Consider the following 72,089-nt stretch of genomic DNA (forward strand, 5'->3'; position numbering starts at 1 on the left):
GACTCCAAAATTAATTGATATCTCTAACTTGAGACATGTATATCTGACTATTTAACAACTCAGTCTGGAGTTTCATTAGGCATATCGACTTTTACATGTTTAAAACTGAAATCTTGGTATGTGACCACCTCCCCAAGCCCCTTCCCCTTGAGTCTTTATTATTTTAGTAAATAATCCCACCATTCACCCAAGTCAAGAAACTTGAGAATAGCCTTGAATCTTCTCTTTTATTTTGTACCCCACATCCAAGCCATCACCAAAACCTGGTGGCCCTAACTCCAAAGTACATACAGATTTGTCCTTGGCTCTGCTCCCTACCACCTTACTCCAAGCCACCATCTCTCTCATGTTCTCTTTTTGCAATAGTCTCCTAACTGGTTTCTCTGCTTCCAATCTTACTCTATTACAGTCTATTCTCTAAAAATACCAGATATCTTTAAAAAATGTAAATCCAATCACCTCACACCTCTGCTTGAGACCTTCCAATATCTTCCCTGAGCAAGTGGTCAGAATAAAAGCCAAGCCCCCGACCCAGGCCCACCAGGCCTGCATGATCTGAACCCTGCCTGCCTCTCCAACCTCCTCTCTCATGACTCTTCCCATTATTCCTGACACTCTTGTTATACCAGCCTTCTCTGCATTTTTTCCAACATGCCAAGCTCCTTCCTGTCTTCAGGCTCAGGTACTAGTTCTTCCCTCTGTCTGGAACGTTTCTCCCCTGGGTCTGCAAATGGCTGGATTTTTATCATCCAGATCTTGGCTCAAATGTCGCCTCATCAGAGAGCCATTCCTTTACCAGCCAACCAAAAGTAGATTGTCCATTTCAATCACATCACCCTGTCTTTATTTTTTCATCAAACTTATCAAAGCGCCTGTCATTATATATTTATGTGTTTATCTATCTTTCTGTACTAGAATGTAGGCTTCATGAAAGCAGGAAGCTTGACTGTCTTGCTCACTGTCATATCCCAGTGCCCAGCACTGTGTGGCATGCAAAAGGTCCTCAATAATTGTTTGCTCAATTAATGAATATTCCCAAATAGTTGTAGCTCTTGGAAAATGGGTATTTCTCCATCTATATGCTCAAACATGCCAGACATACGTTCTACAGGCATGCCTATGTTCACACCTAACTTTAGGCTTTTATTGCTCTGAGCAACTTACAGCATATAGAAGGGTGTTCAATAAATGCTCATGGAATAAATAAATGAAGAAATGGGCTTCTACAACCTCTTTTCTGTTTCTCCTAGCTCATAGACATGAGCAATACTGATGATTCTATTATTCGCTTAGCCAATTTTAGGGCATTTCCTTGAAAGCACTGCCCTTCAAATGAAGAAAGAGAGCTATCTACATGTAATAATGGAAGAAGATAACAGTTAAATCAGTTAGAAAAAGCAGGATGGGGGTAGGTGGTAGGGTGGTGGTGGTTCACAGTGGGGAGTGAAGATGGATTGCTTTGGCCACTGTAGTGATTCTCAAACTTCAGTATTTATACGAAAGCAGTGATTCTGATCCAGCAGTTCTGAGATAGGGTAACCACCCATTCTGGTTTGTTCAAGACTTTCTCAGTTTTATCACTGAGAGTCTGGTGCCCAGGGGAACCCCTCACTCCTGAGAAAACCCAGATGATTGATCACCCTAGTTCTGGAGTGAGTTATTTTAATCCAACACCCTCAGGTGTTTCTGATGCAGGTGGTCCCTAGGCCACACTTTGAGACATACTGCAACTCAGATAAAAGGCTTGGTGGCAGCCCAACTTACTAACTCTGATCTCCACTCTGATCCCAAATAATAGGGTTGGCTCAGCTGCTGCTGTTCTCTTTCCAACCTTAGCTAAAAGGAACACTTTGTAAGGCTTCAATTGATTCAAGAAGATTGAAAATGCAGGGCTAAGTGATTAAACCTCTTACAGATGGAAGAACATTTAAATGCCTAAATTGCTTGAGTACTTTAAAAATTGGGAGACACGGCCAAATTGTATCACCTAAAAAGTTCTAAAATAATCAGCTAAAGGGGACAACGCAGAATGTGACTGGCATAGTGTCATTTCTTCCCAGTCTGCTGACCTCTTCACTCCAATGGCTATAGGAAGAGCTGTTAAGTGATCTATGAAATATTAACCTTTCTATCATGGCTGCATATGCTGTCACCAGAATAAATTTGAGTTCTGTCGATGAAAGGGTGTCAAAGGACACCAAATCTCTTTTTCCTCAATCATCTCCAATTCTTTCAAAGATTTTCTGCTCAGTTGTCACTGTAGCTTGAGATCCATTCTAGGTTCTTCACCTTAGATTTCATAGTTGAAGAGTGTACAATTAAGGATAAAAACCTTTAGTTTTCAATAAGCCAAGGTAAAGAGGACCAACTGCCTAAGCAAAGGTATATTTTCAATACAGATGCTATTTATGGTTTGTGGTATGTGTTGGTGGAGATGTAGAGAAATTGGAACCATCAAACATTGCTAGTGGGAGTGGAAAATGGTGCAGCTGTTGTGGAAAACAGTTTGGCAGTTTCTCAAATAGTTCAACATAAAATTAGCATATGACCCAGCAATTCCACTCCTAGGCATATGCCCCCAAAGAACTGAAAATGGGACGCAAACAGCTACTTATATGCAAATGTTTGTAGCAGCATTATTTACAATAGCCAAAAGATGGAAACAACCCAAATGTCCACTGGTGGATGAATGGATAAACAAATTGTGGCATATACATACAATGAAATAATATTCAACCAAAAAATGAAGGAAATTCTGATACATATTACAACATGGATGAAACTTGAAGACATTATGCTGAGTGAAATAAGCCAGACACAAAAGGACAAATATTGTGTGATTCCACGTATATGAGGTACCTAGAATAGGCAAGTTCATAGAGACAGAAGGTTGATTGGAGGTTACTGGGAGTTGGGGGCAGAGGGAAATGGTGAGTTATTTTTTAATAGGTACAGAATTTCCGTTTGGAATGATGAAAACACTTTAGAAATAGATTGTGGTAATGATTGTACAACAATGTGAATGTAATTAATGCCACAAAATTGTACACTTAAAAATAGTTAAAATGGAAAATTTTATGTTATAAATATATTGCCACAATTTATTTAAAAAAGGATCTGATAGTAAGAACTAGGAAGTTGGGGATGGTAGTGAGGCAGGGGAGAGAATGAACCTGATGCCCCAAAGGCAGTTACCTGGCAAGCCTGGCAGCTTTGAAGAGAAGGATTATCTAGGGCCTAGAGCATTGTATGCAGCAAAGATACAGAAGGTGGTATGTTCTCATCTGCATGTTTAATAAGCCACTTAGGTGGGTCATGCAGGTGGTCCTTGGAGCACACTTCCATGGACCTACAGCTACCTACAGCTACAGAGTCCATGGATGGGTAAGTGGCACAAGTTTTGGTAAGTGGGAATTTGAGTGAGTGACTGAGTATCTAGGAGACTAGCACACCTAGTGGGTGCTCCAAAAATGTGTGTTGCATTATTGATTGATGGGAGAAGGTGGAGGGCTCAATAACTATTTTTGAATAAATGAGTTCATATTGTTGGCCAGGCATGGTGGCTCATGCCCATAATCCTAACACTCTGGGAGGCCGAGGTGGGAGGATCCCTTGAGGTCAGGGGTTAGAGACCACCCTGAGCAAGAGCGAGATCCTGTCTCTACTAAAAATAGAAAAAAAATTAGCCAGGTGTGATGGTGCACCCCTGTAGTCCCAGCTACTCAGGAGGCTGAGGCAGGAGGATTGCTTGAGCCCAGGAGTTTGAGATTGCTGTGAGCTAGGCTGATGCCATGGCACCCTAGCCTGGGTGACAGAGCGAGACTCTGTCTGAAATAAATAAATAAATAAATACCATATTGTTGCCTCTCTTTGAAATTTTTTTTCCCTCCATCTCTTGGAAAATCCATCCCTCAAAATTGGCATAAACATAGCCTCCTCTGTGAAACCTTTCCAGATTTCATGTCCTCTACCCCAAGTAGATGTGACCCGTCCTATGACTATGAGGGGTTATGGAGAGGCATAAGTGCTGGGGTTCAGGGGCATATTAGGGGCACTGGGAAAGGACAGCTGGGCTGGAAATGTCAGGAAGGATCACAAATTTGCACTTGGAGTTTGTCACTGGAGTTGGGGTTGCTACAAGGGCAGGAAGCTTACAGTCAACCAACAGCAAAGTAAGCGACGCCAAGCTCTCTGATTGGTCAGAAAAATGAAAACTGCAAGTTGGAGAGAAACTGGTAAACCAATGACAAGTAACCCAGGCCCAGGCCCCTGATTGGTCCCAGTGGCAAATTCAAACCATGTATCAACCACCCTCTTTAGCTTTATATTAATGTCCTTGCCTTCTTTTAGAACATTCATTTTTTTCCCATCTCTGCATGTGAAAATCCTGCCTTGTTCTTCAAGGTTCAGTTCAGATTGAAGCCTCCTCTATGAAACTTTCTCTGATTTCATATCTCCCATCCCCAGTGGGAAGATGAGCGGGGAGCACCAGACCTGGGGTGCAGGGCATTGTTGGAGGTGCTGAGATAAGAAAAATGGGATAGTGCTAGAAGGAAGGACTGAGGTTTTGTATTAAGATTTTTTGCACCTGAGTTTGTTGACTTGCATTTTGGTTACTATAATTGACAAAGTAAACAACCCAGGCCTCTGATGGTAAGAGCTAAGCCAGTGAGCTAAGATAACACAGATGAGTGCAGGGAGTTGATGATGACAACTCAGAAGAGAAATTAAAACTGCTAATCAGCAGAGCTGGAATTTGAACCAAGGTTCTTCTATCTCTGAAACTCATACTATTGACCTCAATATAAGTTGTTCTAATGCATTGACTTCAGTATTTATTATTAATAGAATTACCTAGGTAGCTAGTGGGCCTTACACCCAAGAGTTTGATTCACTAAAAGGGGCCCAGGAATTGGGATTTTAATAAACTCCTCAATCAATTCTGAATCCAGTGGTCCAAGGACGACATTCTGAGACTTTTCTTTGTTTCCTTGGTGCCAATAACCCCAAACCTCAACCAATCTTTGTTATGCATGTTTAGCAGTGTGATAGATACCTCATTCTAGAAAAGACTATTTTTCCCATTGATTGGTCTTGCCACCCTTGTTGAAAATCAGTTGAGCACAGATGTATAGACTTGTTACTGGACTCTCAATTTTATCTCAATGTATAATATATCTCAATCATTTGTATGTATATCCTCATACCTATAGCACATATCCTTTTTATATTGAAGTAAAGTTCACATCACATATAATTCACTATTGTAACCATTTTAAGTATACAATTTAGTGGCGTTCAGTACATTCACAATGTCATGCAACCACCACCAATATATAATTCTGGAACACCAAAAAGAAACTTTGTACCCATTAAGCAGTCACTGCTCATTCCATTCTCTCCCCAGCCTCTGACAACCACTAGTCTGCTTTCTGTGGCTATGAATTTGCCTATTCTGGGCATTTCATATAAATGGAATCATACAGTAGGTAGTCTTTCATGTTTTCAAGGTTCATCCATGTTATACATGTATCAATACTTTTATTCCTTTTTATGGCTGAATAATATTCCATTGTACAGTTATACCACATTTTGTTTATCCATTCATCAGTTGATGGACATTTGGATGTTTCCACTTTTCTTGCTATTATGAATAATGCCACAATGAACATTTATGTACAATTTTTTTGTGTGGATGTATGTTTTTATTCTCTAGAAATGAAATTGCTGGGTCATATGATAATTCTCTTTAACTTTTTAAGGAACTGCCAACATATTTTCCGCAATCATTATACCATTTTACATTCCCATCACCAATTTATGAGGATTCCAATTTCTCCTTGTCTTTGCCAACATATTATTTTCTGTTTTTTTTTTAATTATAGCCATCTTAGTGGATAGTAGGTAGTATCTCATCATAGTTTTGATTTTCATATCCCTAATGACTAATGATATTGAATATCTTTTCATGTACTTGTTGGCCATTTGTGTATCTTTGGAGAAATGTCTATTCAAGTCCTTTGCTCATTTTAAAATTTGGTTGTCTTTTTTGTTGTTGAGTTATCCAGGTTCCTTATATAATATGTATATTAGACCCTTATCAGATATATAATTTGGAATATTTTCTTTCATTCTGTGAATTGTCTTTTTCCTTCCTTGATGCATTTTTTGGTGCCCAAAAGTTTTAATTTTGTTGAAATTGAATTTATGTATTTTTTTCTTTTGTTTGTGCTTTTGTCATATCTGTTAAGAATCCATTACCAAATTCAAGGTCATGAAGATTTTACCTCTATGTTTACTTCTAAGAGGCTTACAATTTTACCTCTTGCATTTAGGTCTTTGATTCAATTTGAGTTAATTTTCATACATGATGTGAGGTAAGGGGCCAACTTCATTCTTTTGCATGTGAGTATTCAAGTATTCCAGCACCATTTGTTGAAGAGACTATTCTTTCCACATTGCATGGTCTTGGCACCTCTGAAAATCAATTCGCCTTAAACATATGCCTTTTGATCTGACTGTCAGTTCTATTCCATTTTATATATGTCTATTCTTATGCCAGTACCATACTGTTTTGATTACTGTACTTTGTAGTAAGTTTTGAAGTTGAGAAGTCCTAGTATTCCAACTTTGTTTTTCTTTTCCAAGATCACTTTGGTTATTCAGGGTCCCCTACAATTCTGTATAAATTTTAGGATCATCTTGTTCATTTCTGAAAAAAAAATGCAATTGCATTTTGATAGGGATGACATTGAATCTGTAGGTAGCTAGCTTTGGGTAGTATTGCTATCTTAACATTATTAAGTCTTTCAACCCATGAATACAGGATGTGTTTCCATTTATTTAGGCCTTATTCATTTCTTTTAACAATGTTTTGTGGTTTTCAGTGTATAATTCTTGCACCTCCCTAGTTATATTTATTCCTAAGTACAGTTTTCCCACAGCCTCCTGTGTGCTTTAAATCATCTCTAGATTACCTATAATACCTAATACAATGTAAATGATATACAAATTTTTATACAGTATAGTTTAGGGAATAATGACAAGAAAAAAGTCTGTCCATGTTTAATACCTATGCAATCATCCATTTTTTTCTGAATATTTTCAATCTGCACTTGGTCAAATCCACAGATGTAGAATCCACTGATATGGGGAGCCAACTATATTTTATTATTTTTGATTCTATTGTAAGTATAATTGTTCTCCTAATTTCTTTTTCAAATTGTTCATTGCTGGTGTGTATAAACACAAATGATTTTTGTATGTTAATCTTGTATCCTACAACTTTGCTGAATTCATTTATTAGCTCTAGAAATTTTTTTTTAATTCTCTAAAATTTTCTATATATAACATCATGTCATTTGTGAATGAAGACAGTTTCACTTTTTCTAATTTGAATGACTTTTCTTTATTTCTCTTGACTAATTTCTCTGGTTAGAACCTTTGGCACAATGTTCAATAAAAGTAGTGAGAGCAGATATCCTTGTGTTGTTTCTAATCCCTGTGGAAAAGCTTCCAGTCTTTCAGCATTGAGTATTATGTGATCTGTGAGTTTTTCATACATGCCCCTTGTCAAGTTGAGGAATTTCCCTTCTATTCCTAGTTTTTCGAGGGTTTAAACCAACTTTACATGCCTGGCATGAATCTCAGTCATATTACATAATCCTTTTTGTATGTTGCTGGATTCGATTTGAGAGTACCATAGTTTGTTTAGCATTTTGCTTCAACAATCATAAGGGATATTGATCATTAGTTTTATTTTTATAATGCATATGGGTTTGGTATCAGGGTAATACCTCATGAAACATGTTAGGAAGTGTTCCTTCTTTTCTATTTTTTAGAAAAGTTTGAGAAGAATAGGTGTTAATTTTTAAAAAACATTTGGTAGAATTCACCACTGAAGTTATTTTGTGTTGAGGGTTTTTTTTGTTTTTGTTTTTTTTTGGTGGGAAACTTTCTATTACTATTTCAATATCTTGTTGCAAGTCTATATAGATTTTCTATTCGTGAGTCAGTTTCAGTAGTTTTTGTGTTTCTAGGAATTTGTCCATGTTGTCTAGGTCAGTGGTCCCTAACCTTTTGGGCACCAGGGGCTGTTTTCATGGAAGACAGTTTTTTCCATGGACCAGGTAGGGGGAAGATGGTTTTGGGATGATTCAAGTGCATTCCATTTATTGTGCACTTTATTTCTATTATTATTACATTGTAATATATAGTGAAATAATTATACAACTCACCATGGGTTGGGCATCCCTGGTCTAGGTTATCTAATTTGTTGGTGTACAATTATTGATAGTAGTCCCTTATAATACTTTTTATTTCTGTATAGGTTGGTAGTAATGTCCCTTCTTTTATTTTAATTTTAGTAATTTCAGCCTTCTCTCTTTTTGTATTGGTCAGTTTAGCTAAAGTTTTGTCAGTTTTGTTGATCTTTTCAAATACCAAATTTTGGTTTCATTCATTTTCTCCATTATTTTGCTTTTTTCCCAGCTTTATGAGGTATAATTGACAAATAAAAATTGTATGTATTCAAGGTATACAATATGATAATTTGACACACATACTTGTTATGAAATGATTACCACTAATTATTTAACACATCCATCAGCACACTTAGTTACTTTTGTGTGTGTGTGTGTGTGGGGGGGAAGACACTTAAGATCTAATCTCTTTGTAAATTTCAAGTAGACAATACAATATTATTAACTATAATCACCATGCTGTATATTAGATTCCCAGAACATATTCATCCTTTAACTGAACATTCATACCCATTGGCCAACATCTCCCCATTTCTCCCACCCACCCCCAGCCCCTGGTAACCACTGTTCTACTCTCTGCTTCAATGTGTTTGACTCTTTATGGCCAAATAATGTACAACACATTTCCTTTATCCATTCATCCATTGATAGACACTTAGGTTGCTTCCACATCTTGGCTATTGTGAATAATGCCACAATGAGCATGCAAGTGCAGATATTTCTTCGAGATACTGATTTCCTTTCCTTTAAATATATACCTACAAGTGGGATTGCTGGATCATATGGTAATTCTATTTTTAATTTTTGGAGAAACCTTCATACTGTTTTCCGTAATGGCTGTACATACTCACCAACAGTGTACTACAACTGTTTTCTCCAACCCCTTGCCAACATTTGTTATTGCTTGTCTTTTTTAATTTTTAATTATTATGGGTACATAACAGTTGTATATCTTCATAGGGTACATGTGATACTTTGATACAGCTATACAATGTGAATTAATCAAATCAGGGTAATTGGGGTATCCATCACCTCAGGCATTTATTGCTTGTCTTTTTGATAACAGCCATTCTAATAGGTGTGAACAGATATCTCATTGTGGTTTTGATTTGCATTTCCCTGATAATTAGTGATGTTGAGCACCCTTTCATGTACCTATTGGCCATTTGTATGTCTTCTTTGGAAAAATGTTTATTCAGGTCCTTTGCTCATTTAAAAAATCAGGTTATTTGTTATTTTGCTATTGAGTTGTTTGAATTACTTATAAATTTTGGATATTAACTCCTTATCAGGCATCCAGACCATTGAAACACCTGCCTCTGAATGTTTTTGAAAAACAACCCTGGAGGAGAAGCTGTTAGCACTATGTTATTGATAAAGACATGCCTTTCAAGTCAGTCTTTCAGAGAGCCTCTGAACAGATCAAATAATGACAATTTTGAGAGAATGAGTTCTGTTCTGCTCCCTTCAGTATGTGGAATGTAGGCTGTTATTTTCAAGGCTACCGCTGAGCTTTGGGAGGAGGGAGTAGAATTGGGTGAGTTAAAATGCCACAAATGTCACTGTTCTTACTGAGATTCATCCAATTTTTTTGAATACGTGCTTCCCAGGTTGTTGTAAGCTTTTGGTTAATTTACAGAGTTCTGAAAAAGTTGTATCTGACAGTTTTTGCCAGTTTTTCATTGTTTTAATGGAAGGGTGGAATTTTGGAGTTCCTTACTCTGCCATTTTCACTGATATCATTCTAACAAATATTAATATATTAATATGAATAATGCACTTAGTAACAGTTCAGAATCCCTTGCCCCTTGATCTTCCTAACCCTGAACATCATATTCTACTTCTGCTCCAGGGACACTGCTAGAGAAAGTTGCGAACAGATGAAGGTCAGGGTCTATTATTTATTTATATTCTCCACCTCAGTTAGGGTCTCCACACTGCTGTCTTTCCATTCCCCTTCTACTGACTACAAGTAGCTGTTTCAAATCCCCTCCACTCTCCTCAAGCCTTCCATACCATTCCTGCCTATCTCACTTTGTCTTCACAAATTCTACAATTCAAAAATATATTTGTATCTTATTTGTATTTCTCTAAGTAATTAATAGAGGTCTGAAGTCAAACTTTCATTGTTTAATTCCTGCACTTGTGCTTACTATCTGTGTGACATTGAACAAGTTACCACGTCTCGTTGTCTTAGTTTTTTCATCCTCAAAGGACCAATGTGAGGATGAAATCAAATAATTCGGGTACAGCTCTTAGAACAATTCCTTTCATAAATGTTAGCTATCATCATCATCCCTATAACTCCCATCTCTAAAGGATAAGTGTCCTCAACACCAATGTTAACCCATCACCTGTGCTCTCTTGACCCCATCTCTTCTAGCACATTGTACCGAAATAATTTCCTACTTTAAATCTTTAGTTCTGGCTTCTCTCACTTGGTCTATATCTTATTCAAGTATCCAGATCTTTAAAAATTAAAAAACAAAATCTAAAAGCAAAAATAAAAAGCAGAAACAAAACCAAAAAACTAACACCACTCTCTCCAACAAACTGCTGGTCCATCTTTTCCTGCCAAATTTCCCCAAAGTTCCCCTTTTTTCCTCACTGATCCCTTCAAATCTAGCTTCCATACCCCTCCCCAACATTCTTCTAAATCAATGGCCTAATCCCTTAATTCAAATAACCTTTTCATTTCTCATTCTCCTGATCACCCTATAACATCTAATACTCTTCACCTGGCTTCTCTTAACACTGACTTCTGGGTCTTCACTCATTCCTTCCTGTGTTCTCATTCCAGCTCCTTTGTTGGTACAGGGGTCAGTCTTCAGCTGCTTGTCTGCATTCTAGGAAGTAGGAACACCTTCTTGTCACTAGTAGTTCTCACTAGTTTAGTTATACCTGTGTTCCAGCCCTGTTAGTAGGGGGGCAAATTTAGTGCCTCAGTCCTAAAAAAAACCTGTAAAAGCTATGCCTAGTAAGCCAGCTTCTGTGTGCTAGAATATATACAATCCATAGAGTCTTTTAACGTTATCCTTGGATTCTTCTAACAATATCTCAGTATCTACCCCTTCCATTCATCCTGCAGATGATTGCCAGATTTTTCTGAAATATAAAAATATCCAACAAGGTCATAGTTTGGAGGGGCAGGAAGAGTAGGAAGAGGAGGGGAAGAGGAAGAGGAAGAACAGGAAGAGGAAGGAGAAGTAGAAGAATAGGCAGCAGCAGTAGCTGCTGTAGAATTATACAAAATGCAATTAAAATACATTTTTCTAATTTCACACAGTTATAGTAATATAGTTACTGACATTTTATATTTAATTGTTAACACAGGCTTTCTGGAATGGTTTGTTGCTAGGCTTCCTTTAATAAAGATCTATTTGTATCTAGCTCTAGCTTTTGCACTAAAACAATACACATGCTACAGTCTTCACAAAGCTAATTTCTCATTACTTTGAAGCAACATATCATTTTGTTTATATTATTTCCTAGAAAACCAATGAAAGGTAAATTTTAGCTCAATTCAAGTCAAGCTGTTTCAAAACAATGAAATTTTCTAAATACTTTAAATGTAACTGAGGATTAGGCTGAGAAGCTTTTCTGGAGTTTTGTTTCTCAATCATTCTAGGCTTTAAAAAAAGAATATTTAGAACAAGCAGGAAGTGGGAGAATGCTAGTGCAGTTAATGAGAAAAAGTGATAATGATGCCTTGCCATACCAAGATTCAAAGATCAACTTCAAAGCTGTGAAATAGTAAAGATACAGTAGTCATAATGGAAATAGTCTGAGCCACCATACAGTCCTAGGTCTGTCTTACTCTAAAGCCTACGCTCTTTAATTGCTAGGTTATATATTGCCTCTCCTGTCTCTGCATCAATGTCAATTCTCTGATAAACATCTGGATTTACTGGATGAAGACTAAACTCCTCTTCTGAATTTCAAGCTCCTCCCTAATTTTTCTTCCACCTACCCAGGCAGTCTTATTCTCTGCCAGTCCCTAAAGCAATCATCCAATTTAGTCAGATCAATTTCTATACTATACATCAAATCTGCCGTGTTGATTTCTAATTATGGGCCTTCACTTACCTGGAATCTGCCAATCTTAGCCATCCTTCAAAGCCAAATCAAGACCTATGTCTGTGAAGCTTTTTCGGATTTCCTATTCCTCTGAATACCTACAGAATTTATCATCTGTAGCACACAGTTTTTTTCATCTGGTTTTTAAAAAATAATTTTTAATTGAGTTATAATTCACATACCATAAACTTCATCCTTTTAGAGCATACAATTCAGTGGTTTTTAGTAGATTCACAAAGATGTGCAACCATGTTTTGATTGACTGCTCTTCACCCATTGGTAATGGAGCGAGCCCTACCATAGGTTTATGGGGATGGCCAAACACATGACACCTGACACTGGGAAGATGAGATTGACAGCAGTTTATTCATCACAGATACTCAAAGCCCATGGGAGGACACAGCATGCCATGCAGGACCACCCAGGAGTTGTACTCAGGAACAGAGTGATCAAACAGGAGCTGTGGGAGGTAGCCTTTGTAGTATCAAGAGGGTGAAATGACCCTTGTTTTTCAAGGGAGGATATGATTGGCTTGTTTGAATAATTCTACAGACTGGCAGGGAACTGAAATCTGCTACTCAGGGATAAGCAGGAATTTTGCCTGAGGATGGCTTGCAGTTAGGCCATTAGAGCCACACACTGTCTCCCATTTCAGATGTCAAGGCAACACATAATATTGAACTTTAATTTTAGGTCTTATACCACAAACCATCACCATTTTCTATTTATAGAACCTTTCATCATTCCCATGAGCCGTCACTCCATGCCTTAGTCAGTTGATGCTGCTATAACAAAATATCATGGAGTGGGTGGCTTATAAACAACAGAAATTTATTTCTTAAAGTTCTGGATGCTGGAAGTCCAAGATCAGGGTGTCAGATGGTCAGGTTCTGGCAACGGCCCTTTTCAAGGTTGCAGACTGACAACTTCTCATTGTATCTCACAAGGTGGAAAAGAAAGCTAGCTAGTCCTCTGGCCTTTTGTTATAAGGGCACTAATCCCATTCATGAGGGCTCCACCTTCATGACTTAATTACCTCCCAAAGGCTCCACCTCCCAATACCATTTCACTGGGATAAGGGTTTCAACATATGAATTTTGGGGGAGATCTGAACACTTAGTCCATAGCACTCCATATCCCTCTTCTCCACAGACCTAGGCAACCATGAATCCACTTTCTGTCTCTGTGGATTTGCCTATTTTGAATATTTCTTATAAATGGGATCATATAATACATGGTCTTTGTATCTGGCTTCTTTCATTTAGCATAATGTTTTCAAGATTCATCCGTGTTGTAGCATGTATCAGTACTTCATTCCTTTCTATGACTGAATAATATTTAATTGTAAGAATATACTACATTTGTTTATCCATTCATCAGTTGATAGACAATTGTGTTTTTCCCCCTTTTTGGTTGTTATGAATAATACTTCTATGAATATTCATGGACAAGTTTTTATATGGACATATGTTTTCAACTCTCTTTTGTATATACCTAGGAGTGGAATTGCTAGATCATATAGTAAGTATATGTTTAAACTTTTGAGGAACCTCCAGACTGTTTTCCAAAGCACCATTTTACATTTTACTTTACTACCAGCAAAGATGAAGATTCCAATTTCTCCACATCCTTGCCAACACATTATTGTCTATCTTTTTAATTATAGCCTTCCTATTAGGTGTGAAGTGGTATCTCATTGTTTTCATTTGTGTTTCCCTAGTGGCTATTGATGTTGAGCATCTTTTTATGTGCTTATTTGCCATTTGTGTATATATATTTTTGGAGCAATGTCTATTCAAATTCTGCCCATTTAAAAGAAGTAAGCTTTATTTTTTAGTTTAATGTTTACAGAAAAATTGCAAAGATAGTATAGAGATTTCCAACATACCCCACGCCAAATTTCCCCTATTAATAACATCTTCCATTAGTATGGTACATTTTCTAAAATTAATGAATCAATATTGATACACTATCATTAACTAAAGTTACTTTATTGTTACTAAAATGACTTTACTAATTAAAAAATATTTCAGTTTTTACCTGATGTCCTTATTCTATTCCAGGATTCCATTCAGGATAACATATTACACTTAGCCGTCATGTCTCCTTAGGCTCCTCTTGATGTGACAGTTTCGCAGATTTTCCTTGTTTTTGATGACCATGACAGTTTTGAAGAGTACTGGGCAGGTATTTTCTAGAATGTCCCTCTATTGAGGTTTATCAGATTTCTTACAATTAGACTGGGGTGAGAGTATCTACTATGAACATGACTTATCACTGTTTATGTTGGTCTATATCACCTGGCTGAGGTAGTGCTTATCAAATTTCTCCACCATGAAGTTATTCTTCCCCCCCCCCTTTTCTCTAATGTATTCTTTGAAGGAAGTCTCTATGCGCAACCCACGCTGAAGGAGTGAGGAGTTAAAAATCCACCTCCTTGTGGGAGGAGTATCTACATAAATTGTTTGGAATCCTACTGCATAGCAGATTTGTCTCTTTTTGCCTATTTATTTATTTAGTCATTTGTTTATATCAGTGTAAACTCATGGATATTTATTTTATACTTTGAGTTATATTCCAAAATATTTATCATTTTTGTTGCTCAAATTGCTCCAGCTTTGGCCATTCAGAGCTCTTTCATTTGGCTACTATGTTCCCTTGACATACTTTGTCAATATGTGCTTTTATTTTTTGGCATTTCCTTACATTCTGGCATTAAAAGATGCTCCAGGCTCTTCTTGTACACGTAATGCTCCAGTCCTAAAATCAGCTATTTCTCCTTTTATGGGAAAATGGTATTAGAAACCAACATCTGGAAGCTAAATATGCTCATTACTACTCGGGTGCCATTGCTTCTAGGCCCCCTCAGATGACAGCAAGATGTATATATATGTGTGTATGTGTGTGTGCATACTAATTCATGTATATGCACATATCTATAAATATTTTTATATGTAAACATCTATATCTATTTTAAACTAAACATGAGTTCATACTAATGTCTGCAAATATAATCCATTATCACATGTATCATACTAAGGTCCTTCCCTTGCTTATCTCTAAACTCCCATTCCAATAGTGAGAAACCTGCCCCCTCCATCACCATCCATTTAGTTATCATTCAATTCCAATATACATGTATGGCAGTATGAGAATTATTAACCCATATTCCTGTGGGAGACAACTTAATCAGGTAGAATGCAGTGCTTATGTGTAGTTCCTTTTGCCTTTAGTCTAACAGCCTCATTTCCCAAGTTACTTAGGTCAACATCTTTTCCCCTTATCACTTTTAGTGAGAACGTTTCTTGCATGTGTAATACAGTTAGATTCCTTGTCACAGTTGTATCCCATTTGGGGATCCTCCTATTAGTGAAATGACTTTTAAAATTTGCACATATTAAGGTTTGTGCTGTAAAGTTCTACATTTGGTTTTGACAAATGCATAGTGCCAGGTATTTCCCAGTATAATATCATACAGAATAGTTCCACCACTCTTTAAAAAATCTCCTGGGACTTTTTGATAAAGGTGGGGCAAGGGCAATGTATGTAACCTAAACATTTGTACCCCCGTAATACGCTGAAATAAAAAAAAATTAAAAAGAAAAACAAAAATAAATAAATAAATAAATAATCTCCTGGGCTTCACCTGTTCAACTCTCTTATCCCCTGCTCATCCAGATACTGATGTTTTTATTGTCTCTACAGTTTTACCTTTTTCAGAATGTCATATAATTGGAGTCATATAGCATATAGTCTTTTCAGATTGGCTTCTTTCTTTGTCCACTTTTTAATTGGGTTGTCATTTTATTATTGAGTTGTAACTGTTCTTTATATTTTATATTATAGGTATAGGTGCATAATCAGGTATCAGGTATATGATATACAAATATTTCTCTCATTCTGTGGATTGTCTTTTTCCTTTGTTGATAGTGTCCTTTGAAGTGCAAATATTTTTAATTTTCATGAATCCAGTTTATCTACTTTTTTCTTTGATTTCTTGTGCTTCTGGAGTCATATCTAAGAAAGAGTTGCCTAGTTCAGATCATGAAAATTTACACCAAATCATTGCCTAATCCAAGATCATGAAGATTTATACCTACGTTTTCTTCAGAGTTGTAATTTTAGCTCTTTCATTTAGGTCTTTGATTCATTTAAAAATAATTTTTATATATGGTATGAGGTCAGGGTGAAACTTCATTTGTTAGCCTGTGGATGTCTGGTTGTCCCTGTATCATTTGTTGAAAAGACTATTGCTTCCCCTCATTGAATAATAGTCTTGGCACATTTTTTGAAAATCTATTGACTACAAATATATGGCTTTATTTCTGAGATATCAATGCTACTCCATTAATCTATATAACTATCCTTATGCCAATACCACACATTTTGATTACTATACCTTTGTAGTAAGTTTTGAAACTGGAAAGTGTGAGGTCTCCAACTTTGTTCCTGTTTTTTCAAATCGTTTGGGCTATTCTGGGTCCCTTGTATTTATATATAAATTTTAGAATCAGCTTGCCATTTTTTTCAAAGATGCCAATTGGGTTTTTGTTAGGGCTTGTGTTGAATCTATAGATTGACTTGAAGAGTATTGCCATCTTAACAATATTAAGTCTTCTAATCCACGACCATGGAATGTCTTTCCATTTATTTATGTGTTCTTTAATGCCTTTCAATAATATTTTGTAGTTTTCCATGTACAAGTCATACTGTTCTTTTAAAAAATTTTATTCCTATTTTATTTTTTATGCTATTGTAAATAGAATTGTTTTCTTAATTCATTTTCATATTTTTCATTGCTAGTGTATATAAATACAAATGATTTTTGTATATTAATCTTGTTTCCCACAGCTTTGCCAAACTCATTTATTATATCTGAGAGTTCTTTTGAACATTCTTTATGTTTTTCTATACACGAGATCATATTATCTGCAAATAGAGTTAGCCTCCGTTTCCAATCTGGATGCCTTTTATTTCTTTTTTTCGCCTAATTGCTCTGGCTAGAACCTCCAGTAGAATGTTGGATAGAAATCGTAAGAGTGGACATCTTTGTCTTGTTCTTGATGTTAACTGTGGGTTTTTCATAGTTGCCCTTTATTAGTGATTAAATTCCCTTCTATTACTAATTTGTTGAGCATTTTTATTATGAAGGATGTTTAATTTTGTCAAATACTTTTCCTGTATCTATTGAGATGATCATGTGGTTATTGTCTTGTATACTATTAATATGGTATATTACACTGATCGATATTCATATGTTCAATCAACCTTCTGTTCCTGGGATAAACCATACTTGGTCATGGTCGTGGTGCACAATCCATTTTTGTATGTTGCTGGATTTAGTTTGTTAGCATTTTTTAAAAAATAGAATCTCACTTTGTCACCCAGGCTAGAGTTCAGTGGTGTCATCATAGCTCACTGCAACCAGAGACTCCTGGGTTCAAGCCTCTTGCCTCAGCCTCCTGAGTAGCTGGGACTACAGGCTTGTGCCACCATGCCCAGCTAATTTTTCTATTTTTTGTAAAGATGGGGTCTTGCTATTTTGCCCAGGATGGTCTCAAACTCCTGGACTCGAGCAAACCTCTCACCTTGGCCTCTCAAAGTGCTGGAATTACAGGCATGAGCCACCATACCTGGCCTTAGTTTGCTGGCATTTTGTTGAGGATTTTAACATTTATATTGCAAGGAATATTGGTCTATAGTTATCTTTTCTTGTGAAGTCTTTTTCTTGCTTAGGTATCAGAGTAATTCTGGGCATGTTCCAACTGCATTTTGCTCCCTCCATTGGTTTACTGGCTGCTTGTTTTTGCCATGATTGTGGCCCATTAGTTTTCAAAACTACTGTGGAACTTGGGGAGTGGAGGGAGTGGGAATAGAGTAAGTTAAAATGCCATAAATCTTGCTGTTTTTACTGAGATTCAGCCATTTGTCTTGAATAAATGCTCCCTGGATTGTTGTAAACTTTTGGTTAAATTTTCAGAGTTCTGAAAAAGTTAATTCTTAGAGTTTTCTCTAGTGTTCTTGTTACTTTTTATGGAGAGAGGATTTTTGGAAGTCCTTATCTCACCATTCTTTCTAATGTTCTGCTGTGTACAATTTAGCACTCATATATTATCCTATGTGTTTTCTTTTGTATTACACATGCTTACTCATGCCTTCTGAACTAAACTGCAAAATTTTTGACTCTATTGTTCTGTATACCACTTGCATAGTGTCTAGCAAAGAAGTTGATTAATCAACCTTATTAGAATTGAGATTGAGCTCATTGTTTATGTCTTTATGTTGAACAGGTTGTATTTGGGAAATAAAACCAGCTGTCATCCACACACAGATTCCCTGCTTAGTGCAATATATGCAGCAAAATTGGAAAACATGCCACAGGTAAGGATGGCAAAGAATAAAGAGAGTTCAGAGCTGCAAAGGAAGACAGAGCTGTGGGGCTAGGATCAAAATCTTATAGTTGACTTTCTCCTCCACTGACTTTTAAAAAATTTATTTTAAATTGACAGATAATATTGGATGTTTTTACCACATACAACATGATGTTTTGAAGTACATATACACTGCAGGATGGTTAAATCTAAGTAATTAACAAATGAATTATCTCAGTTATCAATTTTGTGATAAGTAACATCCACTCTCCTTACATTTTTCAAGAATACAATATATCATCATTAATGATAGTCACCTTGCTGTACAATAGATCTCTTGAAATTTATTCCTCCTGTCTAACCATAATTATGTATCCTTTGACTAATGTCTGCCTCTCCCTCCTCCCCTCTCACAACCCCAGACTCTGATAACCACCATTCTACTCTCTACTTCTATGTGATAAACTTTTTTAGGTTCCATGTATGAGTGAAATCATGTGGTATTGGTTTTTCTGTGCCTGGCTTATTTCACTTAACATAATGTCTTCCAGGTTCATCCATGTTGTTGCAAATGGCAGGATTCCATTCCTTTTTATGGCTGAATAGTATTCCATTGTGTATATTATACCACATTTTCTCTTTTTAATGTTTTTAATTTTTTATGGCTTTTCTTTTAAAAATTATTTATTTTTATTGATAAATAATAGTTGTACATATTTTGCAGTACGTGTGTGAATTTGATACATTCATATAATTAATTCAGGGTAACTGGGATATCTATTACTTTAATTATGTATCTTTTCTTTATGCTAGGAGCATCCAAATTATTCTCCTCTAGCTATCTTGAAATGTACAGCCAATTAATGTCAACTATAATCACCCTACTGATCTCTCCAACACCAGGTCTTATTTCTTCTATCCAAGTGTATGTTTGTACTCATTAATTCTTCATGCCCCCTTCACTGCTATCCTTCCTGGCCTCTGGTAACCAACCACCAATCTGCTCTCTATCTTCATGAGATCTATTTTTTTAGCTCCCACATATGAGTAAGAACATGTGATATTTGTCTTCCTGTGCTTGACTTGTTTCACTGAACATAAGTTGAATGTTATCATTTATCCATATTGCTATAAATGACAGGATTTCATTCTGTTTTATGGCTGAAGAGTATTTTGTTTTGTGTATGTATATATGTGTATATATAGTGTATGTATATGTATAGTGTGTGTGTGCATGTGTGTATACACACACACCATATTTTCTTTATCCATTCATCCATTGATGGGCACTTAGGCTGATTCCATATCATAGCTATTGTGAATAGTGTTATGATAAATGTGGGAGGGAGGATATCTCTTTGATATACTGATTTCAATTCATTTGGATATATACCCAACAGTGGGATTTGTGAATTATACAGTAGTTCTATTTTTAAGTTTTTGAAGAACCTCCATACTGCTTTTCATAATGGCTGTAATTTCCATCACTCCTTGTTCTCCATATCCTTGCCAACACTTGTTATCTTTTGTCTTTTTGATAATAACCATTCTAATTAGGATGAGGTGATAGCTCCTTGTGGTTTTAATTTGCATTTCCCTGATAATTAGTGATGTTGAGCATTTTTTCATATACCTGTTGGCCATTTGTATGTCTTCTTTTGAGGAATGTCTATTCAGGTCATTTGCCCACTTTTTAATTGAGTAATTTGTTTTGTTATTAGGTTGTTTGAGTTACTTATATATTTTGGAAATTAACCCCTTATCAGATGTATGGTTTACAAATATTTCCTAATTATTTTTGTTTACCTTTTACCCCCCACTACCTATATATTCAATCCCCTCTTTAGGGTGTAGGAATATTCAGTGTTTTTACATAAAAGCACTGCTTAGGCTGAAAGGTGATATCATCCTTTTGTGCATGGATAAGAAACAAAAAAAACATTTAAACAGATTGGCAGGATAAGGAAAGCAGGTCGCTTTCCAGCACCTCTCAAATTGGAAGTTCATAATGAGGCTTCTGAAATTTGGACTGGTATAAATTCAGTGTAAAACCTATTCATATATATGTGAAATATATTTTAAGGTCAAATAGAAACATTTAAAAATTACCTTGTCAGGGGAGTTGACTAAAAGTGCATTGCACTCAAATTTCATTGCTTTATAATATATTACAAATTATATATTACAAATCATCAACTGCTCTTCTAGCAGCAAAATTTATGGATGATTTCATGGTAAAATTAAATAGGAAAAGGCTAGTGTGTGACAGTGAATGTTTTAAACATATTTTATAATGTTCAAGTCTAGAATTAAAAAGTCAAAAATTATTGTTCCAAAATAAATTCCAGATGGATACAGTTAAAAGTAAAAGACAAAATCTTAAAATGAACAGAATAAAAATAAGTGACTAACCTAAGAATATACTATATAAAAATAAAAGCTTCCTATTAAAAATACCATAAATAAAATTAAAGGATAAAACATAACCTGTCAGAAATATTTGTAAAACATATTATAGATAGCTAAGTTTGATATTCTTAATATATAAGAAGCTCTTACAAATCAAAAAGGAAAAAGTTAAATATTCTAATAGAAAAATGAGCAAAAGACAAGAATAAATAGTCCTCAACACAAGAGCATAAATGGCCAATAAATGTATGGGAAATTATTCAGCCTCACTAGTATGTGAAGGAACAGAATTTACAAAAATGATATAATCTTATTCTTCCTTATTAAATTGGAAATGATGAAAGGGGATTATGATATTCAAGGTTTCTTAGAGAAATGAGTACTAGTACAACGAGCCTTTTGACAGGCAATTTGGCTAAATTTACCAAAATATTTTTAAATGTGCATATATTGCAATTTCACTTATAGAAATTTAACCTCAAAAAAGATGTTGACAAAGAAAATGTATAATAATGTTCATATCAGTAATATTCATATAGAAAAAAATTAGAAATAGTCAATCCATTATTATTGAATATTTAGAGTCAATATGTTATATATATATACACACACACACATATATATGAATGACAGAATGCTATGAAACCATTAACAATAAGTGTAGTAGACACTTTTTTGTGCCATCCAGATCCTGCTTCAAGACAGGAGAACTTACTTTCCCAGCTACTGGGAGAGCTGCTGGCAGACAACTCCTTGCTGTCAGCCCTCTCTGGGAACTTTCCTTAGTGGAAGAGAGTGACGTAGCCTAACGTTACGCCCCTTTCCATGTGCAGCTTGCATCCACTGACCTGTCAATGCTGGAGTATGAAGGCTCAGCCCCCTTGCTCCAACTGGGGATGATTCTAAAAGGTTATTCTAGATTCAGAGCTCCCTCAGGCCTAGTAAGACCTTGTTGTGACTGAATTATAGCTCATCCTCTGTCTTTGTCCAGTCCAGTCTTGCATCCTTTACTTCCTCCCACAGGTGTTGATTCCAAGAACACTCCCCAGGAAACTTCTTGCCTGACATGGAGTCTGCTTTCTAAAAAATTAAATCTACAACAATCATGTTGAGAATATTTATTAATATGGGAAGGTATTTGAAATATATTGCTAAGTTAAGAAAGCAGATCAGCAATACATTTCCAGCAATATGGCCAACTAAATTTACTAAAACGCTTTTTGATACAAACTTCTATAATCAGAAGGTAAAATACATAAAAATTCTTTTAATTAAATAGCTGATCCCCAAAGAAATAAAGGAAAACTCCCAGATGCCAAAAATGAGAAAACTGAAAACCAGAGTGGTAATTTTATGAGTGAAAGTTGTGGTTGCCCTTGTAAGGCAGTTTCGATTTTTAACAACCACAGGGACAGAAGATGAGGTTTTGGGCCCAAGAATTCTATCATAAAGCTGGGCCCCTGGAAGGGCTGTACCCTCTGTAAAAGGTTAGACTAGGAAAAAATCTGCATATTGGCACAGGGAAACAACAAGGAATTTTACCTGTTTCTGTCTAAGCCCTAGGTGGTAGAAAAAAGTTCTTCCGAGAATTAAAGCACAGGCCTGGAACTCAAGTAGGGTTTAGGTTTTAATTTATACTACTTGCATGGCTTGGGAATCTTTACTGTAGCAGATGCAAAGGTAAAACTGCTTTTAAGGGATGCTTCCACAATATAGACCAGAAGAGATTTTCACAGAATGTTTTTAAAGCCATATTAAATAAATTAGTACAATAAAAAACTACAGGACTAAATTACCTACTATGAGTGAGCATCAGTGGACATAGTCACCAGCAAGATTAGAATCCCGAGATTTACTGAACTGGAGAATAGATTTGAGAAAATTACCCAGTATTAAGAACAAAGAGAGATGGAAAATATGACAGAGGCTAAAAGACATGGAGGATAGAATGAAAGGTTCAACTTTTATCTAAGAGGAGTTCTGGAAGAAAAATAGAGAAAATGGGAGAAAGGCAATATTCAAGGAGATAATGGCTGAGAATTTTCCAGCACTGAAAAAAACCTTAAGAAGTACAAGTGCCAAGTAGAATTTAAAAAATAAATCTATATCTAAACATATTATGGTCAAATTGCAGAACACCAGAAAACAAAGAGATAAATCTTTAAAACTACCAGAGAGAAAAGAGAGATTACCTACAAAGGAACAACAAGGGGACAGACAATAGACTTTTAAATTACAATTGCATAGGCCAGAACACAGGTGAATAATCTCTTCAAAGTTCTGAGAGAGAATAACTGTCAACCTAGATATCTAAACCCAGTGAAATTATTCAAGGATGAGCGCAATAAAAACATTTCCAGAAATGAACCGAGAGAATCAAGAACTCACAAGCCCTTACTGAGGGAAATACTAAAGGATGTACTTCAAAAAGGAAGCACTGATGTGGAAAAAGAAATGGTGAACAAAGATATTGGGAAACATGTGGGTAAATCTAGATAAGTATCAACTGTAACAAACAGTAATGATAATGATGGATAATTTGGGAATATACAAATAAAGTTGGAGAGGCATGGTTAAAACTGTTTTAAGCCTCCCTCATGGAGTTGTTTTAAGGGAGGGTAGAACTACTGAAAAACTTTAGACATTTAAGTTAAGAAAAAAAAAAAAGAAACCTGATGTATAACTTCTAAACCAATAAGAGAAAAAAAAAGAATTAAAAAAATTGACCAATGGGAAAAAAGGCAAGAAAGGAGGAAAAAGTATAGAAAAAGAAGAATAAAGGATAAATCCTATGATAAGATGATGTAAATGAATTGATAAGATGATATGAATAAATCCAAATGTATCATTAATTGCAATAAAATGGGACTAAACTTGTGAGTTTAAAGAAAGAATCTTGGTTGGATTTAAAAATCCAAAATTTAGCTATATGCTGTTCATAAATGTCTTATCTAAGACATGGAAAACATGGAAAGTGATGGAGAAAAATATGCCAGGCAAATACTAACCAAAGTTGATATAACTATGTTAATGTTAAACAAGACATACATTAAAACAACAAATATTATTAGGAATAAAGGATGTCACATTATATTGATAAAAGGAATAATACACCAGGAAAATATAACAATTTTAAATCTGTCTGCACATACAAATATAGCCTCAAAATATATAAACAAAAATTGACAGGATTACAAGGAGAAAGCAACAAATCTGTAATCAGTGGTAAATTTTAGGACATCTCTCTGTTGATAGATAAAGCAGACCAAAATTTAACAAGAATGTAGAAGATTTAAACAACACACACACACAACTTGAATTGACATATATACAAGTCTGTACCCAATAATTACAAAATACTCATTCTTTTAAAATACACATAGATCATTTATCACACTCTTTTACCACAATGCAATAAAATTAGAATTCAGGTGAAAAAAAGATTATTTAAAAAATAGTGCACTTGAAAATTAAAAGAAAGTAGATTATAAAACCAGTGTGTGTAATATCATCCCATCTGGGAAAAAATTATAGCTGTTATTCATTGAAAATAAAAGGTTGGAAATGATAACAGTGGTTATTCATGGTTCTTTCACTTACAGGTGATTTTTAGTTTTGCTTTATTTTTAAAGAGCTTTTCTCTATTGTTAAAGTTTCCTGCTTAGAGCATGTCAGTGTCTTAGTCTGTTTTCTGTTGCTATGAGAGAATACTTGAGACTGGGTAACTTAAAAAGTAAAAAGGCTTATTTGGCTCAGGAGTCTGGAGGCTGGGAAGTCTAAGAAGCATGGCACTAGTATCTGTTTGGCTTCTGGAGAGGGCCACATGCTGCTTCACCTCATAGCAGAAAGGTGGAAGGGCCAATGATCTGTGCAAAGAGAGCAAACATGAGGAGCAACCTCACTTTTTAACTGGTTCTTGCAGTAGGTAACCCAGTAGTATAGATATTCCAGTAAGAACTCACTCCCACGAAACAGTATTAATCTGTTCATAAGGGATCTGCCTTCCTGACCCAAACACCTTCCACTAGACCCCACCTCCCAACACTCAACTCAACTTGAGTTTTGGTGGGGGCAAACCATTGTTCAAACCATAGCACTCAGCATGTATTTTTTCTAATTAGAAAAAAATCGACAGTGAATTTTATTTAGGATAACATGTAGAATAATAACTTGCCTGGGCTATTGCAGTAGCCTTCTAACTGGTCTCCCTTTTCTGTTCTTATCTCCTCATACCTTCTCTTCCCCCAAGCACTTAGAATGAATCCAAATCCCCAACCTTAGCCTAGAAGATTCTACATGACATTGCTCCAGCCTGCATTTCCAATCTTACCTCCAATCACACTACCCCTAACCACACTGGTTTTCACTTCCTTGGACTCCCCAAGCTCTGTCTATATTGGGTCTTCACATTTGCTACCCCTTGCACCTAGAAGACTTAATGCTATCCTTTCCCCTATAATACCCTCTTTGTGTAAGTCCTAGGTATATTTTGTTTTTCAGCTGAAATGTTAAATCCTTAGGGAAACCTTTTCTGGTCTCCCTTTCCAGACTAGGTTTGGTTGTCTGATAGATATTCTCAAAGCACTCATTCCTTTTCTTTGTAGGAGTAATTATAGCTTAAAAACAGATATTTATGTGTTTACTTGTATTTATTATTTGTCTCCCTTGCTACACTGCGTGCTCCATGAGGGCAGGGACCACATCTGGTTTGCTCATTACTATATCCTCAGTACCTAACACGGTACCAAGCATGTGGTGAGTGCTCAGTGGAGATTTGTTGAAATATAAATGAGTGAGTGAATGAACAGATGATTGAATCTCCACAAAAGCTACCAGAGATTATGGAATAAAAACATGAAAGAGAAGCATATGTAGGCTATGCTATGACACAATTGTGGCTTAACTTCCAGTTCCTCTGGTAATGGTTAAGATTCAGTAACAAATATTGACAATATAAATTTTCTTTTATACGCTTTTTTCTACATTTGCTTCAGTGGACTATTCCCCTTTAAAAGAAGAAAGCCCTGTGAATTAGCTTAAAAACAACACAACAAAATAACCACTGTAGTCATTACTTGTGAGGCCAAGGACAGTAAAGTAGGATGATTTCTAGATAGGTATAAATCTCTGGATCACATTTCATTGTTCTTGAAGCTCTGTTTCATTATATAATTGATACAGCACCACATAACCAAAGACCGATTCAAGTTGGCCTGGATATGCTCTATCTTCTCTTCCAGGGACAACTTGTACACATTCAGTCAGCTTGAGTAATAATGGTCTTTGTAATTAGGGCCAGAACATAGGAAAAAGTGATACATTTTCCACTGACTCATTGTTGCTCTCTGGAGAAGAAAAAATAACTGTTACCGTGATGGTTAATTTTAGGTGTCAACTTGACTAGACTAAAGAATACCTAGGCTTGGTAACGCATTACTTTTAGGTATATCTGTGAGGGTGTTTCCAGAGGAGATTAGCATGTGAGTCTGAATGGAATAGGTAGGGGAGATTCATCCTCAATGCGGGCAGGTACCATCCAATCTGTGGGGGATAGGGGAGGGGTGTCCCAGGAGAACAGAAACAGAGAAAACAGTGTTGATTTATCTGCTGGAATTGGGAGACACTCTTCCTCTCTTGTCTTTGGACAATAACTCCAGGCTCCCCAGCCTTTGGCCTCTAGGACTTATAGCAGCACCCTCCACTCATCTACCTCCCATTCTCAGGCCTTTGGCCTCAGACTGAGAGTTACACCATTGGCTTTCTTGGTTCTGAGGCCTTTGGACTTGGACTGAGTCACACTACCAGTATCCCAGGGCCCCAGCTTGCACATAGCCTGTTGCAAGACTTCTCAGCCTCCATAATCACGTGAGCCAATCCCCCTAATAAATCCCCTCTCATATATCTCTGTGTATATCCTATGAATGCTGTCTTTCTGGAGACCCTGACTAACATAGCTACTGCTTAAACTTGCCCCAGAGTTTAAACTTTTTTATGCACATTTTATTATTTACTTTTTTTTTTAATTTCAGAGTATTACAGGGGTACAAATGCACCGCCTGCCCCAGAGTTTAAACTTTAGGGTATATTCTCAAATTCTTAAAATACAGCCATTTGAAAAGATGCTAAAAAAGCAAAGTAGGAACTCTTTAGGTCCTGTAACATCATAGACTTAAATTCACAGACACTAGCTTCTTTTCAGTTAATCCCATCCTCAACTCTTACCTCCATAGAAGAAACTCATGGTGATAATTTAAATGCCACATTCTCTACAAGAGCTTAGTGTTTTAACCCAACCACTTTTTTCCCAAATCGTCTTTTCATTCTATTTGATCTAGTCACACACAAGATGCTTGGTAGTTATACATGTAATTAACTCTAGAAAATATCTGCTTGAATATTTATTCCCTATGGTTCACATAGAAGTGATGAACATCTTTTAGTTGCTTATCTATTTTCAAAATTTACTCCCAGGTAACTCCACAGTTATACAATAATGTATGAAGCCAAGTCACAGAAGCTTTAAAACATAATTTATTCATAAATAATTCTGAAATAAACTTATGCAATACAGTATAGAAGAGGCAGGAGCATTGGCACAATCCATAAAAGTAGGTATGTCTAATTAAAAAGATAGGAAATGCCCAATGTCCTATGAATGTTACTTCCATATGTGTTTGTACCTCTGTAATATTCTAAAATAAAAAAATAAAAAAAGAAGATAGGAAATGAGGGAGAACAGGATTTATAAATGCACCACACTTTTCTATATATTCCTTTTAAATGTCAAGGATTTCAACTGATTAAATATAAACACAGTACCTGAAAAGGCATTGTTAATAATTATTAATGCACATAAAAAATATTTTTAACCTAACTAGATCCAAGCATTGAAAGCATGACTGAAGAAGCCAAATAATACTGTGTGCTCAAAAGTATTTCTTATTCAAGTAAATATGTGGCTAGTATGGTGCATGAAACTATAATCCTTTGTTACCTGTATATTCCAGAACAATAGTGAGAGCCTAAACAGAGAACATTCTAAATCATTTGATAAATCAATAAAAAGGCAACCAAATGAACTTTTATGACCAACTGCTATGCAACTGATTGCATAATAGTGTAATTAATTAGCTTAAGTTTTTCAGACTACTGAAATAAGTGGACCAACCATTTCATGCTCATATTTCAGTTATGTAATCAATCACGTAGTAATCTAACTGGTTAACCTGTAAATATTCTGTTTGGCTATCATTATAAAAATGCAATAGCTCATTATCTATGAGAAAACAATATTTCCTGACAAAGTAATAGAAATGACTATAAATGATGGGAATATCACTAGAATTGAATTTTTGCCCTTTCCAAAATATGTCAGAATAATAAAGAGAATATAGAAAACATTAACCAATTTTTCAAAGTTTTTTAATTATTAACAATGCCACTTTATCCCTTTTTCTTCTTATTCATGCAGTTTCAGAAAACATTAACATGACCCTATTCTCTTTTTATGGTTGTAGTGATTTCGAGAGTCTCAGTCTCGTGGGTATAGAATGCTTGAGCACTGCTGCACTCCACAGGATGGGGAAGGGTTATGAACAGCTTCCTTAAAAAACACACACACACACAAAAATACAAAATAAAAAGTTAGAATTACATTCCTAAAGTGATATATCACTTTCAATAAGGCAGTAGAAAGCAACATCTACCACTAGAATGTTAGAAACCCAAAAAACCCCCAATATTTAGACAGTGTAATTATTCGATCAAAAATATTCCTAAATAACACAAATAGTATACCAGTTTTTTGGCCTTAAAAATGCAAGAAGTTGTTTTGGATCCCCTCTTTTTTCCTAATTTACCTCATTTTGCATTGAAGAAACAGTCTCAGGCTATGTTTATAGGCATAGAAACAGAATCATGCAACTTTAAGTTTGTGGGCCAGTCATTCTTACGTGTAGATGGAATGTGGCTGACTGTTACAAATTTGAAAATTGGAATGGTTCTAAAATACTTCTGCTAACACAGCTTTTAAGCTGAGTCTCTACCACAGGTGTAGTTTTTCAAACTCAGGCCTGGAATGATTTCAATACCAGATCAATGAAAGTGCTTCTCTCTGCTTCTGATTCTTTCTACTACACATTGACAGAAATTCTCTGTGATAGATTGCTAGGTTTATTTTGTGGTTTATGGCTCAGTTGCTGGATAGTTGTATGCTTTAGATGCATTGCTAGGATGAGACATCCATAATTCTGTCATAGTGGCATGAATCTGAATTATGCATGGGGTCAGCACATGCTAGTATTGGAAGAGAATTAAATGCATGAAAACTTGTTACCTCACATTCTCCGTAGAGAAGGCCTGAGTATCTCTATAAAAGGTGTGCAGAAGGCTCTTTTAGAAAGTATAATATCCAAATCAGTAAAAGAATCTGGTTTTCTTTAGGGACACTTATTGGATACTTGAATAGAAAACTAGTACATATTTGAAAACAAAACCTTTGAAAATCAATTCCTTCTTTAATTCATTTGCAAAAACCTAAGTTCAGGAGACTAGGCTCATTAAAAGTATTTATTACACATTTCTGGAACCTAAAGGAGAAATTTTTTGTGTCTCTTGTTCCATTCCAGATGGGGTAAGAGAAACCGCACCCTCCACCACCCGAAGTAATTAAATGGCAATGTATGTTAATGTAGCCTGTAAAATTTGGCATCTCAAAAAAAAGTGGGTGCAAAAAACGTTTAGAGTCCATTTTTTAAAGCTGTTTACAATATAGGTTCTACTAGAGTTAGATTTACTTTATCCCTTATTCTATAAATGATAATATATTCACTTTAAAAAGAAAGCAAGGCTTAGTATGGTAGTTTCATTGCACTAAAAAACAACTATAAATCAGCTGAAGAAGGAGGTCCAATGATAATGTGCACTTCTCTGTCCAGAGAGAAATAAATTCAAAAGAGACGGTTAGTGGCCATTGGAATGATCCATCTATCCCCGCATTTCTGTCTAGTTCTGAGTAGTATGGCTTCACATACTAAAATGTTGAACAATAGAACTGTGTGACTTATTTAAGCTGTTAGGAGAAGGGAAGTATTTTTGTCTAGTCTGTTTTACTATATTATCTGTATTGAGATTTATATTTAAACAAAATAAAAATTGTAAAAATACTTATCCATATACAATTCATCCAGGGACAGAACTGTATCTTATCTTGGTGCTCCCCTAGTTATCTAGCAGAAGACTTTAGAAATGGTTGTTGAGTGAATAAATACATGAATGAAAAGCAAGTATTCAGGTCACCACAAAATAACACTTGAATAATTAACATGGATTAGTACTATAAAATATGAATAAACACTTAAACCCAATACCTCTGCCTTTACAATGACAATGTATTTGCTTTTTAAGAAGTTACAGTCTAGGCACTGCTCAAATGCTCATCCAGTGTTAATTTTCATTAGAAATTATTTAAATGCAAACAATAATATATTAAAGTTAAAAAAATTATTTATACAGTGAACACAAGTTCAGAGACTTACATGTTTATATTTATATTAGAAAGTTTATGTTGCTTGCAAGAGAATTAAATAAAGGAAAACCTGGTTCTATGCATATTCACAGAATGAAGATTTTTTTATGTAGTTAATGAAATTATTTGATTTACGTATCTGGGTTAAAAATAGACATGTCCTTTTTAAGGTTTTCTGTAGGAAAAATAACTATTTTCAAAGAAAATGCAGAAATAGCTACTGAGCTGCGATTCAACCATTTCATTTAGAAAGCTTTTTTTTAGGTATCAGTGTCTTTGAATGTCAGTCAACTCTCAATCTGAATTAAAGGAGCACAGCAAAGGTGTGAATAACTTAAAGCAGCACCCAACCACAAATTAGCTTAATTTGTCTTTAGAATGTGTTTTTATTATTACATTCAAGGTATTCATTTATGATATTCTTAGAATTCTCTTAGAAAAATAATGAAACCTCATGTGAAGACTTAAGTCAGAAGATTCCGGGAAATTATCCAATTTCCCCCATCTTTCCTCCTTTCCATCTTACTCCATGTTGGGAATCTACATGCCAAAATAACCAGTTGGGAAAAAATGAAGAATTCAGTAAATTGCTTTATTTTATTTTTTTGGTTGTATAATGCTAAATACCTGGGTTTTATTGATAATTCTAGTGCAATTTATTACTGTTTGACTGAAATCACTGGTCAATTCGGTTCAAATAAATTCACTTGTTCTGCCTTCTAGATACATGAACAGAATATCCTCTCTTAAATCTTTCTCAGGGTGGATAAACAGTGTTATAGGATGTCACAATTAGAAACTAAAGAAAGCAGGTGTGAATATCAATAAACTAAAAAATAAAACACATTTCTGATAATACAATTTCAGATAATAGCATGGCTCTAAAGGATGCTCAAGTATTTCAGAAAATGTAATAAATAAACCTTAATGCTATCTTCTGTCTTCTATCTTAATTAAGAAAATTTACTTCTCTGCACTGAGCATTTAATATATAGGTACATTATGATCCAAATGGCTTAGTGCATCTTGTGTTCCATGTGGAAAAGTACCTCTGTGTGAGACTTTCATTTAGTGGGTTCTGATAGATATCTGGAATGACAGCATAGCCACAGCAGCTGCCTAAAGATTGATGGAGACAGTGAGAACTGCTGGGGAAACAGAAATTAACTCCATGGTGTGTAAATATGTGTGTGCTTTTAACAAGTGTGCAAATATCACGGAAGATTGTTTAACCAACTTTCTTTGCAAAGGTTATATGGAAGAGTAAATGCATGTATAAAATGCAATGAAACGGGTACAATACTCCTTGAAGTAAATGGTAGGAATAGTCAATGTCGTTTTTATAACATGAGACAATTATTTTGTGAGAAGACATTTTTTAAATGATGTGAATAATGAGAAAATATTTGACATATATTCACCTGTAGACCATTTGGGGTTAAATGAATCTACTATACAAATCAAGATTAAGCTATGTATGCACATTGGGTTGTTTACACATAGGAATCTTTTGCAGAAGGAATCTACTTTTTATTTTCTTGCAGCCCTAAGATCAACAAAGGAGAATTACAGGTACAGATAATGGAAGGAAGAGAATGTGCCAGCAGCTGCCTGCTCCCCAAACCCAGTTTGAAATGTTCATGAGTTACAGAGAAAAGACTACTACAATCAACCAATGTGTGCTCACTGCTATATATCCAGATGAAAAGTGAAAGAAGCAGTGAGATATTTAGGTATTTTATCTAATACATGCCAGATTCCATTGATTCCCTCTTTATAGAGTTAGTTTTGAGAGACAGGACTGATTTATCCATGTTTCCATAGAAACATTTTATATCAGAATTTTGCTGTATGTGTTATATTTTGGTAACATGATTTAAATCCATGTAACAACAAAACTATGCTTGAAAATATACAAATGTTTAAATGAATTATTCCATGATCTTCTGTGTTATTTTTAAATGTGTTCACACAGACTGAGAATCTAATGAAAAATGAGCTGTTAGAATTTTTGTTTTAAGCAATTGATGACAAGACCTTTCTGTTGATTTTTAGAGAAACACAATCAAATTTAACCTTAGAGTTCCACAACATCCAAGAAGTTTAAAAATATTGCTTCTCTTATGCAATGAATGTATAAAAAAACACATGCAAGACTTACAACTTAAGGCATCTTCAATTCTAGCTATTTTTCCTGACAGATATACGAACTATATGTAAATGTCAAGGATTGTGTTTTGATGGTATCAACCCACTCCAAATGTATGGAGGCAAAGTAGAAAAAAGCTTAAGTATTTCCAAACATATTTATGTTTATATAATGTAGATCAAACATCTGAATGGTTAACTGAATTTTTCACTTTTCTCCAGACTTTAGGAGGTGATGCAAAATAACTATGTATACTTTAAATATAATATTGACTAAAGACTAATTAATATTATAACACACTATTCCAGTTCTAAGTTTTACTCACTTATGAGGAGTACGAAGGTCAAGGAACGTTTCCTGCATATCAATCTCAATATCAGAAGGGTTTGTATTTGGCAGTTTAACTTTAACCTGAAAGAGAAAGTGAGAATAAAAATACTATTATCTTGGAGAATAGTTAATTTGAAGAGTGTAAGAATATATGGGGAAAAGAGAACTAATATTTATTATATGCAAACTATGTTCCGAGCTATACCCTATCTTTATATCAATCTTTAGAATCAGGGATTATTATCCCAATTTTACAGATGGCGAAACTATAACAGAGAAATTTAATGAGTGGCCCAAAGGCAACCATCTGTAATTTGACTAAGGTTTATCTAGCTCCAGAGCTATATAGAAACATTTTGTTTACTTGCCTGTAACCTTCATTGTCAGAAGGTATATACTAGTGCATCTGCTAAAGTTGGGGACCTTTAATCACCTTTATATCAGGGGGCAATTTGTATAAAAAATGTTTAGTTCCTATATTGGGTGTAGGTTGGTAATGCCATCTTGTAGTCTCTTGGTATAAACTCCCATACCATATTTCCTAGGGAGGTGTAGGTGCCCAGAAAGGTTGTTATCATAACAAAAGAGAATTAACAATATGACCCCCACCTCCCAAAAAGGACTACTTGTTGGTTTAGTAAGATTTTACTTAGGAATGTCTCATCTCAATTACCACATGACCCAGCACCTCCACTTTCCTGGGTATGTACTCAAGAGCATTGAGAACAAGTGTTCAAACAAAAGCATGTACATAATGTTTTTGTTCAAAGCAGCACTATTCACAATAGCCAAAATGTGTAAGCAACTCAAATGTGCATCAAGTGATAAATGGATAAACAAAATGTGGTATATCTATACCATGGAATATTATTCAGTCATAAAAAAGAATAAAGTACTGTTACATAAATGAACCTAAAAACATTATGATAACTGAAAGAAGCCAGGCACAAAAAGTCACATATAATAGGATTCTATGTATATGAAATGTCCACAATAAGCAAATCCATAGAGACGAAAAGTAGATTGGTAGTTGCCAGGGGCTGGGGAGATGGAGAAAAGGGGAGTAACTGCTTAATGGGTATGAATTATATATTGGTGATGGCTGCACAACATTGTGAATATACTAAATTTCACTAATGGTAAATGTTACACAATTTATATTTTACCATAACACAAAGTCTCATCTCTCTAATTTATATTCTTTTTCTTTTTGATGGAAGTTGATGAGATGACATGATAAATGGTTTCCATAAACAAAGAAACAAAGGAAATGCAACCTAAAGTTCAGGTAAATTATGAAGCCTTCTCCAAAATGAGCTAGAAGACTTGAAATATTAAACATTTGGTGATTTCATGGCTGGAATGGCCAGAACAAAAGCAACAAGTTATGAGGAAAATACATATCAAATAAGTAATGGGAAATTCCTTTTAAGAAGCTTAAAGTAGGCAATTATGTTTTTGCTATATAATGTATGTGGAGCAATATATGTGAATTATATTTTACTGTATTAAATCTGTATATAAACAAAGATTTGTAACTAGAGCTCTAAAAATGCTACTATCTAAATAATTCCTATGGTTAACGTTTTTATTTAACTAAGAATTACCTCCCAATTTATAGTTTGAAAACTCAGATCTCCATAATTAGAGATGCTTTAAGTGAGAGAAATAGAACATTTCTCAAAGAGAATAGTTATAGGTGCTCTGCCTCAGTAAATGAGGGTCTATTAAACAAAGAAATCCCCATTTTTACTGTAGTAACATTTAGGTCTGATAATCAAGTTGAGGTGTTCTTTTTTGTTTGTTTGTTTTGTTTTTTTACTCGCCACTATACTAATGAGGAGGGAAGAGATGTTCTTTAACATCTCATGTTGATTCATGTCACATAGCCCACAGGATACAAATATTTGTTTCTTTAGTCTGAAATGTTTAGACCTTTCAAGGTAAAATATTATTTTTGCAGGGTTAAAATGATAATTGAGAGAGGAAAAAATATGACATGCAAAATTTAGATACAATTTTTGGGTAGATCTTTGAAGTGGTTCTTAAAATCATTTGCTGTTCTAGTGAAGGATAATTCAGAAACAACTCACTAATTTTTCCTCTTAAGGAAATTAAAATTGTATACTAAAATGGTTTCAGATAAGGGACAAATTAGATGGAATGGTACACATTAATATCTCTCAAGATAGAAGATTCAACACGCCTGGAGCTCTGACTTGGGGGGAAAGGCGGTACAGGAGCAACATATGTAACCTGCAATTCTGTATCCCCCATAACAAGATGAAATAAAAAAAAAAAGATAGAAGATTCAATGCAGAATCTTAACAGAAAAACAACTCTTGAAACATAAATCAGACTTCTTCAACAATAATTTCAACGACTACCTGGAAAATAGACACGGCTGTTAATGGACCTATAACTGATTGTGCTCAAGACTTAACTTGTTAAACATTAATGAATACAGGATGATGCCACTGACCAAACAATTGAAGGGATTGATGTTCCTCTCTTTACATGGGATGCAAATTGAATTCATTTCAAGGAATGAATTATTTTAATATTAACAGGTAAACTAAGAAAAACTGCTAAAAATTTCGCTGGGAAACTTTCAACCTTTTGGGAGGTCAATCTTTGGAGTCAAACTTGGTTTGACTGGTTCTGTCACTTATTAGTTATTGTTTGTTGGTTACCTATTTTTGCCCCTCCCAAAATTTATGGCTCAAAAAAATTAATATTTATTATCCCACATAATTTCCATGGATCAGGAATTTGGGAGTGCCTCATCTAGGTGGTTCTGTCTTAAGGTCCATCATGAAGTTGTATTCAAGATATTGGCTGTGGCTGCAGACATCTGAAGTTTTGACTGGGGCTAGACAGTCTGCATCCAAGGTAGCTCACTCACATGGCTGCTGGCAGGAGGCCTCAGCTCTTTACCACATGGACTTCTCCATAGGGTTTCTTGAGCATCCTTATAACATAACAGCTGTCTTCTCCCCAGAGTGAATAATCCAAAAGATCAAAGCAGAAGCCTTTTAAAAAACATAGCCTCATAAATTACACTGTTTCATTTTAAAAAATATTTTGTTGGTTACACAGGCCAGCCCTACTGAACATGGGAGGGAACTATAAAGGAAGAATATCAAGAGATCAGAATCATTGGGGGCCATGTTGTAAGGTGACTACCACAGTACCCATCACTAACTTTAGTTCAGCATTTTGGCCTTGTAAATAAAAAGTAACAGGAAAAAATTCCACTAATTTAAGGTTTGTAAGATCCCTTCTTCCCATTTTCAGCTTGTCTTCAGGCAATTAGTCAAAAACTATTCAGTCTGTCTCTGGGAATTTACTTTGAAGCTTTCCTGGAGAGAGGTAAAGGTAGGTCAAAGTGCTTACAAATTGTTTTCATGGGCTTTCATTTATTCCCCTATATGTTTTGTAACAGAGCTGGCACACTATACCAAAACCTTTGGAGGGAGTCATTATTGAAGGATTATCACTGTGAGTTTTAAATCTCTTCTTTCTTGTCTTGTTCTTAGGAGAGATTTATATGACAAGATGGTTCCTAAAACATCATATTCCTATAATTTGTAAGCAATTACCATACGCTCCCCAGCTCCTCAGATAAGTGTCTTTGGTAATATTGCAAGATGATTGAAAACTGACATGAGAAGTTCAAATAGCAAGTGTTCCATGGAGGGCATCCATTCTAGGTTTCCTCTTGAACTGTCACTTTGTCACCACCAGAAGTGATGACTAAATGAAAAAAAAAATCTTATGTGTAACTTGGCTGGTCTGCACTATCTTCACTTCTTAAGAAGGGTTTGAGTTGATACTTAGGAAGATATTCTAAAATAATTTATGGGTTCTAGATATTATACAAATATTTCTATTTGGCAGAAATATAGCAACCACCTCCAATAAATTTGATTCTTAGGAAAGAAGTTAAGACTATTTGAGTTTCTGATTGAAAGGTAACAACATTAGGAAATTTTGATTAACAGAAAAAATTTGGGTAGGTTTTATTCTGAATTGCTTCAGTGATTTAATTTCTCATTGTTTAACTATGGAAACATGTGTGAGATATTTTCTCACTGCAGCCATACTAAGTATTTCATAAAAACTCTCATAAATAATGATGATCTATATAAAAATGAAAAAAAAGGTTAAAGGTAATGGATCCCTACTTTGAAACTATATAAATATTTACCTCTGAAGAATAAAAATATAGAGGTATATATTCTCCAAAACTAGGGCACAAAACCAATAGATCATCTTTTAAAATTAATGGATAAATTTCCTATAATGTTACCATTTTGAAACAGTCCAGTACTGTCTTTTTTTTTAAGTAGGTCTTAGACTCAAGACTCCTCTCCTGTCACAAGAGTAAAGAGTAAGCTCAGTTCATTCTGGAGTAAGAGCATTCCTCCATACATCCAATGGCACCCACCCTCAGCCCATGAACACTCACAGCCTCACCACCACTGTCTGTTTTGAGACCACCAGAACTAAATTCATTATACTTTTATCTCTATTTTTCAATAACCACAGAAAGCCTCAGACTACCAAATCATTTCTTATTGCATAATAATTACCACATGGATCTTCATATCTTCTATTCTGTCTCCATTTCCCACCCCTCATCCAATCCTGAACCTTTTCCGTTAGGTCCTCTGGAACACACAGTACATCATCCCTTATCTCTTAAGCTTCTTTAAATATTCTCTTTAATTTCTTAATGGTCTAACTGAAATCTGGATCCCCCCACCCGATGACACTGCTTCCCTTGTAGTCCTCTTGGTTGGTGCCTGTTATTTTCTCCCATCTCCCTCACATCAATGGCTCTGCTCCTTCCTTCCAGTTTTAAAACAAAATCTCACATCCTCCATTACGCTAAGTGAAAAAAGCCAGACACAGAAAGGAAAATATTGTATGATCTCTCTTATATGTAGAATCTTTTAAAAAAAAATGGTGAATACATAGAAACAGAGAATAGAATGGTGGTTACCAGAGGTGGGGTGGAGGATGGGGAGATGCATATTAGAGAGTACAAAGTTTGGGTTAGTTAGGATGAATAAATCTCTAGATATGAAGTACAGTATGAGGACCATAGTTAATAATATGGTCCTGTATATGTACTGTATACTGGAAATTTTCTAAGAAAGTAGAGTTTAGGTGTTTTACCCATCCTCCCACAAAAGGTAACTACCTGAAATGATGAGTATATTAACTGGCTTGACTGTAACAACCATTTCACTATGTATATTCATATCAAAACATCATGTTGTATATATCTTAAATATATACAATAAAAATATCATGATCTCCCACTATATCTCACCCATTACTCTTCTTGTTGGAATCATCTACCAATTCCTAGGACACTCCTCGAGATTTCTTTAAGAATATTTTCTTGTTGTCTATTGATATTTCTAACATTACCTCCTGTCTTAAATCTTGGTGATTTAAATATTCACTTAGATAACCTTTCCAACATCCAAACCTCACTTCCACAAGTCTTTGCTCAAATATTGCCTTCTCAGTGAGGTCCTCCCTGATCACACTATTTGAAATTGTAGCCACCACCAATGCTAGTACTCCCTATCACTCTCCCCTTCTCCTTTTCTCTTCACCTTATAATGTACAATACAATTTATGTGTTTATGTTATTTCTCTCTCCCATGAGAAGGTATGCTCTGTGAGGGCAGTGATATTTGTGATTTGTTAACTAGGGTATCCTCAATGCTTAGAACAGTACCTGGCACATAGTAGGCACTCAACAAATATTTGTTGAGTAAATGAATGAATGTAAGGATGGTTCCATATTATAAAATTTATTAATATAATTTGCCAATAGATCAAAAGTAAAAAAAATCATATGATCTCCACAAATGATAAAAAGACATTTGATCAAATTTATCATCCATTCTTGCTTAGAACTCTTAAAATCAGAATAGATGAACAGTGCCTTAACACACAACCCAAAGGTCAGTATCTGACTGAATGAGGAAACACTGGAACGGTTCTGATTAAAGTGATAAATAAGAAATAATGTCCAGTATTCACTACTATTACATAATATAGTTCTGGATGTACTAACTGATGTAATTAAATATGAAATAGGAGATAAAATTTTTGGAAAAGAGGAGATAAAATTATCATTATCTGAGGGAAGAGCATTCTAGGTGGAAAAAATGGCAAGGAATTGGGAAATAACCTGGCATATTGAAGGATCAGAAAGAAGGCTAAGGTGAGTAGAACATAACAAACAAGGAAGAAAATGCAGCACTGGATAAAACTGTAAATGTAGGTAAGGGTTAGATCATACAGGGCCTCATAGGTCAAGATTAGGAGTCTGGATTTTGTTCTAAGTGCAGCAGGAAGCCATTGAGGGTTCTAAGCAAAGAAATGACATGATCTGATTTACTTTTGAAGAGGATCTCTTATACTCTGTGTGGAAAGGCTGTAGGGAAGCAAGAGTTGAAGCAGGGAGATGAGTCAGAAGAGAATCATAATGGTCCAGATAGAGATGCTAGTGGTTTGTAAGATGATAGCAGTTGTGGTAATAATGAAAAGTAGATGAAGTTAGAATATATTTTGAAGATAGAGCCAGTAAGACCTGCTAATAGATTGAATATGAGGTATAAAGGAAAGAGGAATGAGAGGCGATTTAGGATTTTAGCTTGAGCAAAACTGGGTGAATGTTGTTGCCATGAGGAAGATGAATGAGAAAGAGGTTTGGGGAAAGCAATTAAGAGTTCTGTTTTGGACATGTTAGGTTTGAGTTGCCTATTAAACAAATGGGAGGTGTCGTGTAAGTAGCTAGTTATATCAATCTAGGGCTTATGGGAGAGGTTAGGACTAGAGAGATAAATGGTATTTAAAGCTATGGGACAACATGGAAAGACAATAGAGAAAAAAGACACAAGTCAAAGCTTCAGAGAACTTAAGGCAGCAGAGGAAGCACCAGTAATTTGGGAGAAAAGGAGAGGAGGAATGTCCAGTGATTTTGGAAGAAAACAAGGAGGGGGGGCATTAAAGTAAAGAGACAACAATGTTTCAAGAGGAAGGGAGTAGTCAACAGGGTGGAATGCTGCTGAGTAGTCACCCTCACATCTTCAATCTTTCTTTTTCTAATCAGTGTTTCTAAACTGGAGGGATGCAACAGTAACATTTGGTACAGGACAATTCTTCATTCTTGAGGACTGTCCCTCTTATTGCATCCCTGGCCTTGAATACTAAATGACAATAACATCCTATACTCATTGTAACAACCAAAAATGCTTCCACAATTTTCTGAAAGTCCCTTAGGGGTCTATACCATGACTACATTTTACTGTTTATTAGTTCTGGTGACACACAGTAAGAACCAAATAAATATTGCATGAATGAACAAATGGATTGTTGTCATCAGCTGAAAAACATACTTAAGTCTCTCCCATCCTCAAAACCTCCCCTAAATCCTGCCTCCGTCTTAACAACCATCTGTCTCCTTGCTCTTCTCCTCATCTCTGCTAAACTTTCTCAAAGAAAAATCTGTATTTGCTGCCTTCTCTTCCTCATATCCTATTCACTTCTCAGCTTTCTTCAGTCCAGCATTTGCTATGCCACTGAAGCTGCTCTCTTCCAAAGATCACCAAAAGTTTCTTAACTGACAATCTAAAAGTTCCTTCTGCATTCTAATCCTGCTTTACTTCTCTACTGCAGTAGATACTCTTATGGTTTCCCTCCCATCTCTGAATAACTCTTCCCAGTTTCCTCTTTCTTTATTCACCCCTCAAGTAGTAGTATTTTCCAAGGTCAATCTGCAAATCTGCTCGCATGGAGTCAGAAGTTTTTGCCAGCTCCAGCTCAAGGACTCTGCACCATGTGATTTAGATGTTTTGAGGAAACTCCTCAAAATGACATCATCAAAATATGAAATTACTGATTTATTACCAAGTCATGTGTATAAGACATTCTTCACCTTTATTCCCTCCCTGACCTTAAGCCCACCTCAAACTCTCTTTCCAAATTAAGTCTTTCCCCCCAATCTCACTATCTTTATCTCATTATGGGGACTTTTATTGTTAACTGTACTGATTTTGGTATTGTTTAAAAATTTAAATGTATATTATTTTCATAATCAGAAATATATTAAGTCTATACAATTAGATTTACTTTTAGGAAAGTATTCATTCCCACCACCACCATTATGAAGGATTGTTATGATATTAACTATCAAGGTATGTATATTACAGAGAGAACTATTAGAAATTTAGTTGAAGGTTTACTGTGCTGCCTGGAACTGATAATAAAGAATTATATTACAGGCTGGGCATGGTCGCTCACGCCTGTAATCCTAGCACTCTGGGAGGCCGAGGCCAGTGGATCGTTTGAGCTCAGAAGTTCGAGACCAGCCTGAGCAAGAGCGAGACCCTGTCTCTACTAAAAATAGAAAGAAACTAGCTGGACATCTAAAAATATATAGAAAAAATTAGCCGGGCATGGTGGCATGCCTGTAATCCCAGCTACTCGGGAGGCTGAGGCAGGAGGATTGCTTGAGCCCAGGAGTTTGAGGTTGCTGTGAGCTAGGCTGACGCCATGGCACTCTAGCCTGGGCAACAGAGTGAGACTCTGTCTCAAAAAAAAAAAATAATAATAATAATCATATTACAGCTCAAATATCCTTCTCCCTGCCACATGGTCTGATATATAACCAATCAAACAAGGTTAGCATAATCAGGAAGCCTACCAAAAATTCCCCAAATTACAAAAATAGGTGTCCATCCTCTAGAATTTTAAGTGGAAAGGAAAATCCATTTCATTATCAAGTAGCCAGATGTATTTATTCATTAAAAGCAAATGAATATAACTGTTTTAACCTTAAGAGAGAAATCAGGATTTGAAAAGCAGACCATTCCAGAAACAAGTGAATTCTTAGAGGATGAGCAGACACTTTGTTCAGAATGATTGATAGCCCTTTCTGAGATAAAAAACGTGTGATAAACATATGGCTCCTGGTTGTGTCAGCCAGATGGTGACTGACTTCTATCCCATCCCTGACTCTTACCCCATTCTCGGTGAGATTTAGGGATGGGGAAAGGTTCATATCCCAGGGAGGAGATGACAATGAAAAGAAAACCAGGCTTAGTGACTTGTTTTTTAGGTCACATCAGAATGTCCCCTTATCAATATAAATCCATCAAAGTAGGACACCAAAATATTATGTATCCGTTCTTGCTCATACAGCATCAAGCTATCTGCAAGCTGTTTTCCCCCTCTCCTAGAACAAACAATGGACAGTTTGTCAGAATACCAATAACCCTGGCTAGCCCCACTCATTTTTGGATTTTAGAGATAGTCTGCTGTTTAACACTCATGGGTGAAAATGGGAATCCACTGACCTATTTCCCCAATGCATCCATTCCATTTCAGGCCACAAATAGTCCTATGCAGAAACCAGGCTATCTTACTAGATATCTTTTGATACCTATAGTTTCTTTTTCCACACTCTCCAACTGGATCCCAAGAGGTCCAGTACCTGACAGATTTTTTACTTCACCCATTATCTTTGTTGGTATCTCTAAAGCCACAATCCCAACCTCGCTTCACTGATCCAGTTCCCCTTCATTTTCAATATTTGGCCTAAAACTGGAGTAAGAATTTACAATGCCACTGTTTTAACTCTGTCCCTGATTGTTGACTCCATCCCAAGGGCCACCTATTCTGTCCCCAGTTAGCCCCATTCTGCAAGTTTCATACCATCCCTCTCAACCTTCTTCCCCAAACACACACACATACACACACACACACACACACACACACACACAAAATACTTGAAATCAGTTCATCTTTATTCCAAGCCTGATGCAAAACCAGCGATCTGTGGTGGTATATTCTAACACCTGCAGAGAGCAAACACCATCAACTCTGAAAATCAGCATCTCTAGTCCCTTTCGTCCTCTTGAGTTCCATATAGATTTGTATTTCTAACAGCCTACTGGACACTTCCAGCAAGATTTCCTACTGGCACTTCAAACTCAATATAACCAAAACTTAATATCTTTCTCCTAGAACTTTGTGTTCTTTCTGTTGCATTCAATACCCCACCCATGCAGCATGCAAACAAAATCATCCTTTGATTACTTACTCTCATTCCAAAAGTAATAGAGGGTAACTGTAAAAACTATGGAAGATTCAGATGAGAAAAAAGAAACAAAAACCATCCTTAAGTTTATCATTCAGAGATAACCACATTACATTCCCATATCTTGATTAATGCTATCACCATTTTCCTAGTCACCCAAACTAGAAATCTGACTGCTCTTTCTCCCTTTACATATCGCATTTGACCATTTTCCAAGTCCTATCAATATTACCTCCAAAATGTCTACTGAAGCCATTCTTTTCTCTCTATCCCCACTGCCATAGTCCAGGCTCTTACCTCTCTTATCTAGACTAGTACAATTACCTACCTGGTTTTCCTACTACCAGTTTCCCAAACTCACACTTATCTCCTATCATAATCACCACCAAATTAAATCTTCACAATGCCACTAGAGTTGTTCTGTAATACCCATCCAATTATTTCATTCATCTGCTTTAAAACATTTACTAACTCTAATGCCCACAAAATAAAGTCCAGCTTTCATGGTGTCTTACTCTGCTTTGGCTTCCATAGCAAAATACCATAGACTGGGCACCTTAATTAACAGAAATTTTTTTTCTCACAGTTCTGGAGGCTAGAAGTCTAAGACCAGGGTGCCAGCATAGTTGAGTTTTGGTGAGGGCCTTTTTCTTGATTTTCAGATTGTTACCTTCTTGCTGTGTCCTCATATGGTGGAGAGAGAATGAACAAACTTTCTGGTGTTTCTTCCTATAAGGTCACTAATCAAATAATGAGGGCCCCACCCTCATAACCTCATCTAAACCTAATTACTTCCCAAAGGCCCAATCTCTGAATACCATCACATTAGGGGTTAGGGTTTCAGCATATGAATTTTGGGGGAACATATTAATTGCACAGTGGGATGTGTGACATTCAAGGGCATTTTCAAGCAGCTCTAAGCCACTTATTTTGTTTTGTCTTCTATATTACTTCATGCCAGTGCATTCTGGGACTTCAAGAACATCATAAATAGTTCTCAAAATTTACCGTCTACTTTCATAGCACTCTGGCATTGCTCATGCTGTTCATTCTGCTTGGATAGCTTTTCACCCTTTCCTGCCAGACAAACTATTATTTGTCCTTCAATTGTCCAGGTCAAATGCCACCTCTATTGTCAAGTCAGCTTGGATTTCCTCTTTTTTGCACTCATATCACTTTGCATATGTTTTTATCAAATTCAAATAGCCTGGATTCAAATCTGACAGATTCTAAATGTGTGACCTTAAGCAAGTTACTTGATTATACTTCAGTAACCTCATTTGTAAAATGGGGGTCATTATAGCACCTATTTGATATGGTTGGTGTAAGGATTAATGATTGACTATGTGTAAAGTTCTTAGAGAAATGCTTGGCACATAATAAGCATTAGATAAATTGTTTGCTATTAGTATTACTATTATGACATGTCAAATGAAAACAATACGGACAAAAATGTTTATTCATAGTGTAAATGTAGGGAAATATTTTCACTATGACACTCTGGTGACCTTGCACTATTCACATAGTCCATGTACGCAAAGTTGAATTACAGCAAGAGCCGGGTCTTAGCGGAACATTCTGTGATCCTCCTGGAACATGGGAAGATAAGCAGTCTTGTGAGCTGCCTCAGTGCTGTTTCTTATCTGCCTCTTTACCTTGTGGGAGGCTGCCACGAGGCAGTTTCTCATCCTACTCCCTGATTCCAGTAAGACATAGGACTTTCCACCTCCCTCCCCTTGGGTACAGATGTAAACTATAAAAACAGCTAGCTGCAGTCTAGAGTTGGTTTTTTCAGTAACAGAGTGCCTTGCTGCTTGTGTTGCCTGTCATCTGGCCCCTCTGGTTCAATGTCTTCCTGTGGGCAAAGGGATACAGGCAGCTGACACCATACTGATCTTGCTAATATTGTCTGTGTAAGTAATAAACTCTATCTTTTGGGGGTCATTGTTTCCTTATTGGATGAATCTATGAAAGTCTGGCAAGCTTGCCTAGTAGCTGCCACTGCACTACTGCTTATGGACTGCTTGATGTCTTGACAGTAAGCTCCTTGAGAGAAGAAGAACATTGTCTGTTTTGTTCAACACTGTATATCTAGTATCTGGCCCATAGTATCTGGCACATAGTAAATGCTCAATAAGTATTTGTTGAATTTTTAAAAATTATAGCAAACAATGAAACATATGTATTCAAAGATACATAGTCAAGGATGTATATCAAACCCATTACAGTGGGAGATTTGTGGGGAGGGATGGAGACTATAGCTAGAAGATGAAAGGGACAATAAAAAACAAAATAAAATAAGATAGGGTCCTTCTACTCATTAGGTTTAAAGAAAAATGTATATGTATGTCACCTAGGAAGAAGAAGCCCTCTAGCTCTCCTATTATTTTTCCATTAATTTCTATGAGTATTTGATACCTTGTAAGCCTGACGTTAGTTTCTCAAGTGTAATATAAGAAGGAGGGACTAGACCAGCATCTTCCAAACTGTTTACCAAGGAACCCCAGTCATTCTCCTAAGAGCTGCCTCATGGGTGGTAGTACCCTTTTAATTAAGGCAGTGGTACTTTTATGTGTTTTATATGTTGGGATTTCTCATAGAAATTTGTTTGAAGAAAAACCTTAACAGCTAAAATCAAAACAAAACAAACCTGTAAACCACTGGCTTATGGAAAGTTGCCAACTACAAACTTGAGAGTAAAGCAGCGGAGGATAACAATAGGGCAGGCAGAATTTGAATAATGGGGCTCTTTGGCTTTGGGGTTAGAAGGAAAGTTTGCTGAAGACATATATATTCCTAATTCAGTATTTTGTTTAGGACCATCACTTTGATTTGGAATTCATAAATCTTGCTTTCTTATTTGGAGTCTAGGGAGGGTAAAGGAAAGGATGATTCTTGTGAATTTTTAAACCCCAAACCACTCCTTGTGCTTAAATAGATTATACTCCTATTACCTTCCTCAGCTTAAGCAAGGGCTTTCTTCTTATAGTCTCTGGATTATATTGTTATATATAGACCAGGTCCAGGACCCAAATAACGTATTTAGCCAATTCTAAGCTGCAATTTTCCCCACATTATAATGTTTCTGATATTAAGATGCATCATACAATCAATGCATACATATAATGTGATAGTGTACCTATTTTACCTCTTAAGTGTGATTATTAAGTAAATGGCATGTTTACAATTTGATATTGTCTTAGATTCAATTAAACATCATATTATTAACAGGAATGATAAGCATGTAAATTTGAGCAAAAATACTTGATATAGGTTCAACAGCCTCTTTACTCTGAGTCTTACTAGGGGGGTTAAGCAATGATGGTGGATGTCATCATTAATATGCCTACAGGATAAAATTCAAGCTACAAATTGGGACTTTTTCTATTTTTTGAGAGTCAGCTTACCAATACACCATTGCCAATATTTATTCTTTATTCTCGTTATATTCACTGCTTACTCAAATATGCCATGCTATTTCATGCTTGGATACCTTTCCATGTGCTCTTCCCTCTGCTTGGAATGCCCTTCTTGGAATGTTGTCCACTGTAGAAATCCCATCCACCCAAACAGAGTTGATCCTTTCCTGCTTTATGTCACTATGTACCTGATATATGACTCTAAATTTGTACTTACCATACTGAACTGCAATGATTTGTTAGGTATCCATCTCCTTTACTGTAAATTCCTTGAGGACAATTGGCTGTTTCTTATTTATTTTTGTATCTCTAGCACTTAAGACAGTGCTTGCTATGTACTAGCATTCACTAGGTATTTAAAGACTGAATAAATGAAGAAATAAAGAGTAATAATGGAAAGAAAGAGAAAAAGAACAGTATATCAGTGGTAAAGTGCCATAGCACCAACAGATGTTTTATTTGCTGCTTCTATTCAGTGGTATCCATGCCTTATCCAAACCTTTTGAACTCCTAGAGGACTTACAATTGTCTATACTGAGTTTAATTCTTAATAATAAAATGAGTTTGTTTATGTTAGTCTCCTCAGTTGATTATAAATTCATTAGAGGGAAGTAGCAAGTCATCTTCTGTATAAACTTACCACATTTTAGATAAATTGTATATTCCTACCATGAGGTGTGACTTAGTTTCCAAGATTCTTTATTCTGAATATCTTTATTATTAAAACTAGTAGTAATTTGCATGAGAGAAACGGAAAGGCTAGGAACAGTTTTTATTTATTTAGGGCCTAGAATTTCTCCAGAATTTAGAGCGATCCCTAACACTAGCCACCAAAAACACAATTTTACAGTAATTTAAGAGAGAGGAATTTGAATGTTACTGGTAAAACCCTGGGAGCTAATTATTTCAAGATTACTTGAAACCTTAACTCATTAGAGTTTGAAAAATCTCCCGAGGTACTTAACGTCACTATTCCCATTATGTTACTTGATTTAAATGAATGTCTTAGATTTTGCTAATAAGAGAAAACCTGAAGTTTATGCAAAGGAGAAATTCCATTTATCATTTGCTTAAGGAAAAAATATTAAGCATCTCCCATGGGTAGCTCAGTATTCTATAATGTATTATAAGAGAGGAGGGAAAAAGATAGAAACATAGCCCCTGATCTCAAAAAATAAAATTTTAACATAAGAATCACTTGTGTATGTTGCCAAAACAAGCAAAATTACACACTCCTAGATTAGGGCTAGATTTTTCAGCAAGATTATTATGAGGATCAAATAAGCAAAAGTAAGGTGGTATCATTGATACTGTTGATAATGCCATTGCTATCATATACAAACAATGACTTGGCAAAGGATGCTTTCCAACATGCTATAGTGTCATTCAGATAAGGGAGCCAAGTAACATTTTAGATGTCTTCTTAGTCTTTTTAATCAGAAGTTCCAAAAATTAAGAAAATCCCTTTTTAAATCCCCCAATACAAGCTGAGTCATTGCAAGAAATACAGAATAAAAGATAAAGACAGATTCAGGGAATGAAATATTTCATTCTGATTGCTGGTCAACTCATCAGAAGTTAATATCCAATCAGATGGCATACATGGGACAGAACTAGGATGAAAGAAAATTTAGTCCAATCAGATTGAGCAGTTTTAATAGGACTAGAAATCGTGTATTGTGTCATATGATTCTATTATGTTTATTTGTGAGTCTTATCCAAAATATGCAAACTTAGTTTGTTTTGTAAATGTTACCTATTTTATTTATTTAATTTTATTTTTTCAGGTGGGGGTTTTGCTACGTTGCCCAGGCTCATCTTGAACTCCTGGGCTCAAGCAATCCTCTCACCTGAGCCTCCCGAGTAGCTGGGATTATAGGTGCATGCTACCATGCCTGGTTTCATGCTATTAATTTTAAACTGTCCATCACACTATTCCCCTAGTATCTGAAACACATCAACCACTATTTTTAAAGAGTTTTCAGCCTTGTCTACAATATTATATATATATGTATATACATATATGTATGCATATATATAACAGTCAATTTAGCTACAGCAATCATATAGAAAATGGAGAAGGGGAGGAGAGGCTTACCACTAGATCCTGACAACATGCTGTTGAAGGGTCCTTTCTTGTAAATGCCAGGAATACATCCTCAGTTCCCACCTGCTGTTGGAATACAATCTCATATCTGAAAAAATGTCAATGATAATAGAGACTTAAAAGGAAAAGCAATTTCCTGTCACAGAGTGGAAAACTAGAAACTTATGAGGATATGCTATTTACAAAAAAATAAAAGGACTAAATAAAGTGCTTGCAGTTTTTCAGGCATGTAGTAGAATATAAAGGAAAAGAAGTCTAGCAATGCAGTAAAAATACCAAATACCGAAAAGCAGGATTGTTATTACTTTCTAAAATAAAGCTTAATTGTTTGAGAGTTATACAAATAAAATGGATTGAGGGAAATTCTAGTAAGATTCTAATAAGGTTTAAAGTAGAAGATAAAAAGGAAGGTCTGTTCCTGGAAAGCAATGGCTCAGAAAAAATACTGGGCCCATAACCCAGGGTTTGATGGATAGATAGAAATCCTCCTCTGCTAAGTTTAAACCACAGAGTAAGAAAATCCAGGTTTAGTACTGTTTCTGTCATTAACTGTGGACCTTGGTTAAGTCACAAACTCATGGGGTCTCAGCTTCCACATTTGTATGATTTGTGGGAGTGGTTGGTTTGAACTAAATTGTCTCTATGGTCTTTTCCACCTCTACAATGTTGTAATAAAAACTAGTAATGCAGTCAGCACAGCTACATTATAGTGTTTAGAATCTAGTACTATAGAAAAGTTCAATGGAAGATTTTTTTGGTATTTCACCTCACACCTGACAAGTCTTTCCTTCTTTCCAAATTTGGACCCCTAGGGATAGAATGGTTTATAGAAGCACCCAGCAATAAGGTACTCTATCTCTTCCTATAGCATAAAACAAACCTTTACAAATTATTTTTTCTGCTTGATTCTACCCTAATGAAGAAATGGAAAATCTCTGTATAGGATGACTAAAGGGCTAGATTGAACTTCTGACCATTTGCAAATAAGAATGCCCAAGAGTGAAAACGGAATTTCTCTGAGTTCAAACAGAACTAACAATAAGTAACTATTTGATATAGGGCCCTTTTTTCTTAATAGGCTGTAATATCTCCCAAATATTTAGAAAGGTGAAGCCAGGTTAAAACAGTCAGAAGGGATTGATCCATATGCTTGTGATTCCCAGATGGATTTTCGCAAGCTCCTGCTCCTATCCTGAGCTCCAGACACAATTTTTCAACTACTTACTGTATAGGTTTGCTTTGGATGTCCTAAAGGCACCTAGGAGTCTACAGGTACAAAGCCAAACTCACTGCTTGCGTCTCCTCCACCTATAATCCCTATTAAAGTTATTGCATCACCATTTACTCAATCACCTAAGCTAGTATAATAACTTTAACATCGTCTTTGATGCTTTCCTCTCATCCATTTTGTCTAATCAAATACCAAATCTTCCTGCAAAATTCTCAAAGACCTCATACTTCTCCCCAAGGCCAGTGCCTTAGCTGAAGCCCTTGTTATTATTTTATTTGGCCACTTGTGATTCTTCTTTTGTGAACTGCCTGTTCATGTTCCTTACCTGTTTTCCTCTTTACCCACTGGAACATTTTGAAATGCATTTTCATGAGGTAGAAAATAAAGATAAAAAATCTTATAAAGCAATTTTTCTCATATCTTGACTGAAGTTATTATTCATTTAAAGCTTTCATGGATGTTCTATCTATAGAACATCAAATATCAGGATGAAAAGTGAAAAATTTACTCAAATTTGAAGCTTACTGCATATGGATGTTTGACATTCTTTAGACAATATGACAAATGAGTGACTTAATTCTTACCTTTCATATGGATGTGTGGGCACTGTGTAAACATAACCTGAGATTTACTCTCTTCATTCTTAGGATGCAGACAGAAATATTGTTCTAAAATCTCCTTTGATTTTTTTTGTGAGGTTTATGGTTTTGACATTGTTTATTTGAAAGCTGGATACTACTTTCTAGTTAGTTATCTGCAGTCTCCCACTGCTTCTATTTTCAGAACTGACGTAGAAGATGGAAGTATAGGGTTTTTTTTAAAGTATTGGAAAGTTTTGTAGTCAGAATTAGAATTAGAAAAGTTGTCAGATCACTTTCCATAGAAGTCGTTAAGAATTTATAAAGTACATTATAATTTAGTAAATATTGGCTTTGTCTTTCTAGCTATTCTAAGTATTCAATTGAGATTTTATTTCTATCTATCTATATATATATATTTAAAGCTTAGTCTATTTAACTATTAATTGCAACTATGTATATAAACATACTTTAAGTTCCTTAAAAGTATGAGTGGTTTTTTAAATCAGAATGAAAAGCTTTTTATAATAATTCTAAATTTCATATTTACAATTTGATGATATTGAAAAGGATATAAAGCAAGGCTTGAATCCTGCTTGCAAAATATACTGAATGCTAAGTATAATCTTGAAATATCTAGTAAATAAGTCTGGATAATAATTGATAACTGGAGGGAGATCGTAGTCTTTTACCGAAATTGTAGAACATTGAATAATTAAAAGCAGGTCTTTGACACATAAACATGGTATTGAAATTTAGTTGTATGAATGCTTGCAATTTAATGGGCTGTTTTTCTTCCACTGTTAGTTTCACATTATACGACAAACTGACATTAAATATAAATTTATAATGGAAATGACTATATTTTTTGGGTTTTGCTAGATAATAACTGCAAGGGAGGTGTTATGTTTTAGTATTTGTTTCTACTCTAGAAGGAAAAAAAATCATCCATTATACATGCCTTCTGTGTGCTGCTATAGTTTTATCTTTTCTGTGGTATAAGTTACTTTATGAATCTTGTCAAAAATAGAACGGCATCAGATGACACATCTTACTTAAACCCCTAAACACATTCCTGGCTTTATTTGACTTACTCGGGGATTTCTCTAACGTCCCACATATCATCATGCTCTGCTCCTTCTGGAACATCTTCTGGATTCCAGATGTCCCAGCTCTCTTCCTCACTGGTTTGAGGGATGTCTGTGGAGAAAGGAAAGATAAAGCTGAAGCTGTTGCTTGTTTTCTTCCTCTAAATTGCTCCTGTTCTTCTTCACCCTCAGTTTGGGATAACTCAAGTAAAACGTTCTCTATTTGTAATCATTAGCTCTTTTTTCTGGTCAAAACAAGCTAAATTTGTAACAACTGACTTTAAATAATTTTATCAATACAGAACAAATACATTGCAGAATTGTAATAACAGCTGTAGAAAATTTGGGAAAAACACATACACAAAAAGAAGAAAATAATCTACAATCCAACTGCCTGGAGATAAACAATAATAAAATTCTGGTGCTTCCAGTTTCTCTCTCCCCCCACCCACACCCTCTCTCTATATATGTATGCAAAGAAATATTACACATTTTTTTCAGAAACATAAATAAGATCATATGTAAAAATATAATCAATCTGATTTGGATAGAAATATCTTATCTTGCATTGTGTTTTGCTATATAAAAAAACCCTTTGATACTTTTTCCATGCAAACATGATATAATTCTTAAAACAATAATATCAGTTAAAGAAACTGAAAGCAGTGGAGGCAATGATCATTTTTTTCTTTTTTTTTTAAGCCTTTTTCCAGAAGAAGGCAATGATCATTTTTTAATCCAGTATTTTCCTCATGTAGACATGAGCTTTAAAGAGAATCTCTATCACTTTTTCTTTATACAGAACTGAGCATGTGCTTGAGTTCCTACATGTCATCTTAAAATGTTTAAAAGTAGATAGGCTCCAATAGGCATGGAAAAACCCAGCTTATGTTTGTTCTAACTATTGTGGCATCAAATGGAGACCAGCATTAAGTGCAGGGCATTACTGTGAGTCCTTTAAAGCATTCCCAGAAATGCACCTGACTTCCAGGTTCTCAATTCTGTCAATTCTTTTGAAATTATCTGCTTCTATCTAGTATGGGCTTTGTAAAGCCTAACTACAGATTTGTATAGAACATTTTACATATGAATCATTTCCCTCAGAATTTAGAGATTGTTATACCTACATTATCAGAAATACAGGCAACACAGAAATACATCAAGTTTGAACTAGTCCTCCACGGAGTGAATAGCTCTTGAGTAAGGCAAATAGCCTCTTGAGTATGTACAGCAATAATAACTGAAATTTAAAAACTATTCTCAGACCTCATTTTAGCCATTATTTTAAACATTTTTCCAGACAAAATCTTTCACAATTAGCTAAATTGATAAATAAAATTCACTTCTTCTTCCTGCCCATCCTCTGGTTTAACAGTAATCGTGATCAACAGAAAGCCTTCTATATTTTTAAAGATTTGTAAATGTTCAACTCTGTAAAAATGTATAGACAAAATGCTGGAAAAACATAAAAAATTATTTATTCTAGTTTATTGGACCTGTGATTTTATAAGTAACCACATAAACTTTAATTTATAAGCATTTCAATGTAAGATAAAATTGTGTAGATTTTTACTGTTTTCTCCAAAAATCTATTAGGTCAGTCAGGGCAGAGACTCTTTCTGTTTTGATCTGCATCATTTTGATCATACTGCCTGATACATAATAGGCTCTCAATGAATATTTATTGAGGCCAGGTGTGGTGGCTCATGCCTGTAATCTCAGCACTTTGACAGGGGCCAAGGTGGGAGGATCACTCGAGGACAGAAGTTCAAGACCAGCCTGGGCAATATAGCAAAACCCCATCTCTACAAAAAAATTAAAAAATTAGCTGGGCGTGGTGGCACACACCTGTAGTCCTAGCTACTCAGGAAGCTGAGGTAGGAGGATTGCTTGAGCCCAGAAGTTCAAGGCTGCCATGAGCTGTGATCATGCCACTGCATTCCAGCTTGGGTGAAAGAGTGAGATCCCTCTCAAAAAAATATTTATTGAATGAATTCTATGAAATTGCCAGAATATAGGAGGCTGGGAGGTAAATAAGCTAAGCATCTTGATAGATAGACCCTAATAAATAAAAAGTTATCTGATCACACATGACTTTCATGGTCTTCTATCTCAGAAAATATACCAAGGAATGTGGATAATCCTAGGTATATTAATTTCCATTATTAAAAAAACTACTTACCTCCAGCAGTAGAGTAAAAACTTCTTTATATATAAATGGCTGTTTATCATTTCCACGATTATTTTAGTTCATCTTTTTTCTTTTTTATTCACTTTAATTAACAAATAAAAACTATATATATTTATTATGTACAACATAATGTTTTGAAATATGTATGTATTGTGGAATGGTTAAATCAAGCTAATTAACATATGCATTACTTCATATACATATCACTTATTTGTGATGAGAACACTTAAAATCTACTCCCTTAGCAACTTTCAAGTATACAATACATTGTTATTTAGTTCATCATAACAAGTATTAGTGTTAATTAGTATTACTCTCCCTATAATTTTTCTGCCAAGGAAAAGGTTATATTGATCTATACTGCTTTGTTACCTTTGAGCTCTTCGTTTTTTGGTGGCCCAATATTCCCAGGGCCCATGGCTCCAATACAAGATGAATAATTTGACTGAAGGAGAAGAAAAAAAATCCAACATTCTGTAATTACTGCTTGTATAACCTATATGACTAGTAATACTTTAAATCTGATAAGCTTTCCATCTAAAAACCTCATAGAGCTTTCCAGTTCAATTACCCATCTTTGTTACACAACAGAGAGCCAGATGCCACATATTATTTTGAATGTGCTTTCCTTGTTCTTTCAAAAAATATTCGGTTTAATAGACTCTAGGGCAGAATTGATCTTTAGTCAGACTAAATCCCCAGTTCCAGTTCAGTGAATCATATATCCCTGGGGATGAGAAATGAGCCACATTCATCTCTATGAAGATTGCAACCAAGTGTTAGTATAAAAGCGTCAATACTTTTGGGTTTTAAGTGTCTAGTTGTAGTTAGATGGGAGATAGAAGTATGGGAAAGTAGAGCCTAAGTATTTAGACTTTGAACGATCCATTCAAAAGCCCTGATAACTGCTTTTACTGCTTTTCACTATAGAGTATAAAACACTATTCTGTCCCACTGTCTCATGACACTGAACTAGTGGATTTAAACAGCAACTCCAAATTAACAGTGTCAAATACATGCTAAAGCATTTCAGTCTTCATACAAGTTTATTTTGTCATCCTCTGCACAAGCATGTGCACCCCCACAGGACTGCCCCTGACTCACCAGTACATTTTTTCAACTAAGTATAATATATATTACATCATCAGTATAGTGGCACCACCTCATTGGCCCCTCTCAGTGATTTTTTGATATTTCAAGAAAAATCCCAGTTTCTTACTAATTGTTCTTGCTGATGTCAGACCCTGCAGATTCAACTTACTCCATTGCTGGCAGTCAAAAAATTCTTATCTTCTTGGATCCTAGCAGACTAGCACCTCTATCTCTCCTTTCTCAGGCCCCCAACTTCATCTCCTAAGACTTCAGACATGTATAAAAGTTAGAATGTCCTCTTTGGGCAAAGGGAGTCATGTCTGTCCTTGAAAGCTGGTAGAACAGCTCACCTGGGTCTTTATTATGCTAAACTATTTCAACAGTTATAAATCAGAAATTAATCTACAACATCTCAACGGTGTCTGAGACAGTAACTATTCCCTTCCAGAAAGGTGTTTCAAAAGTGCTATGTCTGCGGTAAAGGTGTTATAGGCATTTTTATGTGAAAATCTCAAGACAATATTCAGGCCTTTTTTTCTCTTTTTAATCACTAAGGTCATATAAATGTGTAGTACTTTTCTTAAATTATTAATCATCAGAATACTACTGGTCAATAAGGGTAAAGCATTTCTCGGGGCCTTGAACTTGAGGGTCTCTTGTTTTGTTGAGTGCCTCCTTCCACAGAAAATTTAAATCAGTAGAAATAAAATCTTGGACATTCCTGACAAAAATTGGTATGCTCTCCATGGACAGTGATGATTGGATCAGTATATCAGAGTTTCAATCTATTAACTCAATGAAAAGAAATGATTAAAAATAAAAATTTCAAGTGAAAAGATGGAATGGGATAATAAAAACACTAAAAACCATCTGGTAATTGTTTTCTATAAGAACATCATTTGAGCCTTTACCATGAATCTACAGCCAATTATATGAACAATTTATCATTGTAATTCATGCCACTTTGTAATATATAAGACAGTTAGAATATCTTTGCTACAATGTCTGTGAAGAATGGTGGACCTTATTTCCCATAGGCCTTAAGGTCCCCTCATGAGTTTGAAAAACTACAGATACACTGTTCCCAATCTTCCAGATTCTTAACAATTCATAAAGAAAAGGGATAGTGTAAATGAACCAATATGTATGCAACCGTTTTCTTGCTGCTTTCAGAGAGTGTATTTTTAAAAACAAATCACTCTTGTAATCATCCCTCAGTTCCCAAGATTAATATATGTTAAAAAATGAAAAGCCGTTTCTCTCCTGGAAAATTTAACGGTTCATCAGAAACATTAATTATTCTCCCGTTGTTCTGATACTCTAATTCTATATCCTCTAATGATATCTGTACTGTGGTATCTGAATGACCAATTATCTCAAAATTGCTTATAACCTAGATATACAGAATCATACAGAATCATATGTTATTACAGTAATTTTCCTTTATAAATTATACAATTCAGTAAAATGATGTCAGTCTCTCTGTTCTCATAAGCACTCATCTTTCCTCCTAGAAACACCTATGGATGCAAATAAACATCTCCAGCCATAAACCCCAAAGGGAACAAGCTTTGTAACCACAGTAAATCCTTATCTCTGAATCTGTTCCTGTTACAAGTTCCCCTTCACTTTACTCAAGATCACTGTTTCTCAAATACTTAATATACTTTTTCCATATGTCATCATCCTCCCTTTCCCAGGATGTAGGCTCCAGAAAATGATCATTCTGTTATTTCAACTAAGGTAGCAAAAATGAGCTTGCCTTCCCGACTTCATTGATAACATTGCTCCTATTGTTTTTCCTCCTGTGTCCTATTTGTTACATATATTCAACGCTGTTATTAATGTCCTGATTTTCTTTATTTGTTTGGCCTCTACTGATTCTTTTCCCCAATTAAAGCTTCCTGGTTTCTGATCCTGGGTCCAAGCTGACTCAGTTCCTCTCTTCTACAAATTTTATTTCCATTTCATGTCTTATTTAATTCTCCCCTGTTCCACCTAAGCTCTTCCTGATAGTGCTAGCTCACTCCTGTGTCAATATGAGCCACTGAATTTGCTGCCTATTCAGAATATACTTATTTTTCCACATTATGGCAAAAAAGAATTTTGGAAGGAGTAAATTGATATGTATTTCCGTGGAAGATGATTTATTCATGGTAAACTGGTCGTAATAACAAAACACTTCATCAAAATAAATTTATGCAAGTTAATATATTCTGTTAGGAGATTTTTGCCCCCAGTTTTGTTTGTCTTATCACGGGCAGTCTGAGAGCCAAGGCTCACTGATATTTAAGGGGTAGGAGAATCGAGAGCAAGGAGTTATATAAAAGTGCTTTTGTTGTGTTGGGAATACTGGCAGTGACCTTCGAGTGGCCACAGGTCAGTTCTACCAGAACTCTTCTACTGAAAATGAAGCCCATATTGTTGCTGCAAGCCTTACTGGCATTACCTGTCCTGACCCCGATGCTACTCAACTAATTACACAGCTTTATTTTAGCATGTATAGGGAAGCCACTTTGATAGGCTGAAGCTAGTTTGTCCTATTGTTTGTTCAAAATATTTTCTGTTCTGCTTTCATGTGTAGACAAATAAAAAAAAATAAAGGATTGGTACTTGTGGGTCCAATTAATACTGTATAATTGAAAATATTTGTCTTACAGAAATGTTGTCTAGGCTTAAACAGTCCTATCTACCACTTTGCAATGGTTGTCAAGCATTCTTAGGCCATAAATATAAATGACAAACATTTTGAAATGTGGCTATTGCTACCATAGTTACAGAACTATTTTCCTATTCAGTGTTCAGGTGGTTTAGAAAAAATATAATTATGTTTGCTAGAAATGTACTAGAGGTTATACTCTCATGCATAATCAGCCTTGCAGCCTCCTGTGAATGTATCAGATGACACAGTCCTGCTCCCACAGTAAGGTGGGAACAAATTGTTCAAATACACTTTCACAATTTCCCATGAACAGAATTAATTTATCTATAAGTATATGGCCACCTGTCCAGAGTCAAAATCTTCCTCTTCTTCCGGATTAATCAGCTCAGAGAGTGCTTCCAGAGTAGAAATTGAAGAAAGTGTCTCAATTTCCAGATTTTTAGGTTCTATATTTTGAGTTCCTGTATTTTCAGAATCCATATTCTAAGGAAGAAGATAATCAAAAAGAGATACTTTACTTTTAAGTTTTTTAAAGACATGAAAATTTTGTATTGTCATACCTCCCTTCTTTCTTGGAGTCACTCCATTGTCTCTTATCTTTCCGAAAATCCTTGTAAACTCCTTTAGATATGTTTTTTGCTAACTCATAGGCCTGGGGCAGCAAGCAAACTCAAGCATTCAGCCTGTTTTACTAAAACTTCATACCTAATCTTACAAGCATTTATTGAGCACCTACTATAGTGGTTCTCGGGTTTTAGTGTGCTCAAGAATCACTTGCGGAGTTGATTAAAAATGCAGATTCTTAAGCCCTACCTCTAGAGGAAGTGTATATCAGTGTCATATAGATTATGTATCATTATTTCAGAACATATTATTTTAGACTGTCTTTTGATCTGTTTCATGTATGCTGTTTAGGCTATATATTCCACTTAGTGAACTGAAAAAGATGTTGCTTGGTGGACATACCACCAAGGCCTTTACTCATTTCACACTTCTGCCTCAGGCAGGCCTGCATCTTCTAATTTATTTCAATTCTTAATTAACCCTTGATGATGCCTAGCACATTACCATTTGAGAACTCTAATGGGTTCATTCATTCGCTTTAGTGAAAGTTAATGAAATAATTGTTTTTTTGATTATAACATTTCAGGGAAAATACATTACATGTATAACTGAGAAAACTATAACTACCTATAATTCTACTATCTAGACATCAGTCTTTCTAATAATCTTTGCAGGCCAGGAGTGTTGGCTCATGCCTGTAATCTTAGCATTTTGGGAGGCAGAGGCGGGAGGATCATTTGAGGCCAGGAGTTCGAGACCAGCCTGGGCAATAGCGAGACCCTATCTCTACTAAAGATAAAACAAAAATTAGCTGGGCATGGTGGTGCATTCTGGTAGTCCCAGCTACTCAGGAGGCTGAGACAGGAGGATTTCTTGAGCCCAGGAGTTTGAGGTTGCAGTGAGCTATGATGATGTCACTATACTTTAGCCAAGACAATGGAGTGAGACCCTGTCTCAAAAAACAAAACAAAACAAAACAAACAACCAAATAATATTTGCAGTTATATTTGGAGTAGGAAATACAGGATCTTTAAAAATCAGGCAGCTGTCAGATTTTAGTGAATAATCTGAATAAAGACTGTAGAATTAGACCTATTTTTAGTGATTTGGGCACAAATATAATAGGATTTTTTTTTACACTTCTGTTGATATTTTTTAAACATTATTTTATAAAATTAACTCACAGGAAACATTTATGTAGTACTTTTATTAAATGATCCATGAAAATTTTTCCATTGTGCCCAGAAGAGTAATACAAAGGGATTCTCAAATGTGTGCTGGTATAGTTACCTGTCAAAATCAATCTGCATGCAAATGGTGTTTTACAAATCTTCTGTTTTATTATGTTTTATCATTAGTTTGACTTTCTTTTTTAAATAGAAAACTGATCCTAATATCTGTTGAAGATGTCAAGGGTAAGAAACACACCTAAATTGCACAGAGGCAGTATATCACAGTGGTTAAAAGTAAGGGCTCTGGAGTCACACTGGTTGGATTTGTATCCATTATTTACTTTCTTAGCTCTCTGACTTTGGGCACATTATTTAAACTCTCTATATCTAATTTTCTTTATCTGTAAAATGGGGATAATAATAGTGTATATCTCTTACTGTTGTTATAAGGATTAAGTAGCTTAATATACATAAAAGACCTTGGAACAGTGCCTGGCACATAGTAAGCACTCAACATATGTTGGCTATTATTAGTTCTTTGAAAGTTCAATTTTGCTGGGTATGACTGTCATGTCTAATAACGATGTGAAATAAGTTAATGATAAAACTCATTACTTTGGAAACTCATTAAATTGGAAAAAGTGGAATAAAAGGTGATAAAACAATCTTCTCTCACAGTGTGGTCTGGTAGACTGCTATGGAAACGAACAATTGACACAAATTAAACAAAGAAGCTCTTGTTTATATTTTAAAATTCCTAGTTGATTATGTGCTCATTAAATATTTACCTAACATTAAAAGCAGAAAGTATATTGTAACATTTTTCTACCTTTGATGATGAAAGGTAAAATGTATCCAGATATCAGATATAATGAGTATTTTGAATTGAGATTGTTGCAAATGAGACATCTAAGAAAGAAACATAGCAGAAATTGTCTACGATACCAGCATTATCTACTTTACAAAATTGTTGTGATGGTCAAATTATGCAAGGTAGGTAAAGGAGTTTGCTAAAATATGAAAAGCTATATAAAATGTCATTATTATCTGGCACATAGTGCCAACACCCACAGATATTTTGATCATGAGGCTTGTGAGAGCTCAATGGCGGGCTCGTGAAAGGAGAATTAACTGGGACCAGTAAAGCTAACCTATAAAAAGACATTTAGAAGTCCCAAATACAGTGTCTGAGGTAGTAATCAGAATTGTAATTCATGTGGTCTTATTTGCTTGGCTGGGACATGGCAGCAGGAGTTTCTGAATATGAGCAGTGCTTCAGGACAGAAAGGTTGAAGTCATAGTTATAGGGAGATCTATTTAGGGTGAAGTAGGACCCTGGCCCATAGGTGGAGAGTATAAGAGGCGGGATCCAGTTCTTGAGGATTATGGGGAAGTTGGCAGCTAGATGAAGGTTCAGAAGAGGGCAGGGATCAAAGTTCCAGCTGGAAAAGAGAAAACAAACCAGGCACTGCATCAGCAGCTTTCTCATGTCACCTGGGCACCCACAGGGGATGTTATGAAGGAAGGTTACCGTTTATTGGGTACACTGGATACTGGATTTAGGAAAATTAAATTAATTCTAAATCCCTACCGGTTAGCTGGGAAGGAATTCTGGCCTGGTTTTCAATAAGTGAGAAGCAGGGCAGTGTGGGTAGAGTGAAGCTATACCTATAGACTGAACATCTTCAATAACTGGAGCTGGCACATAGCAGTTGATGAATACTGAATGAAGCATGATTAAATTCATATGAATATTGTATTTCAAAATAGCCCCTTGGAAGGTTATAGATTGATGTAAATTATGCTATCAATGCTCAAAATATTTTGGAATTGTCTTCATATGCATCACCAAGAAAATATATATCATTATGGTATCATTCAGTTTGATTACACATCAAATTTGTCTCCAAGAGATTTCTAGATATATCTAGATATCACAACTACTTTCAAAATATGAAGATTTGCTTTCTTGAGGATATTCAAAAGAATGTGCTACAGGCCTCAAGGTGATTCTAAAAGAGTAGTTTCAAAAGTAATCTGAGTAATAGCAACATCATTAGAATAAGTAGATAGCTTCCAAAAGTGGCTACTTTGAAGGTGTTGCCACTCCTTGGGATGTGTATGTTTGTGTTTTTTTTAAACAATTCATTCACAATAATTCTTAGTAACACTTTTTATATCTGAAGCATATTAGGCATTTGACTTCTTAAAGTCCAATTGAACTTCCAAATTATATTGTCAAAAAATGGCATAGATTTGCACTATAGCTAAATTGGAGTAGAAATATAATAAAATTAGTACCTTAGCAAAAATAATTTTTACCACATCAAATATAATAATGATCTATAAACCCCAATTAATAAATCATGACAAGTTTGTTGATATTGTATTTTGAGAAACAAAGAATCACAAATATCTTGTGAATAACTAATTAAAAGGTTCAAAGTATCAAAAGAGAAAAACAATTATGTGAATTTTTGGAAAAAACATTCTAAATTTGATGAAAATGAAGATTCTACTAGCTTTTTCAGAAGTCTAACACATTAAGAATAATCTATTAAACTCTGATAAAAATATTAAAGCTCATTTGACACAACTATCACATCTGAAAAACTAAAGCAAGGTTCCTTTTGATGAACTATGCAATGTTAGTTTGTAGAGCTATCTTTAATTTGTAAATTTGATATGCATTTAAGTTTATCTTGAGTCTGGCAATCCAGGTCCTTCAGGATATAGCCCCAACCTAATTTTCTGCCCTTCCCTCCTATTATTCTCCTACATGTGTTCTGCATTCTGTTAAAAACTAAACTGCTTATTAAACATACCTTATAATTTTCTGCCTTTGTGTCTTGGAGTATATTCTTCCTTTTGCCCAGATTACTTGGGTAGTATAGTGTAGTGATTTAAAGAAAAAAAAAAGATTCTGGAGCCATGCTGCCTCTGTTTGAATCTGGCACTGCCACTTAAATAGGCCAAGAATAAATTTAAACTGAGGAAAATTTAAGAGTTTCAGTTAAAACAAAGTATATTGCTAAATCTTGTATTTGAGATTTGGCTATCTAGATAATAAATTTTCTAGGCCCTTGTTTTTCTATCACTCTCTTTTGCTTGGCCAATGCCAATGGCAGCATTTTCCAGAGAGCCTTTGATTTTCCCACATCAACCTGAGTTGTGAATTGTGCTGCTATAAACATTCGAGCGCAAGTGTCTTTTTTATAAAATGTCTTTTTTTCCCCATTGAGTAAATACCTAGTAGTGGGATATAGACTAATGGCCAAGAAACACATGAAAAAATGCTCAATGTCTCTAATCATCAGGGAAATGCAAATAAAAACCACAATGAGATATCACTTAACTGCAGTGAGAATGGCTCTTATCAAAAAGTCCCAAAATAACAGATGCTGGCATGGATGCAGAGAGAAAGGAACACTTATACACTGTTGGTGGGACTGCAAACTAGTACAACCTCTATGGAAAGTAGTATGGAGGTTTTCACTTATGGTTTTCACAGATAGAGGTGTGATTGGAGGATCTATCTTGGTACTAGCCACAGTGAGCTAAAGTGACAAACACTCCAGAACCAAAACACTGGAGCCAAACAAAAGGGACCAAAAAAAGTTCAACCAGGCTAGCTCCAGAACCATGGCACAGAAGCAGTACTGGTAACTTTGGGATCAAGTCAGACTCTGGTTGTCAGGCTGGGATCATGCTTTCTGTTTTATTTGCCTCCATCCACAGTATCAATAAGGTTTGCTCTTTGACTTTCACTAATTGGAAAAGAGTCTAGGTTAAATTAGTGAAAAATCTGAATTACAGACTATTCAAAAATAAATGAGGTACCTCCATACTACTTTCCATAGAGGTTGTACTAGTTTGCCGTCCCACTTTCAGTGTATAAGTGTTCCTTTCTCTCTGCATCCATGACAGCATCTGTTGTTTTTGGATTTTTTGATAAGAGCCATTCTCACTGGAGTTACGTGATATCTCATTGTGGTTTTGATTTGCATTTACCTGATGATTAGAGACATTGAGCATCTTTTCATGTGTATTTTGGCAATTAGTCTATATCCCACTACTAGATATTTACCCAATGGGAAAGAAAGACATTTTATAAAAAAGACATCACACTCAAATGTTTATAGCAGCACAATTCACAATTGCAAAGACATGGAAACAATCCAGTGCCCATCAATACATGAGTGGATTAATAAAAGGTGGTATATGTATACCATGGAGTACTACTCAGCCATAAAAAGGGCGATCTAGTATCTTTTGTAACCACCTGGATGGAACTGAATGGAGACCATTCTTCTGAGTGAAGTATCACAAGAATGGAAAAACAAACACCACATGTACTCAATACTAAATTGGAACTAATCAATCAACACTTATGTGCACATATGGAAGTAACACTCAATGGAAATCAAGTAGGTGGGAGGGGGCAGGAGGGGATGGGTAAATTCACACCTAACAGGTACAATGCACACTATCTGGGTAAAGGGCACACTTACAACTTTGATTCAAATTGTACAAAAGCAAATTATGTAGCCAAAACATGTGTACTCCCATAATATTCTGAAATTTAAAAAGAGAATATTTGAAAGTTCAAATACCAATCTCAGACAACTTTTAAATCTGTTTTTTGCCTTCTTACTGTGACTCCTTTATCTTTAAATGATAAATCAAGATTCATCAAAAAATAAATGATACTTTATTAATTCAAATATATATGGTAAATAAAATCAGGGCAATAAAGAATCAGCAAACAGTATCCTCTCGGAACTTGTTTAAGTAAATAGATAAAACATATCCCTAAAATATTGACTGTTGAATAATTTCAAAGTATTCAAAATCCATTATTCTCTAAACAAATTTGGCATTTCTTCTGCAACTTTATTTATGTAGTGCGTTATTTAGCAATTCCTGCATTAAAATTCTTCTGAGAACACAAAAGTAAAAATCATCTCTGCCTATGTCTGAAATAAATTATAATATACTGGCTAATTGATTTCTTTTTCATATTTTTTGACAATGATACTCATCAATGATTCCCCAGCTATTAAAAATAATTCATTTGGAGCATGTCTTTACAATACCAAGAATAGTTTCCCTTTTTAGGTCTCTAACTTTCACTGCCATCAATGTACCAACTTTTAAGTTACTATGGGAACTTAGAGTTTTTGTTACAAATTTAAAATATATTTAATGGAAGATGCTTTTTGAAAGTACCTGGACTCTGTAATAAATGAAAAGGTCAATAAATTAATTATTGATTATTAAATCTCTTTTGATTTAATATTTCCTCTATTTATTTTAGCTGCTTATTTATAAGGAATTTCTAGCATCCCAATCCTTTTTCAAAAGTGAGGTTTTTTTCTTTTTTTAAAGTGAGTTTTTATATAGAGAGGCAAATCCTTAGTTTCTTATAGAACTCATTCTGAGTTTCAAATGCATTATACATTTCAAACTTAATACACTTATTAAGACAAACAATACACTTCTTAATATTACTTGTCGATAACTTTTCTTCTTGTTTCTTTATCTCAGTCTCATACTCCACCTGTATCTAAAAAGGAGTTGAGGTGGCAAATTTTCTTCTGATACTGTGAAATGTTCTCCCCAAGACCTATTTTCTTCATTTCTTTAGGAAATGGTCTCATTCTGAATCTATATCACGACAGGAAACTCTTAGGAGAAACAACTCCTACCTCTCTGGTCAAACTCAGTTCTCTTGCCTTACTCAGATTTAATTTTTTAAACACAGTTCCTCACGTTTTCACAGGTACAGTCAAATAACATACTTACCTTCCCAATCAGCCCTTGGTAAGTACCAGGTTTTGTAGGTACAAGTATTCTCTGCACCCTACACTTCAGTTCACTAAGTGCGGATCTGCCCAAGCTCGGTTGAAACTCTCAGGCCACAGTGTTCATGTAGCGATTGGCAGGGGCCATTTCTTTCAATAGGAACGTGTTTTTACCCACCTCCTCCAATATCTACTAATCAAGGCATGCTGGTCCAGGATCAACCCTGCCTGTACATATAAAGCAGAAGGTACAGACAGTGGCTGCTGCTCCAACTTGGAGCACCCAGATCTACCTACAAGGAAACATGACCCAGTAAGTGTGTGTGAGAGTTGAGAGAGGGGCCAGTTGGGAAACCTTCAGATGTTCATTTTGGCCTTCTGCCAGTCGAACAGCACCCATTCCTTGTATGCTACCCCATATCTCACTCACATCCTGAGAGATTAAGTTTTGTTAAAGCAGCATCCTCTTTCTAGCGTCTACGATAGCAGGATTTAGGGAAAGGGTATCCTCTACCTTGAGAAACTTGTGGTTTTGGGGGTATCTTTCGTGTGGAGTTTTCCCTAGTTTCTCTGATAGCCACGGCATATGAGGACCCCGTCTTTCCCCCTCCTCCTGAGGTTCAGGTTCAGGTTTCCTCACCTTGATCAGTTTTTGGGTCTCTGGAAAGGCTCCGAAAATAGACTTGAGGAGAACGCCGCGTCTCCCCGTTACCTGGGTAACAACTTTCCCTCCCCCCCCACCCCCCATCGCCGGGTTCCCGCTTGACTTCCCTGGCCAATCATAGAAGAGTCTCCTTTGAAGCCACACCAGAATCCACCAATCCGAGCGTGACCCGGTCAGGTCAATGGCCGCCCTTTCTAGTTAACTAGGTCGACCCCATTTAAGCATCTGTCTTGGTTGGCGTCACTCTGGCAGGACCCTGCCCACCGAAGAGACCGGTTCTTTCCGGCTCGAGTAGGTCCAGACACACCCCTTTGGTGGCTGCGAAGTCCAGGAGGCCTGCCCATTTACTTTGGGGCTTTCGAAAGCGAGCGGCGGCAGCTGCCACCCAGGTAAGTTTGCAAGGTTTTCGTTTGTCGGGGTCATCAGCAGCCTTTGGTCTCCTTTACGCTTTTCCAGCTCAGGAATTTCAGATCTGAGGACTCCATCTCCCGCTTATCTGGTGCGGCGGAGGCGGAAGTGTAGGGTCGGTGGGCCGGGTGTTGAGGAGGTTTTCCTATGGCTTTCCGCGCACTCTTCACGCCCTCCCTTCCCCTGTCCCCTTCCCCCGACTGTCCCCCGCCCCGCGACAGAAACACCCATTATGCTTCTGTCCTGGTTGGGCATACCTCCGTGTGTGTGTGTGTGTGTGTGTGTATGTATGTATGTATGTGTTCGCGCGCACGTGTGTAGGTTGGGATTGCGCTTTTCATTCTCTGCTGTGGGCAAGCCTCCCGGGCCTTAAGCCCCAGGGAAAGCCACGCGGCCCCTGTGTAGCACAGGCTGTAGCTACCCGTCGCTCCCACTTCAGGGAAAACCTCGGGGACAGTGTCCTGCTTTTCCCGCCTTGGAGTGGAGAAACGCAGGCGCGCCGCCCGCTTGCCACTGCCAGGGAATCTGGGTGTCTTCACGGAGAGGTAGAGTTCTGATTCTAGTTTGCCATGAATTCTGTGGTTTGGTTTTAAACAAAGGGGCGGTGGAAAGGATGGCATAATAAATATTTGGAGTATTTGGGGCTGATTAGCCATGATCAATGGTAGGACCCCACATACATTATTTGAGTGTTGTAAGCAAGAAGAGATAGGATGGTTTTAATGAATGGTTACTTTTGGTTATTCAGGGATTGGAATTCGCTTATGAATGAACTATTCTACTTACCTTCTTTCTGCTACCATGCTTTTCTTAACTTCCACCCATCTGGCCGAGGGGATAGTGAAGTTTGAGTAATTTTTCAATTCTACTTGTTATTATCCACAGTAAACAAAAAATGGGGGTAGAATATTTAAGTTATTGGCTAAAGTAACATTATCGGCCAAATTGGCTATACCATAATTCCTTTTCTTACTGTGGATGATCAGAGTTTAAGTGTTTTGTTAATTCTCTCTGTACTTGTGGAGCTTAAATTGTGTGTATTATGCCATCTCTATTTTCTTGCTTGTTTTTTAATTTTTATTCTGCCTCATTGTGCATTGTTCTAAGTCTGTAATGCTCAGCCAGTGTTTTTCAGACTCTTACTTCGACTCCTAGTAAGAAATAAATTTTTTATTGTGACCCAGTACACACATACACAACATATAACTGCCACTGTTTTGCAGAAACAATACTACCTGCAATGTACTCTTGATACTTTCCATTATATTTTCTAAATTGTACACCACAAGCCCCTAATAAATTGTCACTAGACCTTTAGTTTTCAAACTAAAGGGAATTTATTAAGGAATTTATTAAAAATGCAGATTGCGTTAGCTCACTCCAAAAGTTGGTTCTGTGGATCTGTGTGGGACCCAGGAAGGTGTGTGATACAGCATCTATGAAATGCTTGGTACAGTGCCAGATGCACAGGTGTTTAATGAATATTACTTTCCTTCTTGGGGAACAAATGTTTATCTTTAGAGATATAATCATCTCTTCAAGGTTTTGCCTGCCCCAGTGCTAAGCACTGTTTTCCCCAGGTTGAGGAGGTAGAGAGGTAGAGAATGGGTCCAGGATTTGAGATGAATCATTAAGCACTTGGCTTCTCTGGAGAATGTTAGAAATACAGAAACTTAGAGGTTGAGGAACATAAAGATTAGAAAGGTTCAGTGACTTGCCCAGGGTCATGTTATCAGTGAATGGATCTCAGAGAACAGAATTCACTTTATTGAGTCTAATATTCTTGTTCCTTCTGCCTTGATAGCAGGTGGGATCTAGAGGCAGAAAGACGTTGAAACAGAAAGAGAGCTTCCCTGACTTGCCTATCCCAGAGCAGAGGTAACTGAATTGGACTGCTAGTTTGATTTTAAAGTAATGAAACTTGAGACATCTAAAAGATTAAAAAAATACACCCAAAAGTTTCTGTGGGTTTAGAGCTATGAAAAAGGGATATAGTTTAGTTAATTCTTTTATAAAATATAGTGTAACTATTTAAAACACTGATTAAGTAATTTATTAAAGCAGCATTGAAAGAAATTGAAGATGAAAATTCTCACTCAATTCTACTACCGTAGTATAACTGAGAATTCTGTTCCCCTTCTATCTTTATCCATATATACCCATAGTTTTACATGATTATGATCCTTGTTTATACTTTTGTTTTTGTTCTTTTAATACTGTTTGGGGAATTTTTAAATGTTGTGATAAGTCTTTATATTTTGCATTAACAGCAGCCTAATATTCCACTGAGTATGTTGGCTATTATAATTTACTTAGCCTAACTAAATCAACAACAGAAGACTTATTTCCAGTTATTGCATGCAAAAAATAATGCTGGAAAGTCTTGGTTATTTAAAATCATTTATACAACTTTTGTCTTTCATGACTCTGGGTTCAAGAGGAAGCCTAACAGGAAGGCCAGGGCTGGGAGTTTTTGCCGCACTTGGATGTATGGATTTGACCACTGAGGTTTCTATGTGCTAGAGCAGCAGTGATCAACTGTGGTGTCTTTTATACATAGGAGTTAGATTGAGTGTATTTTTTTTTAAAGCTAGTCAAGTGAAGCAGTGGGAGTGGAGAAGGAACAAAGAAATCTGCAACTGGGTGTATTCAATTGGTTGTAAACACCACTGCACCTGGACCAGCCTGAATGTATTTTTTTTTTACTAAGTATATTTTCAAAATGATTTACATAAAAAATGTGAATCATAGCAGATTCAAACAAGTTCAAGTGCCATAACACTTGCATTGATTAGCTTTCTTTATGAATATCTTTTTTCAAATATTCTGAGTGTATATTAATTTGTAATTAAAAATTTTTTTATAAAGAAGCCAATTAAGTTGACTGGAAGAATAGAAGCTATAATTGGTCTATATTAGCATATCTCCCTCTTCAAAGCACACATTGTCTTATTTTCTGTCATTCTAAAACATTAATTAGTTCCTCTATTTTAAGCAGAAAAGTAAACTGTTATAACCCATCATCCATGTACCTACCAATGATTTAACAATTGTTAAAATTTTGCCACATTTTTAGATATTGATGTTTTTAAGAACTAAAACATTACAGCTACCTATTTGTACTCCTTCCCAGTCTCATTTCCTTCCTATTCCAGAGATAATTGCTTTCCCAAAGTTGGTATATATTTTTACAATCTATGTTTATAAATGCACTGATTATGTGTCCATAAATGATTTACAATGTTGTTTTATATGTCTTTAACATGTACATAAATGGTACATTGTATCTACTCTTCTGCAACTTTTTGGTCAACATTGTTTTTAAGATTTTTCAATGTAAAGTTATTTTTTATTGCTGTATAGTATTCCATTGTATGACTAGGCCACTTTTTTAAAAAAAATCTCCATTCTCTTATTGTTTTTGGACATTTGAGTTATTTCAAGTATACAGATATGATTCATGTAAATGATATGAATATTGTATGATTCCACTTGCATGTGTTACCTAGAATAGGGAAATTCATAGAAACAGAAAGTAAAATAGAGGTCACTGGGGCTGGAGGAGAGGGGAATGGCAAATTAGGGTTCAACAGATAGAGTTTCTGTTTGGGATGATGAAAAAAATTTGTAAATAGATAGTGGTGACAGTTGAACAACATTGTGAATTTCCTCAATACTACTGAATTAAAAATGGTTAAAATGGTAAATTTTGTGATGTGTATTTTACCACAATAAGAAAATGAAAATTATAAATATAAGAATTGTGCTTAGTTTTCAAAAGCATATGCTTGATTGTCTTATTTTCTGTGGAGTGAAGCCTTGAAAAGAGTGAACATTTATTTTTTAAAATAAACTTTAATGCAATTATATTAGCCAGATCTATTTTCCTTGTAAAATGATAGTTTTTGAGATCTTTAAATGACAACTATTATTATTCATGCTTGTAAAAGGTTTTTATGAATACCATGCTTCAGAATTCTTTTTTTTTTCTCTATTTCTCCAAAGTTTGGGGGAAGATTCTTCCAAATATGGGTATACCTTTGAGGCTGTCTTTTGCAATGAATGCTATTTGCAGCTTGTTTTCCGTGACTAGTTCTATCAAATGTTTTATTCTCTATTCTTTCTCTCCCCACCCCATACTCCTGTTCTTCATTCCCCTATGCTCTGCCCTGTCTTGGGTCCCTCCACCCACTTTCCACACAGCCACACCTTCTCCTGGGTCTCTCTGCTCTTCATTCCCACCCTCCCTTGAGACCCCTCCAACACACACACTCAGCCTGCCTTCCCTTGGGTCCTTCTAAACTCCACAATTCTTCCTCTCTTGTGTTCTTCTGTTATCACTCCCTTTGGTCCCACCCATGGTTTTTCCTTTTCCGATTTTTTAACTGCTAAAGTCATTCAATGAAAGTGAGACCTGTTTCATGGTGATTTACATACAGTCTTCTGCCATACCACACTTTTAATATTTGGAGAATGGATCTTAATTTTGGGATTTTTAAAAAAAACCTTTTTTTAGATTTTTTTTTTTTTTTTTTGAGACAGAGTCTCACTCTGTTGCCCGGGCTAGAGTGAGTGCCATGGCATCAGCCTAGCTCACAGCAACCTCAAACTCCTGAGCTCAAGGGATCCTCCTGCCTCAGCCTCCCGAGTAGCTGGGACTACAGGCATGCACTACCATGCCCGGCTAATTTTTTCTATATATATTTTTAGCTGTCCATATAATTTCTTTCTATTTTTAGTAGAGATGGGGTCTCCTTCTTGCTCAGGCTGGTAGATCTTAAAATTAGATTCTGACCTTATGGCTTTGAGAAGTTATAGTATGAAGGGGAAAAATGACTTAATGTGAAAGATAATCAGTAAGTTATACTGCTTACGATGTTTAATATGAACTCAAAACCAATGCACCGTTTTTTAGAAGCCCTACTGTTTAAGATGTTTAATATGAACTCGAAACCAATGTACTATTTTCAGAAGCCCTATATTTTATTTTGGCATAAAATAAAATGATCACCATTAGTAGTTTGATCCTTCCCTGTTTCCTTCAAAATACCTGTGCTAATTTTACCTCTCCCTGTTTCTCTCTGGGAACTGAAGCATTTGGAGTAAGACATTAGTTAACTCAGTTTTTACTTTCAGAGTTGGTGTCCATACCTATCAATAGCAAATCAAGTCCTTACCGTGCTTTGAGGCTTGGCTTTTCTACTTTCTTCTATCATACTTTTTACGGAACGCTTTATATCTTGGTGGAACAAGGGGTTTCTTCAGTGAATTTGTATTTTTCCTTTGCTTCTCTGCCTCTCTAATTAATATGTTAAAGTACCATATGTATTGTCAGAGGTTGCTATTTATAGGAATGGTTTTCTAACATGACTAATCACATTGCGTGAATTTTCAGGCCAAATCTCTTAGTCATGATGTTCTTGAGAAGGTGGAGTGCATACATGGAACTTGATGATTGTCAAATAACTAGGCAGTTTAGAGGACATGTTGCTTCTAAGGAGGAATAGTCTATTTGCTTCCAAGAAGGTAGGAACAATTTTTAATAAATTATGTGGCTGAGCTTCTATGCTAGCTAGTCACCTCTTGATAGTAATTTCTCAAAGTAATGTAGGAGAATAGTAGTATGAGCGATCCCCCCCAAATCATTTATTCCCTGAGAGAAGTCCCTAAACATTGTGCTGAAATGGCTCATAATAGGTACCCAGGCTTAAACTCATCTTATTTCTGCTGTTTGAAACACAGTAATCTTCCTAATGATGTGTTGCTTAAGCTAGTATTAAAATATTTAATAGAAGTATTGTCTCTAGTTCCTTCACTTACTAAGTTGCTTGACCTTAGGAAACTTAGTGTCTCAGAG

The 72,089-nt window shown here is 35.7% G+C and overlaps 1 protein-coding gene across 1 annotated transcript; it reads right to left on the reverse strand.

Moving 5' to 3' along the window:
• Window positions 1–28,612: 28,612 nt before the first annotated feature.
• On the reverse strand, window positions 28,613–58,178 carry DNAAF6 (dynein axonemal assembly factor 6). Its single transcript, XM_069464224.1, is given in 6 exon segments — window positions 28,613–28,721; window positions 33,119–33,204; window positions 48,770–48,866; window positions 51,682–51,787; window positions 54,239–54,311; window positions 57,963–58,178. Coding segments are annotated over 6 exon segments (687 nt in total).
• Between the last annotated feature and the right edge of the window lie 13,911 nt (window positions 58,179–72,089).

Source organism: Eulemur rufifrons, chromosome 30 (assembly GCF_041146395.1).
Source record: "Eulemur rufifrons isolate Redbay chromosome 30, OSU_ERuf_1, whole genome shotgun sequence".
Lineage (NCBI taxonomy): Eukaryota > Metazoa > Chordata > Mammalia > Primates > Lemuridae > Eulemur > Eulemur rufifrons.